The sequence below is a fragment of the Pinus tabuliformis genome, chromosome 1_2 (assembly GCF_031772625.1).
Source record: "Pinus tabuliformis cultivar Carrire ecotype Pingquan chromosome 1_2, CPIR1, whole genome shotgun sequence".
Taxonomy (NCBI): domain Eukaryota; kingdom Viridiplantae; phylum Streptophyta; class Pinopsida; order Pinales; family Pinaceae; genus Pinus; species Pinus tabuliformis.
The window spans coordinates 679,083,872-679,155,960 of record NC_142298.1 but is presented as its reverse complement, the minus strand read 5'-3'; the positions used below and the strand labels follow the sequence as shown (position 1 = coordinate 679,155,960).

The window sequence follows — 72,089 nt, the reverse complement described above, 5'->3', positions numbered from 1 at the left end:
TCATATCATTCATATCTTTATCTCGCTCGCACTGATTGCAATCATGTGCATGGGGGTGAGGTTTCACAGTCAAAGGATGCAGAGTCTGAATCCCTTATTCCTGATCTTTTCCACGCGCAGTCTTCGACAAGTGAACAAGAGGGCCCTACATCTCTCCTAGCTCAAGCTAGGTCCCTGAGTAATCCCACTTCACCCCCAGGCCAAGAAGAGCCTTATGTATCAAATACCCAACTTGGTCAAACTGGTGGTTTCAGTGATTCTCATTTTACCAGAAATATATTCGCTCTTGCCTCTGGTGATTATCCTACGTGTCTGTCTGCTGATCCTACAAAGCCACTAGAATTTGTTGACCCACCTTTGAAACATTTAGGGACTCATCAAGAATTTGAGGCACTTCAGCTTCCACTAATGGTTATGTCAGGTTCTCACGTTCTTGATGAGACCCCTGAACCAAGTCAAATTAGGGTTTCTGAAATTAGCGTTTCTGCACATCATGCTCCTCTCAGCATCATCCCATCAGATGTGAGCTCATCTTGGAAACCCTCTGATTCGATCAATGTCTCTCTGAGCAAATCTTTCCATCACCTTTCAACTAATGCACATCAACCTATATATCCTAATTTTTTTGCTGAAGGAAGTGCTCTGGCCATTATCTCGAATCTTTTTTATTGTCTCCCAACAATATAGTTTGTCAACATACACAATCAAATGATACCTTTCAAGATTCTATATGGGAAGGTGCCAATCGCCTGATCTCCCCTTTGCCTGACACTCTTGTGGTTGATTCAGTTCATTCTCGGGAATCTAAAGAGTCTCATTTTTCAAGTTTCCAATCTGTCAGCATTCAGACAATGGATCGAATCCGAAATATTTTCATTGATAGTTGTCCGGTCACAACCAACGATTACCATATGCACTCACATACAAACCTTATGAAGCTAAATATTTGATGGTGTGTCATTTGAAGGTTTAGAGGTTGACCAGGATGAGGAGGCACTTCGGCTTCTGCTGATGGTTATGTCAGGTCCTCGTGTCCTTTACGAAGACTATCAAAAATTTCAAACTAGGGCTTTCGAAATTAGGGTTTCTATTTTTGAATCCTTGGAGATCGGTGTTATACCCAACAGAGGCCCATATTTTTACGGTTATCAAGTTGATCATCCTCTACATCATGATAGGGTTGTTGATCGGATCAATCTGGCAGATTCCTTTACTAGTCGGTAGCATCTTGCCTTACTTGCATTGGATTTAGGGTTAAGCATAAATGGATGTATGTTATGGTTGGATGACTATAAATCTCACTCTTGTGGTTCGGTTTACTAGGATTGGGTTGCAGTTCGCCTTGGAAGGTCTTCTCTAACACATTTCCCTGTAGGTGGACGAGTTGTTCTTGCTATTGCGCATACTTTACAGGTAAACATGTTATGTTTTGCACAACTCTTTCCACAAATTCTAATTGTTGTCATCTTTTTTTGCAAGTTGGGAACTGTTGCGGTGCTGCATTGGAATTTTGATTTCACATAACTGACCTATGCTTTGGTTAAATTAGGATTTAGAGTTTTAGAATAGTTAGGTTTTAGTGTTGCGTATTAGTTGGCTAATTGGATTTTTCTTTATGATTTAAATTTTTCATGCTTCATTTTCTTTATTGTAGGTAGTTAGTTCCCTATTTGTTTCCTTTTGCACTCATGTCCTTGCATTTGTTTTTTGTTGAATAACATTCATGAAATCTCTGCGTGTGCATTGCAGTGGTCCTTTAATTGAAATTAGTTGATCTCTTATGCACATAGCATTACATTGCGTCATTAATCGCATCTGTTGCATTTCATCATACACTTGCCTTCTCGCCTAGCACACACTCACCTTTGACCTAGCCTAGAAATTTCACCTATGTTGCATGCCGCTGCATGAGCCTTCATGAACCTAAATATTTCAAACCTATGGTGTCGTGAATTTGTTTCTCACACTTTTTTCTCTTACTCCAAGTGCATTTCTTGGACCCCCTCACACCAGTTTGTAAACCCTAGGAGAGTTTCCTGGTCACCTAGCCCTAGAACTAAAACCCTAGACTTGTGATTGTGTGAAGTAGTGATGGTTACGCCAATTGGTAGCCTCTCTTAGAGCCAGCCATCAAATTTGCATCCTGAATATCTTTCCTATGAGTCTAATTTATTAACAAGGAGGATAAGAACAAATTGCTCATGGGGCACCCTAATCTGTTTGAATGACCTATACCCATAACCTGAACCTAGTGCCCAGCGTGGTCCTGGTTGTTTCAATGACTTGTGTTCTTTTTCACTTGTTGACTAGAAATGATATGTGGAAGCTTGGCATGAGGGAAAACCTAAATCAGGATATCTCTTAGTTTCTGTCAAACAAGAAACAACCTCTCTTTCTCGTAAAATAAGTCGGGATCCCTCATTCACCCCGGCACAATGAACGCCCAGAAATAAGTGCAAATGCACACTTAAATGAAAATGAAACCAAATAAAGGGTAAATGATCGAGAAAGGCTTCCTACGCAAAGAAGTAATACAACGACTCCGCCAGGGTACTGACCAGGCTCACTGGTAGCGAAGCAACATTTGTGATTTCTTAAAGTGACTCCACCGGGGTACTGTCGAGGCCCGCTGGTAGTGGAGCAACACCAGAGACTTACTTCTAAAATTCTGAATACAATAAGCCCTCTACCCTGTTCTTTGCATCATCGTCAACTACCGGCATGTGTGAACTGTCAATTGAGTGTTTGTTGACTAGCAAGACCTAGCTAAGGCATGAGGGAAGGCATATAAACATAGGTCATGGCAACGCAAGAGGTGCCCATAGCGTCTGTTTAATATTCCCTTGCATCATTATTCGCACTCAAACTACTACAGGGGTGTTGACAAAGATACTGGATTGTACTAGTGGTTCGCCAATTGTTGTAGCCACTACAACACCACCCAAATTTTTGGGCATATTCAAAATTTTGGGTGCCCCACCACTTGCCCCAAGCTTTCAGGGTTTTGATAGGGCCCCCAACCGAATTCTCTCCCCACTGATTTTCCTATCTAACCCCTTTTTGTGTGCACACTCACATTTCGTGCATTACATGCGCACACTATGTTTTGTCTCAGACGTATGTCATAGGACCGCATTAGGGTTTCGAAGGTTGATGGCTTTATTAATGCGTCAAGAGTCTCATGATTTTGGAGCCCATCTGAGAAAACATACATACAATTTGGCTTTCCTTACGATCGATCATTTTGAGGTTCGGGCGAAACCCTAAATAGGAAAAGGTGATCCCCCCTCGGCTTTGACCTAATTCGCATCCCATTGAGAGTGTGGTCCCATAGGCATTGTTGGTCATCATGGAAGAAATTGTTGCATGTCATAGGACCCTAGGTTCATGATTGATTACTCGTCTCGGCATGCACATTAGGATTTTTATCAAAGCTTTCGTTCCCATGGATATTCAAAACCCTAGATCGTGGTAGCCTATAGTCCAACCATCATAAATGTTTCAAGAGACTCGCTCTATGAGTGCATCACCCCTTCGGCATCATGTGTTATCAAAATCGATTGTAATTAATAATTCCATGAAAACATCGGAATGTTGAGTTGGCCTCCAAACTTAAGCATGCTTGCATCAATCAATATAAAATAACATCTTAGTTGGGATCACTTATTGTTCAATCTCATCAAATGAATTAGTATATATTTTCATTTATCTTTCACATAAAAGTGTCACTATTGCATAATAGCTTACTTTTGCATCTCATCTACTTTTTCAAGATGCCCTGAAGGTACCACAAACTATGCTACATTTGCATAAGTGGTCCGTTGGCACTACATCACTAAGAGGCTCTGATGCCAGAATTCCTTAATTACGTGGCATGGTGGATGTTTGAAATTTATAAATGGATTATGTTTTGGAGTTTGAGCCATCATAATGCACCCGAAAGTCGTATGGGACGTATCTTCACTCTGAAAACCCTAAAAATCCAATAAACAATACAAAGCAAGGCATGGGGACGTAAATAATAGAGGAGATGGAAATCATATGATGTAGAAGGTGTCGTTGGAGGCACAAATCAAATAAAATGTCTAAGCCTAACTCAGGTGTTTAGATGTCAAGCCGGAATAGCGCCTTTGAGCACAACTAAAAGGTCAAAGTAGTTCATATGTGCCATGCTGTATTGTTTGATGAAACAAGCTCTGAAAGAGGATCCTAAAAATAATAATCGACATTAAAAGGGAAAGGCGAGGAGGACCTCTTAGCAACATTTAGCTCAGGCCCACATAATACGATTTCATGGATCCCTTAAGCAAACATAGGTGTTGTTTGTACACCATTCGAACCTACGAATATGTGCGTCCACCTCACCGAAATGATATGGAAAACCCAGGTAGCGTGGTTTTATGGAGACTAATGGAAGGTGGTTGGGTTTCACATCCAATGATGCAACGCCTTCTATTCCACAGTCAACGATCCATGTATTCCATGTGCCCAATGGCCATATTTCGTGAGAAGACCCCCACATAATCGATATTAATGATGTAAATGCATTTAGGGTCTCTCGGCATGATACAACAGTATTATGATGATTCACCGTAGTATGACAAATTATGCGTTGAAGTCGCATTTGAACAGGACGATTGATAGGACGCATGCCACACCATTGTACACAAAATGGTGATGAATTAAATAATTCTCACGGTGCCTAAGCATTATAGCAATGCCCACATAGAAGCTGAAAGATTGTTCTCGTCGAAGGATACTGAGCCATGGAGGGGATGAGATGAACTAACCGTTCATAGTGTTTCTCGATCCAGATGAAACATAGACAAAGTTTGGTAATAGCTCTCAAAACTCAGATGACAAAAACACTCGCATGAGTAGTTTCTCATTCCCATACAACCACGCCAAATCACTCAGCAAAAGGAGATCATTGTGTGTGAGATCCATGAGGGAGAAATAAGAAAATTTTCAACACTCTTTCGGTGTTCTTAAAGTTGTTAGCAGGATCTTGGCTGCATGAGGTTGGAATAACGTGCCCCATCTCAGAATGTTTTTCTAGATCAAGATCATTGGACCAAACTCAGAAGTGGAGTGTTTTCTCTCACTAGTCGCTACGTTGGACTTCCCATCCTGAGGAAAGAAACCAAAAGTGCGACCTCACTTAAAATGCTATTGTGCGGCTAATGGTCGCTATGTCACACTCGAAGACTTCAGGCGGGTGCCCAGGAGATGCGACCTGCACTGCGTTGCGACCTGGCGATCCCCTGAGGGGTCACACTTTCTACTAAGTCGCTCGGTCGCGTTACAATCCCCCAGGCGAGCTTCCCAGAAGTGTGACTAGCTAGTAACTGCGACATGCGACCTTCGATAAGTCGGGCTCCCACAGAGGTCGCATTTTGTGCCTTAGTGAAAGCACCCAGAGATGTGACTTACTAGTGGTGCGACTATGTGACTTTGGGAAAATCACAAATCACTCCCAGAAGTGCGACTAGCCAGTAGCTGTGACTATGCAACCTTCATTAAGTTGAGCTCCCACAGAGGTCGCAAAGTCGTGTTTTGTGCTTCAGTGAAAGCAGCAAGAGATGCGACTTACTAGTGGTGCGATTATGCGACTTCGGGAAAATCACAAATCACTCCCAGAAGTGCGACTCTATGTTGTTATAAATAAACTAAGTGAATGGCCTTTTAATAATTGGACCCAACACGGCTTGTCAAGCCATGTCAAAGAACGTAGGCCCGATTATAAGCCAAAAATGAAATTAAATGTAAAGGTCAGGTGCTTAGGGTTGATGGTTGGTTGAGAAAAGAGAAGCAAATGCCTCTCATATAAAACGTGTCTTCTCCTACCTGACGACGTTCCACACTCAAGAATTAGAAAGGTTGGTCCATCTACAGGCACTTTAAGCACCAATGTAGATTGGTTATGTTGCCTACATATGAGGCATAATTCTCACCCAAGGGTGAACCTCAAGGAATTTGGTGATTTGTATTTGAGAAAATATTCCTTGAGAGCTTAAAGGAAGGAGGTCAATGCCTACTAAACATAGGTCCTACCAGTTTTTCTACTAGTCCCAAACCTAGATATATGTCGTGCAATGTGCATAATGGACCTTTTCTACTATACAACAGATGAGGGGACATGAAGCATTGAAATGCAATGGCTAACCACTCGCTCCTCACATCTTTTCCCAAAGATCCTACTGTATAAATTTGATTCATGAAAGCAAGGAATAGGTTAAGGTTTAGATTCACTATGATTTTAACCAATGAAGAATAATTTAAAGACCCTGCAAATCCACCTGCTCTGACACTGCCATAGCACAGGATGGGACTATCTAAGGGTCCAAAGTTGATTTCAGTTTTTCGTGATTATTGTTATTTATTTATCTCTTGTTACATTTACGGTGTGGTGTTGCAATTATCAATGTGTTTAATTATTGTTACTGTCTTACAGGGTACAGGAGGGCGAGGACTCCGACCTATGAGGAGAGATCTAGGGTTACATATGGGAAGACCTGCAGCTAAGATGCCCGACTAGTAAATAAGTCTGCTCACCATAGTTGATCGAGACACGATGGCAACCGCAATGGCATTCCGCGCAGCCAAGGAAACACACAATTTGGTCTTATAATCTGGCAACCGCCTTGGTGATAAGCATTCTAGGGTCTACAAGAACCCTCTACACCTTCTTCTTCTTTTTATCATAATGTAAATGTTCTCCTATGATGCCAGCAGTTAAGCTGAGAGAAATTAAGCATGTACTAGGCAATATGCATGAGAGAGTAGTGACAAAGCTCAAGAGGCATGAAGGTAGCTGAAAGGGCACAAGGGAAGGCCAAAGGTCATGGTAGGTGAAAGGTCACCTGACCTCTATAAATGTGCCCTCATCCCTCACTTAAGTGGGACTTTAGCACTTGAGTTGAGACCAATAGAGATAGTTGATTGATGCTTGAGAGCTAAGGCCACTCATCTCTTGGTAGCTAGGAGAGTGGATTTGCAGTAGGGCTAAGGTTTTGACACCGCGCGATGGTATGAACAATCCATGTTCCACTACTGGGTATTGACCAGTTGCATGATATGTATTAGAAGTTGCAGCAATATTAATAAGATGTTTTCTTTTTCCCTTTGCATTGATTCCCATGCTGACTCATGGTGGTTGTATTAGCTTTCTGGTACCTCAACATATTTGTATGAGTGCTTTCATATACGCGAGATGTTATGTACTGATACATAGTGGTTGCATGTATGTTTTTCTTTAGAATCTGTATTTACTTGTTCCTTGCCATGTTGGTGACCTATTGTGAACTACTTCACAATTGGCCTCCAACATGTTCTTGTTTATTATGTCTGATGGGGTTTTAGCTAACTAATTGTCCTCATCATTCATCTCTTCTTATCGTTGTTGTGACTTGTTTAAACCTCTTTCTGCAATTTGTCAATCTTGGTCTGATTTTGTTTCGCTGCCAGAACACTTCATTCCCGCCCCACTCTGGCACCTTCTCATTTGATAACTAAGATTAAAAAACATTCATGGTGGCAGGCGGGCCCACATACCGGATGGGGCTCCTATCCCAAATGGTGTGAGGTCTAATTGGGACTTCACACCGGGGAGACCCCTTAGTCATTGGTGGTACATTTTTGGCTCATCAATGGGACCCTATATTAGGTGGGCAGACCTACCTATGGTTTTCTGCATGGATTTCGCACATGGTTTTGGGCACGATGGTTTTCGGTCCATGGTATTTTGTAGATCCGGTCAAGGGAACTATGGTTATGTTCTAATCCAGGGTTAATGGATTGGGGTTTATGGATGCTTCAGCATGTATATGTGTGTGTGTGTGTGTGTGTGTGTGTGTGTGTGTTTGTGTTTGTAACATTGAAAGGAAAATAATGAAAAATCAATCTGTTAGTCTCAGTTTTGGGATCCAGGGGAAAATCTTTGTGTATATCTTTTTTATGTTTTATGCTCTCGTCATTATTTTTTTTTTGTTTTTAGAATTCGTATGCAGGTAATTTTTGTATGGGGTTAAAACCTACATTGCATTCACTAGAAGGGAATGGTCCCTTTGTATGTTTCCCAACTGCACATCCCTGACAGTCCCCTTCGTGGTTCATGTTAAACTCGAGCATCCTTGTGACCATCTTCCTTGACCCAGGTAAGGCTTTGTAATGTAAGTGGGAAATCCTCCAGTGCCATATCTCACATTGAAGAGAAGTATCACTTGCCAAATCTCCCAAAGGAATTCCACCAACTTGATAGAGACCATCAACCTTAAATCCAAGAGTAAATACATCTTTAGGATTTCTATTCCAAATAAGTACCTTTCCATTAATGAATTCTACCTTGTCCTAAGAATCCTAAGAACAATAGAAGGAAGGAAAGGTCTGAAGCAATAACAATTGAGGATGAAGAGCTTTCAAAGAAGCAAAAGGAAGATCCTAGATATATTTACTATTGAGAGACCATGAAATTGATTACTGGTGTATCATGCACCAAGTTTGTAACATAAAGCTTAGAAGATAGTCTAGCATGTGTAAATGAATCTTTAAGACATGGAAAGAGGGAGGAGTATATGGCCTAGTTTACAAAATCCACCCAAGTGCATTCAATCAAGAGGAAAGATAAGTCTAACATGTCGCATACCTAGAGGAGCTCATCTAAAGTGAAAGAAGAAAATCATACATTTTGATTTCTTGTGTTTTGGACAAGGTTGAGTTAGAAGAGTTGTTGGCAGAGTTCATTCAAGGCATACTTATGGTAAGAATATCTCAAAATTAAGGTTGAGTATTTTTTGTATGTTTTAGTAGGATAGAGTCCCTTGTAGGAGGGTTGGACAAAGGTCATGCAACATGTGTTGAAGCTGGAATATCGGGCCAAGGGTTCTAAGAGACAAAACAAAGAAATAGGTGTCAATTCTAAGGTATGCATAGTTGTTGCAGGAGATTTTGAGGCCAAGTTAGTGCTGACGTGTAGTTTTTGCAGGTGCCCTAAAGGGGGCTGAAAAAACTCAGCCTTTTGTCAAAGAACCAAAACCTTGTGGGAGTGGAGTAGACTTCAGTTAAAGGTATGTGTCTTATCTTTCTTGTTGATGAATGCAAGGTGATGGTAGGTCTGTCCTAATTGTTTTGAACAATAATATTTGTGCCCTAGTACAATGAACAAGGAGAAGACTTGTTATTGTTAAGAGAGTAGTCCTGGAATCCCTAAGAAATAATAATTTTGGAGTAGCAAAGATCAGTTAGCAGGTTGTTTGTTCAAGCCCTAGGTTTGTCATTCTTGGAATAGCCAAGAGACAACAAGAGGGCAGATTTGGTGATGCCCTAGTTTAGTGAGTTCATTGATAGGTGGGCATATTTGTGGAAGCCCTAAGCACATTGAATGAAAGAGGTTATTCATTGTTGTGTAGGTAGTTGACAAGAAGCCCTAGTTCAGTGATTTGATGTGTGAAAAATCAAGAGGGTTGAGTATGAAGACCCTAAGAACAATGATGTTGGAGCAACCTTTGGTGGAAAATGTAACTAGTTTTGGTCTTCTTAATTATCATTTGACTCTTGATGTAATTATTACGTATTTATGAAGAAAGAAAATGATTTATGTAAAGCATGGATTTCATGGTCAAGTCATTTGTCATTAGGTAAAGCATCCACTGAATTGTTCTAGGGTATACATAAGTCAAAGAGTTTTCACATTGTGAAAGTCCCTTTCTGGCACTTGTATCAAGAAAGGAAAATTTATTTTATATTTAGAATTGTCTAAAAAGCTCCCAAGACCAAGTCGCCCAGCCAACGAGAAGTCGACCTAGAGAGGGCTAATGGAGCCTCTTGGAAAAGCAATGAAAATGAAAGAACTTCAGCATATTTGACATATACATCAAGTACACATATCTTGGATTTGACCTGCAACTAGAAGAAGGAATCCAAAGGTCTCAAGAGGCTAGAAGAGCCTAAGTGAAGAAGGAGAAATATCCTTAGATGGCTCAGAAGTCTGAAATTCTACCTGAAAAGCTCACATGTGCAAGTAGCTAAGGGGTTTTGGGCATGCAAAGAGACCAAATTGCAGGAAGGTGTTGCGGACTTGGTATGTGAGATTGAAAAGGCTAGAAGAGCCCTCATCTTGAAGAAATATTGCATCGCTACCCATTGGAGATATTATCTTGCATTGGAGAAGGAAGGTTGGTTGGTTGGATTGGTTTTTGGTGGTAGCCATGGTATAGGTTCTTGGTATTGGAAGTCTCATTTGATTTGATTCTATTAAGAAGAAAAGTTATTTCTAGGTTTTCCCCTTGGAGGGGATTTTCCCTAGCTTGGAACCTATATCTTGTGCTCATCTTTTGTGATCTTCATGGTTTTTGCATTTATTTGATGATAAGAACATAAACATAATATCATAAACAAATGACATGTAAGGAAAAGTTAAATAAATTTGTTGCCCCAATCAATTTTCCAATATGGGATCAAACCTAAGGTCAAAGGCATGGAAGTTGGAAGGTCATTGGTTGGGTTTTTGCATTATTCCAAGAAGCTAAGTAAAAGGGTTTATTTTGAAGGCCAAGCCAGCTAGATCAATATCTGAATTAGAAGGATACTTTTTGGGCTACTTTTTGAGCAAATTAGAATAAGATTAGACCTTTGAGACAAGGCCACAATCCTAGACTTGGAATCTGAAATTTCCGACGTATTTATAAGAAGTGGATAAGCTCACTTCAGGAGGTCCAAGGTGCACACAAAAAGACTCACTCTAGGACGAGAATCTTGTGCATATCTACAAAAAAGTATGAAGAAGTTTGTTGACTAATAACAATCATTATAGCTAGCCAAAGAAAGCACATTGTAGAGGAATCTAAGCCACAGTGATTAGAGGCATTGAAACCTCTACATGAAATCCTAAAATAGGCCTATCCTAGGCCACAGATTTTGCTTCACTTGGCAAGTAAAGTGACAATTGTTTGTTGGCCTACGGTGGTATAAAAGTTATCCTTTAAGTCAGTAAAAGAGTCATCTTTAAAAGGATACAAGGCCACAAGTTGGAGAGGCATTTTAGCCTAGTCTCAAAATTTTGTAATGACTATAGTAAGCCATAATCAGAGGGTCGAAGTTGAAAAATGATAACATAAGCTTCATTTCAGATCTATCATCATGGATAGTGAAGTAAGGAAGGATTCATATCATTCAAGGTTCATTTTGAGGATCTGTAGTAGCATCTACAAGTACATCCTAACCAAAATTCAAGAGAAGCAGCAGTTAGTCATCTTGAAGAGCATCTTGTCTTGACATATTTAGAAGCTTCTATTGAAAGAAGTTTTTGAGGGAGGTACACCTTCAACTACGAGATCAAGACTATATCCTTGGGAAGTAGTCTCTTTTCAAGAAAGGATAAGGTAAGGCTGCAAAAAGGCATTGTTTGATCATTTGTAAGGCTTCATTGAATGGTCTACATCAAATATGCATCACTATTTTGCTACATGTTTCAAATAATAAGAATCTAGGGTTCGTAGGCTTCTCTTTGTTGAAGGATTTTAGTTTCTCAAGATAGTAAACGCTAGATGGGACTTGATTAAGAAACCCTAATCAATGGGAAAATCCTAACCCTAATTTTTTTGTTGCCTCATAGAAGCCCTAACTTTTGACTTCTACGGTTTATAAATAATTTGGGGTACATGGTAAATCTTAGCAAGGGTGGAACTTAATGAAATCTAGGATATGACATAAAAAACCTAGGGTTGATGTTTCCAACATAAATATCAAGGCATTTTGGGTTTGTGTCTAAGAACCCTAGATGTATACCCTTTAAGAAAACCAAGGAAACCTTAGATCATCATCATGATCTTGTATTTGTATATTTTTCTTGGTTGCACTTGTCGGTGAATACTGCAAGTACATAATGAAGGAAGCAAATGAGAAGAATGGCTAAGGAAAGTAGTTCTTGTGCTTGTTAATGATGAGCATGGTGGAAGAAGGGAACCATAAGGACCCTGAAGAAATTGATGCTAACAAGTTCATTAAAGGAGTAAGCATGTATCATTGTGTTTTCTAGAAGAATCTTGTTTTAGTATGGCATCAAGGATAGAAACATGTGATAGTAACATATTGAGAGTCTACTTGATTGAATTGATAGTATTTCAATAATGAGAAATTTGGGGGCCATTTTTGCATAATTTTCATCTATAAATTGTTTAGCATTGTGTTAGAGGTAGTCATTTTGCCGAGATGGATCCTCGAGATCTTGTAAGAACCATCCTTTTGGAAGGTTCTTGGAAAAGGAATTATGATAAGGATTAGTATATTTTCCATATTGTATGGAAATAATACTACTAAAAGGATGAAGGATTGTGATTGGTCAAGTTGCAGGCTCATTATGAGATGCATATAGCTAGATGATTGTGTGAAATATTAAGATTGCATGTTTGAAATAACTTTTGGATAAGATTCATATAATACTATAAGAAAAGTTGGTCATAAATTATGCATGGTGAATCTTTAATTTAGTTATATGATGCCTACTTGGATGAATTTGACTTACTCTAGAATGAATGGAATATTAAGAATTTCTCGCTAGAATAATAATCAACATCTAATATAATCTCTGAGAGAAAATGGTAACATGGTAATCAAGTTCGATCCTTGGGCACTCTGATGTATGAAGGAAGATTCATGTGGAGATGGACCTTGAAGATGTTGATGATGAGAAAGTTGTCACGATGAGGTAAGTGTGATGTTAATAATTATTATTGGTTATCTAGTTAACATATTGTTTTTCTACCTAGAAAGGGTGTTGCAAGAACACATGATAACAATTGAGGCAATTTCAAATGCATGGATGGAATACATGAAGAATGTTGAGGGAAGCTCAATATGTGACACTTGGAAACTATGAAGTCAATATGTACTCATCTTGGGATTAGAAGGCAGCAGTGAGAGAAGATAACTTGAAGGTCAAAGGAGATCACTTTCATGAGGAAGCTATGATCAACTTGAAGTCTAGAAAGGTTCAATATAATGTTGTCATTAACGATGACAAAATGAAAGTGTTGTGCAAGATTTATGACCTAGAACTTGTCACAAGATTAAGGGAAAAAGATGGCTCTATGATACCAAGAATGAAGCAGGTTCAATATGATGAGATGTATAAGAAAGAGGGAGCCATGTTGTGTCTGATATGCTTATAAAGACAAGCTAGAGATATTTTGTATATGAATTCTCAATTAGAAAGGAAGTCAGCAATCTCCTCTACATTTGAGAGGGAGTGAAGGAGTCTCCTTGGATAGGAACAAGGATATATTCTCAAGTTAAAAGGAGAATATGGATATCCTCTCTAATTGAGAGGGAGTGATGTTGGACATCACATTCGCATTCTCTTCTTCATGTTTCATGCACTTGACCAAGACTAACAACCATAATTCTAAGTGAAGACCTTGAAGAAAAAATGGTGGAGGATTGGATAAGCATATGTTGTTTCCTTGAGGATATAACTTCCAAGAAAGGGAAGGGACCGACACTCTTTGAGGATGGGACAAGTGTCCAATATAAGAGTGGTCAAAGAGGACCGATATTCTTTGAGGATCAGGATTGGAAATCTAGCATAAGAATAGTCCTAAAAGGACATAGATTGTGGACATCCAGATGGGGTATGTGCCTTGTAAAGGTAGTGCGGTATAACACGTAAAGTATCCCAACATAATGCTCTTGAATGAAGTAGAGCTTGTCTAGTTAGGCCTCAAAGACAATGTTGGTTGATCATAATGTTGATGCTTACAATTGGCTTATCAATCCGACTCTTCTTATGCGAACATTTCAAAGAGAGTATTGTCCTTGTATCAATTGGACAATTATGAATACCTCCCTAGTTAAGCGGCAATGTTGGAAAACGTAATTAGTTTAGGTCTTCATAATTTTCATTTGACTCTTGATGTAATTCTTATGTATTTATGAAGAAAGAAAATGATGTAAAGAACAAATGAAAAATTATTTATGTAAAGCATGGTTTTCATGCTCAAGTCATTTGTCATTAGGAATGCTTCTAGCATATGCATAAGTTAAAGAGTCTTTGTCACATTGTAAAAGACCCTTTTGGGCCCTTGTATTAAGAAAGATTTTTTCTTTTATATTTAGAAGTATCTAGAAGGCTCCCAAGACCAAGTCGGCCAACCAAGGAGAAGACGACCTAGAGAGGGCTAATGGAGCCTCTTGCAAGGCTATAAAAAGGAAATAAATTCCACCTATTTGACATAGACATCAAGCACACATATCTTGGATTTGATATATGGCTAGAAGAAGGAATTTGAGGCTAGAAGAGCCTAAGCGAAGAAGGAAAAATATCCTTAGATGACTCGGAAGTTTGAAATTCTGCCTGAAAAGCTCACATGTGCGAGCAACCTAGGGTTTTGGGCATCCAACAAAACCAAATCGCAAGAAGGTGTTATAGACTTGGTATGTGAGATCGAAAAGGCTAGAAGAGCCCTCATCTTGAAGAAATATTGCCTCACTACCCCTTGGAGACCTTGTCTTGAATTGGAGAAGGAAGGTTCGTCGGTTGGCTTGGTTTTTGGTGGTAGACATGGCCTGGCTTGGAGCCTATATCTTATGTTCATCTTTTGTGACCTTCATGGTTTTGGCATTTATTTGATGATAAGAACATAAGCATAATAATGAAGAAGAACATAATATCACAAACAATTGTCAAGTAAGGAAAAGTTAAATAAAATTGCTACACTAGTCAATTTTCCAATAGTTTTCTCATTGCTAAAGGGCAGTTTGGTGAAGTCCCTAAGAGTTGGCTATCTTGGAGGAACAAGAGAAGCAGCTAGAGGGCATAATTATTTGAGTCTATGGAGTTGTATTGACTAATAAAGATTGATTGGAAAGGCCAACCAAGTTGTGTTCAAAGTTGACTCAACAATAGATTGACTAACCATGTACTATATATTTTTATTGTAGATTCAAACTGTCGATTGTGATATACTAAAACAATTGACTTGAATCTACTTTACTCATCAGTGGAAACAAAAATTGATTGATGAAATCATGTAGCAGAAAAGGAATTATTTCAATCACACATAACACAATAATTTTTGGGGGAAAGCCTCAGCTAAAACCCCATGCTATCTATATATTGCATTAACTAGAAGATCTGAGAAGAAAATTCAATGCTTGTTCAACTCGAACAGTCTCTGCACAAGTAAAATCGATTTCACTGCTTCACAAACTAGATCAAGCCAATACTTAGCCAAATTTGCTGCCTGCCAAGTCCCTTCTTCCTTGTGCAATCCCTAAGGGAATTAGCCCATATTTAATTGGGAAAATCCCTCACCACAACTACACAATCCATCATAGGCCTTCTCTTGGTTCCGTGCACCATTTGTACAACTCGAAAAAATATGCAACTAATAGTAAGATGTCCCTGAACTCTAATATCAACTGGATCTTTCTCAAAACTGACATGCATGAGTTATTTATGAGTGAATCATCGGTTAACTAGTTGAGCACTAAAGTTGCTCCCCATTGCTAGACCCCTACTAGTTCCTCCAATAGTTGGAACTAGTTTAACTGACTTTAACTCAATTAGACTGAATTAATTAATTACAACTCAAAAGAACTCAACCTGAACCCCTAAAATTTAGAAATCACTCTACATGACTCTATCTAGACTTCCAACTCGAATTTACTGAGCCAACTAAGTCAAATTAACTTAGTTAACTATTACAAGTTGCTATGAGAATAGAATTTCGATTTCATTCAAGGACAAATTAAATTAGGATTTTCTTAATGCTATTTTTAACATTTCTTGTTGCTATTTTCAACACTCCCTCTCAACAAGAAAGGAATTCAACTCTATCTTGATCCGATACCTTTGGAATGTTCTACATGCAACACTTCTCTCTAGTGTTGTTGCTGCTGCAACTTCTGAAACTAAAAAAGCATCCAAACTGAATTAGTATGATGCATCTGTCACTAGAGTCTCTGACTGCTACTAGCTACTGCACTATCTACTGAAAACTTTGCGCTGCTTCTGACTCTGGATTGTGTCGTCTACACTGCTGCCAACTCTGCTCTACTCTCCCTGGTATCTGACTGCTTCTAGTTTTTACCTCTATCACTCTAATATCTAACTTCATCAACCACCAATGATCCATCTTGCTACTAAATATTGTGAGCCCTCCTAGCAAGGTAACGATCCATGAGACAAGAAAACCTCAATGGATCTTGTCCAATTTTTGAAACTCTTGGACTAAGGTTTCATATCGCCCCATGTCACACCTGGAGGTATGGCTGCATGCATGGTGAAATATGATCTACTCATACTGTTGTTTCTACTTCTCCGTTATTGCCTTTGCACTACTGCTACAACAACTACAATAATGAGTTTGATCTCCCCATATCCTGAAGTACTAGCTTCCATAGGGCTTCTCCCTCTGAAACTAGACTCCCTCTGAGTCTCGATCTCCCTGTGGGAAATATCTCTGCTCCTCAATCTACCAATATTAATGATCACAACTCCTTTTTATGTCACTAAACATTGGCTCATTGATCTGCCCACTAGCATCCTTCTAGCTCCATTAAGAAGTCTGCACATAGGGTCTTTTGAATCTGCCCTAAACTAGAGCTCCATCAATCTGCAAGGACAACTTCAAATTCTTCTCTCCTATTGTGATTTTAGCTCTGATACCATGTAAAAATTTCTACAACTCTAGCTCCGATACCATGTAATAAATTCCTTGTAGATTCAAACTGTAGATAGTGATATGCTATAACAATTGACTTGAATCTACTCTACTCATCAGCGGAAACAAAAATTGAACGATGAAATCACGTTGTAGAAAAGGAAGAATTTCAATCACACATAACACAATAATTTTCTAGGGAAAGACTCAGCTAAAAACCCCTGCTATCTATATATTTCATTAACTAGAAGATCTGAGAAGAAAATACAATGCTTATTCAACTCAAACAATCTTTGCACAAGTATAATCTATCTCATTACTTCACAAACCATCTCAAGCCAATACTTATCCAAATATACTGCCTACCAAACCCCTACTTCCTTGCGCAACCCTAAGGGAATTAGCCCATATTTAATTGGTAAAATCCCTCACAACAAGTGCGCAATCCATCATAGGCCTTCTCTTAACTGTATGCGCCATCTGTACAACTCAGAAAATTATACAACTCATAGTACATTGTCCTTGAACTCTAATCTCAACTGGGTCTTTCTTAGAACTAGCATGCATGAGTTATTTATGAGTGAATTATCAGTTCTCTGGTTAAGCATTTGAGTTTCTCCCCACTGCTAGACCTCCTACTAGTTCCTCCAATAGTTGGAACTAGTTTAACTGACTTTAACTTAGTTAAATTGAATTAATCAATTACAAATCAAAATAACTCAACCTGGACCCCTAAAATTTAGGAATCACTCTACATGACTCTAGATAGACTTCCAACTCGAATTTACTGAGCCAACTAAGTCAACTTAACTTAGTTCACTCTTACAAGTTGCTATGAGAATAAAATTTTGATTTAATTTCCAATATAATTCAAGGACAAATTAAATTAGGATTTTCTTGATGTTATGTTTAACATTTCTTGTTGCTATTTTCAACCTGTACTGTGATAATCAGTCAGTTGAAGGAACTATGTGATGGAATATATTCAAAGAAGGAAATAGTGCAGGAAGTGGTGTTGGACATAGTATAGGATGTAGTAGGTGAATACCTCAAGTAAAATATCATAGATTGTTAGGAGGCAGATTTGGAGCTCTAGTTCAAGAAGTTGCAAGATGAGAAAACTCGGTGATAAGAGGGTTGGTTGAGGAAGCTACAACTATAACATGTAGTTGATGTAAGGAAAGTATGAGTACTTCCAACACAAGCTAAGGCTTGTTGATGCACTCTCCTTGTTTGGGAGGGAGTGAGCATGGATTTCTCCTCTCAAGTTGAGAGGCAGTACGATTGGACACATGGTTCTCCTTATGTCAACTACTGTGACGGATTAGGATTGATATCCTAAGTCAAGTACATGGGCATGGATAAGAAGAATGGTGGATTGGATAAGAATATTGGACAAACATTATTGTATTGTGATGTATTAAGATGGAGATACTAAGTCAATTATATGGACTTGGATAAAGAATGGTCCTGTGAACAAACATTCTTAAGGGAAATGATCCAATGGAGGACATACTCTGGGTATCCTAGGTGGAGTATGTACCTCAGAGAGGAAATGTGGTTTCCTATGGAATGCCTCCCAGCATTATGCTCTAATCTTGTGGAAAGATAGAATGTACTTGTCAAGGCCTTGCTAATGTGACAATGTTAGCTGTGATGATAATATCAACATTGATGTTTATCAATCTAGATCCCTTCTTATGTAAATAGTTCAACTTGAGATAGACTTGTTGAGTCATTATGAATACTTCCCTAGTTAAGAGGGAGTGTTGGAAAAGTAACTAGGATCAGCCTTCATAATGTAAAAATATTTATTTATGTTTTTATTATTATTTTATTTTGTATCAAGCATGTTCTTCATGCTCAATAAGAGTCATAGAAATTTGTATTCTAGATGTTAATTTGGAAGCTTAGTGACAAATTCCAATTATTGGACTAGATTCCTCTTTCTGAGAGGACCAAAATTGACCTTTGAAGCACTAAATCTGGATAAGGAACTTTGTATTTTTGAAGTCAAGCCCACAGGTACACAAATTGTCATGGCCGACTTAAGGACAAATTGCTCCTCCAAAGTTGCATATAAATACAAGTGACCTCAAGCTCATTTGGGCGTCACATCACAACATCTCATATTCTCTCTCTCAATCTGATTGGTTCGTATAGGTATGAGGAAACCCTTTCTCTTCACACGTGTGAGGGTTTCTTGGCATCTTTGACATCTGCATTGACTTTTTGAAACAGGGATCTTTGACCAACATTGACTTTGGGTCTTTTTGGCATCATTTTCTGCAATTTTTCTTGGAGAAGGTTTGTCCCTCTAGGTCACATCTTCTAACACAAAAACAGAGGCATTTGGAGCACCTTGACTTGGATTGACTACAAGAATAAATTGCAGACTTTGACCGCAAAGTTTCTCTCTCATTTGACCGAGTTTTCTTTGATTGTTTTGGGTTGAACTTGACCAACAATTGAGGCTGAGTTTGTGAGTTGTATGTTGACCGAGCTCTTGAAGGATAAATTTGACGATTGACTTGGGACTGATTAGGGCACGCTGACTATTGTTGACTTTTCAGAATTGCAGTGTTTATGAGAGTTTACCATATTTTACTTTTTCATCATTGACATATTGGATCTTGGTTGGTTGATTTGTTGGATAGCCTTGACTTTGACTCTTGTTTATGGATTTGAGTCAATGTACTCTTTCCTGAACATTTGAAGAAAATCTAATAGTAGAATAATTTTCAAAGGGTTTTCCCCTTGTGGGGTTTTTCCATGGTCTTTGACCAAATTAGTGTCTCTTGTTAATGCTCTTGATTGCCTCTTATTGTCATTGCATTTCTTGTTCTATCTTCAATTACTGTTGATTGCATTTCTTGTTCTATCTTCAATTACTGTTGATTATTGGGAGAGTTATTTGTTATTGGAAAAGATTGTTTATTGAAGAATTAAATTGGGCTAAAGTAATTGACATAACATAGAATAGTGAAAAATTAACATGGTATTAGAGTTATGGTGAAGGACAAGTCGAAAGGAGGAAAGACCTATAACAATCATCTTTGGAAAAGTTGAAGGAAACTATCTGAACAGGTCAAGGTGACTACCTCATACTTCAAGGAAGTTAAGAAGCTGGGAGACTCATCAAATTTTGTTGCTTGGAAGATTAGGTTGGAAATCATATCAAATGAAAATGATATCTTGGAGTACATACAAGGAATTTCCTGAGCCCTCAGAAAATGCTCCTGCTACTGCCAATAACAAGTACAAGAAAGGTGAGTTAAAAGCAAAGAAAATTATTGTTGATGGTTTGCAAGATCATTTGCTTGTCTAAGTTGGAAATTTGAACAAGTCTAAGGATATGTACGATAAGCTACACTGACATGTACGAGGTCAACAATTTGATTGAAATCATCTCCTTGAAAGATCAACTCAAAGATATGAAAATGAATAGAGGAAAATCTGTGCAATCCTATATCATGAGGATATCTGAATTAAAGATCGATTACAAAGAGTTAGGGAAATTATACCTAACATGGAGTTAGCGTTGGTAACTCGTAGAGGTCTCCCTCCCATTTGGGAAATATTCATTACCACCATAAGAAATAACAACAATTTCTCATCATTTGATGAGCTTGTTGGAAAATGCACTCAAGAAGAATCCAGGATGATCTCAAGGGGAAGGATTCAAAAGCATGAAGAAGGATAGCCCTCTTCTTTTGTTGCTCATGACAAGAAAAAGAAAGGATAGGGAGGTTCAATAAGCTCAAGGAAACCTGCTCCCTAGACCTCTAATTGAAGGAAAGGGAAAAGGAATTGTTGCACATTGAATCCTACAATTGTCACAAGAAAGGTCATTATGCTCGATATTTCCCTGAGAAGAACAATGCTCCAAGATACAACACTTGAAGCAACAATAATAGGTTCAATAATCGAAGAGGAAGAGATGATCGAAATGGAAGAAATGGAAGAAGAAGAAATGCGCTAAATGATCATGAAGAAGACCATCGTCCTTAAAAGAAGTCAAGAAATTCTAGGTATGAAAATAATGATGTTGCTAGTCAATCTAAATATATTCTCATTTCTACCCTCTCTAGTTCTTCTCCTCCATATTCATATGATAGTTGGCTAGTAGATTGTGGGGCCTCTCGACACTTATCTAGGTATAAGGAGGTCCTCCCAAATTTAGTTGAGAGGGAGACACGTTTGAATATTATTCTTGGAGACAATATCGAATATCCTATCAAGGGCTTTGGATTTGTCAAATTTTATTTGAACCCTGGGGAATTTGTTATTCTTCATGAAGTGATGTATGTTCCTGAACTAAAGAAGAACCTGGTATCTATTTCTTCCTTGGAAGATAAAGGAATGAGAGTAGCCTTCATCAAAGGAAAGGTTCTTACTTGGTCGAAGGAATCTCAAATGAAAGAAACCTTTAAATTGGGATCTAGAGTGGAAGGACTTTATAGAGTCACAGGAAGATCTCTGTTAGCAATGATCCACAACACTAATTATCAAAGCGAGCTATGGCATTGAAGATTGGCACATCTACATTATGAAGCTCTTCCAAAATTGAAGAAGTTGGTCTCTGGGATCCCTTATGTTCAAGCTCAACATGATGGAGGATGTCCAGGGTGTGCTAATGGGAAGAAGACAACGGGACCATTCCCCTCTAGCAAGAATAAGACTAATGACATCCTCCAACTCATTCATTTTGATCTATGAGGACCAATGCCCATACATTCTCTTGGTGGCCATCTTTACTACATAACTTTCATCGATGATTTCTCCAGGAAGACATGGATATATTACTTGAAGCATAAGGATGAGGCCTTTGATATGTTCAAGGAATTCAAGGATTTGATCATAAATCAAACAACGAAGAAAATTAAGGTCTTCGAGTCTGACAATAGTGGAGAATACATTTTGAATGAGTTCATAGACTTTTGCGAGAAGGAAGGTATCAAGAAGGAGACTAGTGTGCCCTATAATCCCAAAAAAATGGAGTGGCTAAGAGAAAGAACATGTCTATTGTGGAAGCTGCCCGAGCAATGCTTCATGGTCAAAAGCTATCGAAGTTCCTTTGGGGTGAAGCAACAAAGACAACAATATATGTTCAAAAGAAGGTTCCTCATCAAGTAGTGGACAATAAGACTCCCGAAGAAGTATTCACAAGTGTCAAGCCCGACATTAGCGATCTTAAGATATTTGGTTGCCCCATATATTTCCATGTGTTGAAGGACAACATGAACAAGTTGGAATCCACTAGAAGAAAATGTATGTTTATTGGGTATTGTGAAAATTCTAAAGCATTTACAATATATATTCCTAGTCAAAGGAAGGTTGAGATTAGCATAGATGTAACATTCAATGAAGATGTTGCCCTTTGAAAAGCAAGGGACCTTCCTCCGCCTCCTCTTGAGATGAAAAATGATGATATGGATATTCTAGAAGGTCCTTCCATGTCAGAATCTGAGAGAGACATTGTTGATGATCCCATGGAGCCCATGGACCCCTTGGATCCTCCTCTATGATCCCCCTGGCAGGAAGAGGCCACTTTGGTTCCCTGACACATTACAAGATGTTGAAAGAGATGTTGTTGCCCATGGAACCTTTAGAGAAAGCAAGAAGTCATGTAGGTACCAAGGATGTTGTAGCAACGAGTAATATGATTCAAGCTAAGCCTCCCACCTTTGAAGAAGTCGTGAAAGAACAGGTTTGGAAGGATGCCATGACTGAAGAATGCAAATCAATTATGAAGAATGATGTATGGGATGTTGTTTCGAGACTGGAGGGGAAATCAATTGTGACTTCAAAATGGCTATTTAAGATCAAGCATGGCACTTATTGAAGCATTAAGAAATATAAGGCGAGGTTTGTGGCAAAAGGATTCCCCGAAAAATAGGGAGAAGATTATGATGATATATTTTCTCTTGTGGTTCGATATACCACCATTCGTTCAATAGTTGTCCTTGTTGCAAGTCAAGGATGGACCCTCCACCAGATGGATGTGAAGACGACATTCCTTCATGGCATGTTATAGGAAGAATTTTACGTTGAGAAACCACATGGATTTGAAGTGAAGGACCAAAAGACACATGTTTAGAGGTTGAAGAAAGCATTATATGGCTTGAAGCAAGCCCTCAGAGCATGGTATGCCCATATAGATAGTTACTTGGTGAAGCTTGGATTCACGAGAAACAACATCAATCCAAACCTATACTACAAGGTGGTACAAGGTATGCCTTTGAATTTGGTTCTATATGTTGATGATCGATTCTTGACAAGTAGTGAGCCCCTGATGATTGAGTGTAAGAAGGAGTTTGCCTCTGAGTTCGAGATGAAGGATCTTGGTACGATTCACTATTTCATGGGACTAGAAGTTTGGAAGAAACCTGGAGAGAATTTCCTTTCACAAGGAAGGCATGTGGTGAAGTTGTTGGAGAGATTTGGAATGGAAAAATGCAAGTTCCTAACCACACCAATGGAAATGAATTTCAAGAAGCTATGTGGATAAGCTGCAAGACCCGATTTGGCGAATCCGTTAAGTATAGACAACTGATTGGGGCTTTGATGTTCTTGGTGAACACCCGCTTGGACATATGCTTTGCAGTGAATACTTTTAGCCAATTCATGGCTGAGCCTCTTCATGCACATTTGTTGTTGCCAAACATATTCTAAGATATTTGCAAGGGACAATTACCCTTAGTTTGAGATATATTGCTGGAAATGTGAGACTTCATTGATATACCTATCCTAACTGGGGAGGAAGCATTGTTGATAGGAAGAGCACTTCAGGATGTTGTTTTGGCCTTAGATATGCCATGATATCTTGGATGAGCAAGAAAAAAAAGTCTGCATCTTTGAGTACAACTGAGGCAGAGTATATTGCCGCTAGCATGGCTAACTGTGAGTCAGTTTGGTTGAAGAAGCTCTTTGGAGAGTTGTTTAAGCGGGTCTTGGGCACTACAATGATATATTGCAACAATAAGAGTGGGATCTAGTTGGCAGAGAATCACATATTTCATGACTAGTCCAAGCATATAGAGATCATATATCATTACATTCGAGACATGGTGCAGAGAAGATCCATGAGACTCCATCAAATAGTGACAGACATGCAAATTGCGGATATTCTCACCAAGGCTTTGTCGATATGGAAGTTCTTGGTCTCCAGAGAGCAGCTTGGACTTATGGATGTGACCCCTCTAGATAAGGGTCTTCGCCGATCGAGAACATTGAGCATAGCTCTTCCCCCTTGGTAGAGCTCCCAAGGTGGGAATGGAGCATTGAGGGCCCTTGGGGTTGAGGGATCTCTAGACAATAGATGTGTGTGATCCCTACTCTTGTAGTAGGTTGGGTATCTCCCCTATTGTCACCCATAGGGTGTGCGTGATCCTTGTCCTTTACGACAAGTCGGGCATCTCCCCCTATCTTGGTTTAGCAAAGTATACCCCAATTGGCATCATACCCACAAGCCAGGCTTGTTGGGATTGTCCCTCCCCATCTGGCCAATGGGTTGAAAAAGTTTGGGGCGTGCGATCCTTAGCTTTGGTAAGTCGGGTATCTCACACGAGCTCGGATTATGATGCAGATGTTCTACCACATGAATCTTAAAGGTCATTGCTAGGAAGATCAGTAGGCAATAGGATGGATGTGATCCTGACCTCTTACAGCAAGTGGTATCTTGCCCATTGATTGGACAATGGGATGGTTGTGATCCTTGCTCAGTAAGTTGTATCTCGCATTTTTCTCAATAGAGGGTGGTAGTCGTAGCTCCCCTATGATTCTTCTTCTTTAGATTTGAGAATGATTCATCAAATAGAGTTGAGTCGAGATGATCAGAGATGAAACTTGATTTGATGATGAGATATTTGCGATGATCACATGTTATAGTTGGAATTTCTCCCTAGCAGAGAGGAAGTGTTAATTTGGCATCTCGGTGACAAATTCCAATCATTGGACTAGATTCCTCTTTCTGAGAGGACCAAAATTGATCTTTGAAGCACTAAATTTGAATAAGGAAAGCTATATTTTTGAAGTCAAACACACAGGTACACAAGTTGTCAAGGTTAGCTTAAGGACAAATTGCCCCTCCAAAGTTACATTAAATACAAGTGACCTCAAGCGCATTTGGACATCACATCACATCTCACCTTTTCTCTCTCAATCCGATTGGTTCGTACAACACTGAGGCAACTCTTTCTCTCCACGCGTGCGAGGGTTTTTTGACATCTTTGACTTTTGTGTTGACTCTCTAAAACAAAGATCTTTGATCAATGTTGACTTGGGGTTTTTTTGGCATCATTTTTTGCGGTTTTTCTTGGAGAAGGTCTATTCCTCTAGGTTGCATCTTTTGGCACAAAAACTGAGGCATTTGGAGCACCTTGACTGGGGTTGACTGCAAAATAAATTGCAGACTTTGACCGTAGAGTGTCTCTCCCTCTCATTTGACTACATTTGACCGAGTTTTCTTTGACTATTTTGGGTTGAATTGACTAACAATTGAGGCTGAGTTTGTGGATTGTTGATCGAGCTCTTGAAAGACAAATTTGACCATTGACTTGGGTCTAGTTAAGGCATGTTGACTTTTTGGAATTGCAGACTTTATGATGGTTGACCAGATTTGACTTTTTCATCATTGACATATTGGATCTTGGTTGGTTGATTTGTTGAATAAGTCAAAGTCTTGACTTTGACTCTTGTTTATGGATTTGAGTCATTGTACTATGTGCTGAACATTTGAAGACAATCCAATAGAAGAAGAATTTTCCAAGGGTTTTCCCCTGATTTTTTACCAAATTGGTGTCTCTTGTTAATGCTCTTGATTGTCTTTTACTATCATTGCATCTACTATTTTATCTTCAATTATTGTTGATTATTGGGAGAATTAATTGTTATTGGAAAAGATTTCTCCTTGAAGAATTGAATTGGACTAAAGTAATTGACATATCATAGAAGAATGAAAAATTAACACTAAACATGTCCTATTTAGACATTTGTAAAAGAAAGAAAAATATTTTTTTTTGTCATTGAAGTCTTAACTCCACAAGAAATTGACCAAGTCGGCCTCAATGATTGTTGTTCGACCTCCAATCAGGTATATCTATGAAGATGGTTTGACCTCCTTGTAATCCAATTCAACCATCGCATAGGGTGATCTTAAACTAGTAAAAGGAGCCGAGAACTAAACGAAGAACGAAGCAATAAGATAGAAGTATACTCCAAAAGGTTGACTAAATTATACCTGAAGCAGAGCTCGGATTCTTCTGTGTATAAGATCAAATCTCTGAACTATGGACAGACCTGTTTACGGCCTCCTCATCATAGAGCTGAAATTTCTGAAATTTGAACAGTTTGAAGACAAATTTGTTTAGCGTTGATTTTGACATCAAGACTTTGATTTGGACTGCTTAAGATTATTTGAAGGAAGATTCGACTTGCTCAATTGGGAGCAGAAGAGGATTGTTGGGTTTTCCCCTTTTTGAGGTGTTTTGCCTCGGCTTAAAAAGCCTAAATTTCTGTCTTTTATTTCTTTGTGATCTTGGAAGAATAGTTTATGTAATTGAATCATGAAGAAGAAATAATAAATTACAAAAGAAAGACCATTAACTTTCACAAATAATTACCAAGTAACAAAATCTACTTTTACCTTTGATACTCTAGCATTTCTGACAATCCTCTGGCATTAGATAGTTCTTCTTTAGTAATAAGTAGTTTACAGATATTCTCTTCCTTTGTAAAAGTCCGGAAAAGTGAGCCTATACTGTATGTTTCTGACATTACAAAAGAAGATAGTGATTCTAGGACCACCCTTTGAGTCTGGGCAACGGTTGCCAATGCACAACAACTCGACAACTCTTCCAAATTTTTAGTATATTCTACACAAAGCAGTTAATTGTCGTGTCTACAGGCTTTTGAATTTCTTTGTGTTGCACCACATTTGTTTAAATAAATTATGTGACAACATCTGTGTGTTGAGTTGTCAATGGGGCTACCATCTGAATTCAGAAATTGGTGAATGTTATGTGGGATTTTACACAAAATAAAAATGCAAGAGAAGGCAACAAAGACAACGCTGTTGTTGATGGGAGTTGGTTAGTTATAACAAAACTGCTCTAAACATAGAAATAGCAATATTGACACTCCACCCTGTCATCATATTTTTGAAATATACTTTCACAAATAGCATTTATTAACCTAAAGTTCTCAACCATTCCATCCCTTCTCAGACAGCTAGCAGGTTGTCCAAAATAAATGCCCCTCCAATAATCTGAATTTGTTCAAGTTTGGCTGCTCTACTCTATATAAACTTAATCTTCAAAGCTAAGGCCTTGGCAAGAATTTTGTAACCCATTGTCATCAGATGACTGGTCTCCAAAGGAGATCAATTCAGGGTCACAATTCATAGGGATCAAATTCCAATGATTAATCATAATACCAAGAGTGTGGAAGGTCCTTATAGTAAACTCTGAGAAGAGACAAATCAGGAGAAGAGACCCCAAGAGTATTTATAAAAAGGGGAGAGGAGAATCATTTTTCTCATCATGGATGGTTGATCTTTCTGATTTGTGAGTTGAGGCGTTTGAGGGTTTTAAGACCAGTTTCTGATTGGTTGATTGGTTTTGGTTTTGGTGGTGAAAGATTCCACCCTAGCCAATCCCTTCTCTATTTGGCATTGGCATTCTAAGACATCTTTCTACTCTATTTGGCATTGGCATTCTAAGACATCTTTCATCAATCAAGGGAGAACTCCTGACGATTGGCTTGTTTGGGAAACAAAGGAGCAATCCTGTGACAGTGAAGCCCGTCCACTACCATTCCAAGGACAGCAAGGTAGCAAACCCACCTTGCAGCCAGCTTAAACGAGGCTTGTTTGTAGCGGCAAACCCTATCTGGACAGCATGGGCCAATTCCCTGAAGCAGTGGGGATATCTGAGGCTATTGTGGGCAGCACTGGACACCTGAAGCCCTAACTGAGGCAACGGCTGTCTTAAAGGAGTAATTTCTGTGAGGGCAGTGAATCCTATCTGATACAGCGGAATGTTTTCAGGCCCTAATTGGCAGCAAAATACTTTTGATCCTTTCTCCTTGAGGCTGCAGGCTGCAGCCCATCTGATAGCAATTCCTGAGGCAGCATAGGGCATTTTCTTGTGGCCAAGGCAACTGTGCAGTCTCCTCAGACTGATCTGTACCGTGAGAATCTGAGGGGCACTTTGTGGCAGCGTAGGCCTGTTAAGGCATTCACAAGGGCATCAAGGGTCTGTCCAAGGTATGAGGATCACCTGAGGGAGATATCCTGTAGCAGCGAGGGTAATTAAGGTTTAATTTTTGGCAGCAGAATCCCCTAAGACGCTGGTCTGAAGCAGCGGCTCTCTTGAAAGAGGATTTCCTGTGGCAACGAAGTAAATTAAATAAGCGGAGCTCCGCTAGGACCTTACCCGAGGCAACAAGGGCCTCTGAGGCCGTTTTCCTGTAGCAGCGTGATCATTTGAAGTTGTTCTGGCAGCGAGGGTGTAGCCTGTGGTTGCAGCCCACAACTGAGGGCTTCTTGAGGACCGCAAGGCCATATGCTGTTGCAGTAAAGTAAATCTGGGCAGCGCATTGGATTTGAGGCGTGATTTGGGCACCGGCTCATCACTTGTGTAAACTTGTGGCATCAAAAAGACAGCAGGAGGCAGCCGTTTTCCTGTAGCAGCGTGGTCATTTGAAGTTGTTCTGGCAGCGAGGGTTTAGCCTGTGGTTGCAGCCCACAACTGAGGGCTTCTTGAGGACCGCAAGGCCATATGCTGTTGCAGTAAAGTAAATCTGGGCAGCGCATTGGATTTGAGGCGTGATCTGGGCACCGGATCATCACTTGTGTAGACCTGTGGCGTCAAAAAGACAGCACGAGGCAGAAATTACTAAGGCTGGTTACGACGTCAGATTTAGGGTATTAGGACAGTATGGTGTTGATGAAATAGCAATTATAATGTGGTGTGAAACTGGGAGGACTGTGGATCTAAATTACTTATGTATTGCTGAATTGATTTCATGGGAATGAACTGTTTACTTATGTATTGCTGAATTGATATCATGGGAATGAACTGTTGAATACATGGTTACACTATTCTTATTGCATTCCAATATTTTCTCTGGTTGCAAAAAATAAGAAGTAGATTGTGATGCTAGTTAGAATACAAAACTGGTCATGTGCTATTTTCGAACCCTAAGGGCAATTTTACCCTAAGGGATATTTCAGTAGTCCATCAATTCCCGAGACCATACCCTCTACCATGCTATCAAGAATAATCTTGAGCTCTTCCAATGAGAGGTTGAGATCACAGGCAATTATATCTGTAAGGGGAAGTGTGAATAGGACAACTTGAAATTATTGAATCAAGGCAGCTTCAGTGTGTTGGGTATAAGTTGTGAAATTTGGTTTATAATGTTCAACATATTCAGCCCAGTGGATTAGATTGAGGGGATGAACATGTATGGTCAGATAGTTTTAGTGAAGCATAAAATCCTACAAAATCTGGATAACAGAGAGTGTATTTACAAAATCTGGATAACATAGTATATTTAAAGAGCAGACCAAAAATGATAATAGCATTGTATTTCATGATACAGCAGTATTCTACAGTTCCATTAATAAGGGAAAACTGCAGTCCATTTAAACGAGGATGAAAACATGGTTAAAATTGGTTGACTATGAGGACCCATTTAATATCATCAACAAATCCCTGAATATTTCAAAAACAAAAAATTCAAAATATCATTCATTCAAATGTTGAATATTTTAATAACATAGATTGGTTTTGCAAAGATAAGTTCTTTGCTAACAAGAAAAGCATGCCTTCGGAGGCAGCATTCCAAACTCTGTTAAGTAAAATAGCAAACTTCTTAAATAAATGTAATGGTTCAGCTTTATGGGTTAGCTTGAGCACTGTGATTTTTTGAAAGGTCGTGGGTCAAATCCCTTGGCTAGCTGACTGTTTTTGTGAATATTAGGGGCTCACTGGATGTCCCCCAAGCTAGGTTGTCAAAACTGCAACCAGTCGGTTATCCCTGGGTACCATCTTTGGAACGGGGGAAAACAAATAAATAAATAAAAATTGCAAGAGTTCACAACAGAAGGTGCTGTGTTAATAGTAAATCAAAATCTGTTATTAACTTATTTGTCATTCCAATGCTGATTTAAGAAGTTTAATTAGTGATTACACACAAGGTTACTTGGGAGCAGCAGCCATTTTTTATATATTTTGATACATATATGTCAACAAAAGCATGTAGAATGATGAATTAGATATAAAAAACATAAAAACATGGATTGAACTATATAACATTAATCATCTAGAAGTTATAATATTCATCAACCGCGTCCACAAGTTAGTAACATACAACATATCGAGTCTCATGATTCATCAATCTTAAAGTTTCAAACTTTCAAAATTCAATATATAACATTTATCATCATTGATCACCAAAGTTGTACTTGTAACCATTACAACAAAGAATATCTAACATGAAATGAAATGTTTCAACTTTCACGAAGCATCATATTCATAATTCATTACCAATGAGTTATAATTGCCAACTTCAAACTTCAAACTTAAAATGTCATATATTGTTTACAAAAAATACCATAATAAATATGAAAGAGTCAACAATATAAAAACTACTAGAAAAGACAAGTAAATCTATTATCTATTGCTAATGCTTGGGCCTCTTGCCATGACAAATGTCTAATCTCTGAGAAGGTCATGGTGGTCTTCTAGGAATCTCCTCCCGCATAATTGCACGACCAGAACTAGAAGGCACATGCCCTCCACGTGAGGATGTAGATGGAGGCGGCAGCAACAAAGGAATAGTGGTTGGAACTCGAGCACTGCTACTGGATGGTGGGGGTGGCATGGCTGCTATTGCTTCATCATCATCTTTCAAAAGTTTTGCTTCCAATTCTTCTAGATATATAGTGCCATCCTCCAAATTATCGTCCTCTGGGTTGTTGTCCCAAGTTTTATATGATGTATCCTCATAAGCCCAATCACAGTAATGACTCAACAACCTCAAGTTGTAGTGCACATAAACCAAGCTTTCTGCCCGGTTATCATTGAATCTGTTTCTTCTCACATTATGGATGAAGTTGTAGGTGCTCCAACACCTCTCTGCAGAAGAAGTATTTACAACCTGTGAGAGCACTTTTTTTGCCAATTTTGGCAAAAGTCCCTGGCCGCCATATGCTTCCCACCATGTGATAGCATCAAATCTGTCCCTATCTTCCATTGCATGCAAAGAACCAAACATTCCAGTGCAACAGAAGTATCTGCCTAATTCAAGGCGCAGATTAGCACACTCCTCCTTGTCAGGGACCAACTTGTCTAATGCTTTCATATATCCATCTTGTACCTCTGGATCTGTATGGGGTTTGATCCTAACCCCACCCCCAGGTGCAGGTTGGCCCAACCAAGATGGAGAGTAGTATTTTGGCATAAGGATATATGCCAAGGCATGTAGTGGAACATTAAGTTTATTCCACTGTGCACACACACAATTGTGAATCATTGTATACAAGTTGGGATCTTTTTCCTGAACAATATCTTTTATTTGCCCCAACATGTTATCCATCTGCTCATACACCTCCCCAATCACTGGTTTATCTGTATCTGCAAAACGAATCATGTTATAAATGGGCTTGGTGAATTGCAAAACTTCCCTCACACGTGCCCAAAACAGACCATCAAGAGCGGTCTCCTCCACCTGTTCAAAACCTTGCCTGTCAACTGTGGTTGGAGCCCTGTCCTTTAATACCTGCCAGTGTTGACTTGATACCATGCTAGCCAATGACTCTCTTACCTTCAAAAGGCGCCTAAAGGTGAGGTAATAGCTAGCAAATCTAGTCTTCACAATCTTCAACAACTCCAAACTTGAGTGATTGCGGAAAAGCCCATGGGTATTGCTATGATTGGTAATAAATTTTATCATTCTCTTGCCTCTCTTGTACAAATCACCAATCCATTTATATTGAGGTTGTTTGTTTTTAATAATATCATGCATCAAAAGGTTCATTGTGTGAACCAAACACCCAGACCAAAATATGTTGGGGTATCTATCCTCAATAATTGCTCCCGCTGCCTTACAATTAGAAGCATTATCAGTGATGACTTGGATGACATTGTATGGCCCAATACGTTCAATTGTTTCAAGTAATGGTTCTGCAATGTTGATGGCGGTCTTGAACTTTTCTGAGTAATCATATGCTGAAAGGAAGATTGCACCATTAGTAGACACAGCAAGAACACTTATCAATGGCTTTCCTTTTACATTTGTCCATCCATCAGACACAATGGATACCCCATGCTCATTCCAAGGATTTGTCATTTTACCCAAAGCATGTGCTATTTTTTCTTTTTCATGATCAAGTCCTACAGTTCTAGCCTTGTCATACCCAGGGCTCTTGTATTCTTTGGGGGCGTCATTAATGGCAGATACCATTTCATTCCAGTAAGGTGAGCGAAGAACATTGAATGGTATCCCACATGCATAGAGAAACCTGTAAATTTTTGAATCCACATCATTCCTACACCCTTCGTCAAGGAAATCTGATATGTTTCTATGCCTTAAAGGGATATTTGTTCCTTTGTCTCCATATCCACTACCATGGGAGGACGTTGATAGAGTTCTTTGTGCATGTGATTGTGGGTTATCATGCTGAAAGACACCCTTTGATCTTTTAGATCTGTATTGGGCTTCCTCCTCTTCCCTTATGTATTTGGCTCTTTGTGGTGCTGACACACTTAAACAAGTTCTGATTCCTATTTGTTTATCTCCATCCCATGGCCTTTTCCCACAGAGGTGCCTTCTGACATGGGTGTATAAACCTGTGTAAGTGTTTTTGCAATGGACACATGTAAATTTTGTGGTTCCACCCCCTTTCCCTGCTACAGACCTAGAAACATATTTCCACAATGGGGTTTGGTATAGTTTCGTTTTTGTGCCCTCATCCTCTCCACTCTCTTTTTCCTCCTCACCAAGGTACTCCTCTTCCCCAAGGTTTTCATCAAATCCACTAAAACCCACTTCTTCATCCTCTTCATCATGATCAACCCTCCTCCTCTTACTCTCCAACACCATAATAACAAAAAAAGGAACCAACATTAAGAGAATGCCAAACCATATAGCCATGATGTTCGAAGTTTTGATTCTTTGAACTTTGGTGGAGTTATAGTTTCTTGCCTGCAATAAAATGGAGGAATGGGAATGGGAAAGAGAAAGAGAAGAGAACATTTTCATTTAGCAATGAACATATAAAAAGCACAAATGCTAAATTAAGATCTAGATCCTACCTCTTTGGCTTTCAATCCCAAGCTCCAATCTCCCTTGCTAGCCCCTCCAGCTCCCAAAAAATCTTTTCAATCTTTCTGTCAATCTTCCTCCTCAGATCAAGATCCAATTTCAAAAGCCCTCATTTACTCTTTCGCTGTGCAAATGGTGAATAATAAGAGGGTAGGAAAACCTTTTATCTTATTTTTCCCCCCTTCCTTGCCCGTCGGCCGCGCGCTTTTTCCACCCATGGAAGCGTTTTTTTTAAAACAAGAGCTTCCGGAGCGTTCGCTCCCCGATCGCTCCCACCTTAAACAAATCGCTCTCGGAGCGTTCTCCCGATCGTTCCCTCATTCGCTCCCTCAAAACCAGGGATCGCAAAAAAAAAATTACAGAGCGCTCCCGAAATTTGCGTTAATAGTCGAACATTTTGTTTCATATTAAAAAAAGGAATGATTGACTGGAATAGCGTAGGGATTTTTGTGTTAAATTGTTTGTTGTTGTAATATGAACTGGTGTCTGAAAACTCAAATTCCATTGCAACAATTACTTGGAATCTGACACTGGAGGGCAAGTTCAGCGGCAAGGAACCGTTTCTACTCGATTTCCTTACAAAATTTCAGCTCAAACATTTTATTTATTTATTTATTTTTTCGGTATGTATGTCATCAAAAGTGTTGTATGGAAGCTTAATTTGGACCCGCTGAAGAACGAAAAGTTGACTTCCACCAAAGATACCTCTCTCCTGGTAAAATTTCAGGCCAACTGGACAACTTTGATACTGCCATATTTCGCAGGGTCATACAAAAACGTTCCACAGAGGATGATTTTAGGTTCTGCTGCAGAAATACAGAATGAGATCTTCTGTCCGGGAAATTTTCAAGCCCAACAGAGAAGAATGGGTTTAGTATGAATCCCAAATGAATATTTATAAAAGCACGAGTACAAAATTGGAATGATGGGTTAATCAATGGAGTGGTTAATGGTGTAAGTAGTGGAGTGATCGATGGAATGATAGGTGGAGACGAGTTAGAAGTGTGTGATTAATTACAGTTTGACTCTATAATTTTGTAGTTACGTTGATAACTAGCACACAAATTCAATCCAGTACAATCCACAATCTAGTACATAAAAATACAATCCAGTACATTGCCAATGAGCACATTACTAATTCTCACCATTTCCTCCCCTTAGTTTGGACTGGCTAGTGCTATTTCATGGACTATAGCATCATTAATGCTATAGTCCACGTAACCCGGAGAGCCCATCGCATGCATGGATGCATGGATGCACTTCGATTCACTCACCTGCGGCAACTCGAACTTCAAAACTTCATTTAATGTGTCCACGTACCTTCATTCAATCCCCGAGTCCCCGTCCAACATTTCAAATTAGACAGTGCCGCCCAAAATTTTGAATTCAAATTTGGTAGTCCCGCCAGAATTCTTTTATGAAATGATTAGAAATGTGTAATCACCGTTTTGATTCCAGGAGACCTACGAAACGAATGAGGAGACCATCCGTTTCTCAGCAGTTTCCAATCGGTTTCAGATTCAACACATCCATTTTGAATCCAATCGGTTTCAGATTCAACACATCCATTTCGAATCGTTTTTATTTTAAGGGGGCAAACAATGTGAGGCTGCTGCAAATCAGAGGGGTGATTCTCATCCAACCCTTCTTTGAACCGGTCCACACGGGAATGCGAAACGTCCGACCCAGCTCCGCCTCAGAAATGGATTGACGTTTTCTAAAAGCTCTCGCTGGCCATGGGAGCTAACAGAGACCATCCTGCATGTAACCCTGTTAAGACATCACCTCTGGGCGTCCCGGGTAATACAAGTGTCGACCCCTTCGGCTTCAACACCAGGCTGACCACTGCCATAAACCTGCCGTGATTCAACAGAGGGAGTGGCCATAGCTCGCACCGATTTCGCGAAGAGAGGGCTGGTTCCATCCTAGAGCCTCCTAGAATTATCTCGAAATGTGGAGCTAGCTGATAGAAACAACTGTTATAGGTAGGTCTAAATACCAGGCATGTAAACCAGCATTGAAACCCACTCATCATATGTATGGGTTTGATATTTGCGTTGTTTTGTATTTATCGATAAGTTCAATTCATAAATTTATTAATTAATTAAAAATTATGAATTGAAAATCAGTTTATCTGTATGAGTTTAGTTTCCATTATTAATTAATTAGAAATTATGAATTGAAAATCAGTTTATCTGTATGAGTTTAGTTTCCATTATATTATTGATTCAAACATTTTGGAATTGACGACGAGAGTTATTTGTGAAAATAAAATTATTTTGCTAGATATTACACAATTTTATTTATAACATTTTATAGGTCGAATGACCATTTTTTTTATTTAAGTTTAATTTAGGTTTAAAGCCAAAAATGGTTTATTCATAAAATAGGGGATTTTTGCACAATCTAACTCATATTTTTTTGAAATATAGAATTTGAGGTTAAACATTTACAAGTAAGAAGGTTGTTTTTGTTTTTTATCTAAATTTGGGTAGGGTTAGTACACACAACTCACAAGTCAATACTAGCCACACCTTGTGACTGGGGAAGGACCAAAACATTCTTCATATTCGGGGCACCTAACCCTCCAGTCTCATCACAACATGCCTATTATTAATTTATCAACATGTACAAACTCCTTATATCAAAGGTTGTCAAGTTGAAATCCTAAAAATTGGAGGACCTATCCTCATTACTCATATTTCACAAGCTCTCCACCTAAAGCATTGACTTAGAGCCTCGTTGTTCCTATTTTTAAAAGAAGGGATAAAAAGACCATTTTCAATATAAATCCATTATGATTAGCCTTCTTTTAGGTAAGATATATGAGGTTATTCTAGAAAATAAGATTAGCATATGGTTAGAAAACCATGGAGAAAGAACTTAAGGCCAAGGTGAATTTAGAAGCTATCATTCACCTATGGACCACCTTGTTATGTTTAGAATCAGCCAAAGAAATACTGTAATAATAAACTAATTTCAAGTGTTTCTTTGTTGACTTATAAAAAAAATTGACACAGTCACTGCAATAACCTTGGGAATTAATTTGAAAAGCTAAAAGCTCATTTTAGGTTGAGAGTATCAACGATAAGGTTGTATGAGAATGTTACTACCATGTTTAGAAATACTAAGCATTACTCCAAAGATATTTTTTGTAGTTTAGAGTTAAGTGAAGGTGTCTCTCATCCCCCACCCTTTTTGGTATATACATTTGCAAGTTAGAATGTTGTTCGAAAAAAGCAAAGTTTGTTAGAATGACTTTAATTAGAATAGTCATAATCCTTCTTCTTTACGTTGATGATATTATTCTTATGGAAAGGTGTCCTTATGATCTCCACAAGAAATTAAAGGTTCTCAAGGGTTTCTACTTAGTATAGTATCACTATTAACACTAACAGGACAAAGATTATGATAATTGAATCCAAAACTATTACTTATGATAATTCATGTATGAAAACAATAGCTTGGAGGAAGTGACTTCATAAAAATATCTTGGAATTGATTTGCATCACAAACTTTATTTGAACTATAGTATAGAGAAAAGCATAAATGGTGGGTAGAAAACTTATTGACTTTGAAAACAATTGTAAATTAACTGACATCTAGCTATGGGATGAAAATAAACTCCTCTTTGAGACAACCATAACCTCTTTTATCTTATGTGGTTGTCAGGATTGATGTTGTAGCATCTTTGGAGAATCATGGATAAATCATATGATTGCTTCAAACTCTAGCCAAAACCAATTGTAGCTCAAATGTGCCAATTTTTTGGCAAATCATTAATGAATTGTGGAAAACATCACTTTGAGAAATATCTAAATATTAAAAATATTAGTAAATCTAAATTTAAGGAGACATAGTGATGCAATAAATAATTATAGGATAAGAGAAATTTGAGATACCAAAAGGAGATAATTAATCTTAATCTAGAATATCAAAAATAGCTCTATGTTTTAATGAATGTAAAGAAGAAAATCAACATTGTTAAAATAAGAACGAGCTAGCATAAGTTCCATAGTTAAATAGGGCTTTCAATATTTCCTAAAATGTTGTGGGTTGAAAGAATTTATAGCATTTGTGACACTAAGAGAGTTGAAGAGGAAAAATTCTTTCTCTTAGAATACCGAATGCACACATTTTAGAATATTTGTTACAATACCAGATCATTTCTAAATTTTTAATTAATCAAAATTATGGTGCTTTTAAGAATGCTTCTTTTCAAGCACAAAAGGAATTTTTTAAAGAAAACCAAGTAATTCCGTACATTGTTTCCTTAAAGTCCAATAAACCCAAGTTGGTAATAATGGACATTAAAAATTATCGTCATCTTCATCATCAATAAATAAAAGTTAAAATTTTATATTCTTTTGTATTCTTTTACTTTTCTTCCTTTGATTTTTTTTTCCAAAGTGAGGGAAATTTATACTTATATTACTTTCCCCAACTTTACTGCCAAGAAAAAAATTTATATTTTTTTATTAATAGAGCCAAAACAAATTGATAGATGCACATGGAATTCATAAGTGCTTCTAAGCCGTAAAACATATTGCAAGTTGTTCATGTTTAATTATGTTATTAACCTCTTAAAAGGAAACCAAAATGATATTCATAATAGTAGTTTTAATCTTTCATCCAAAGATTAGTGTATGCTTGTCATTATATAAAAACTAAGATAAGAATTGTAATAGCTATAGTTCAATCCATGGTTCATGATTATATTCTACAATATTTCCATTTTTTTATTACTAAGATAATTTAGTTTCATCATTCCAACCCAACTCTAACTTCTGAGAGCTCATTTGCAACATTATCCTTGTTCTTAAAAACATGAGATTGATAAGTATATGAAAATAATTTCAATCTATTGAGAACTTCATCATACAAGGTACTAAGGAGAAATTCTTGAGTGTTTTTATAGCAAAAATTTTTCCGGATGAAATCACATAAATATTATTCATGTCAACGTGTTACGAACCACTTACTGTGGTTCATCATCAGGACATAAAAAATGCATTTTTTGTGCTTCCATTGAATAACCAACATTCAATGTCAAAATAATTGTAATCGGTTTACACCAAACCCTTGTGCTAGTTTTAGGTTCATGTTTAGAACCATCAATTCATAGATGTTATTAGTTTCTTGAAAAAATCCTTCTTTTATATAAATACTATGATTTGAATACAAGTATAGTATACTTCCTAAACCTCCCTTGGGAGGGTTCCCTTGTGATGTACCATCAAGAAAAACCCATGGAATATCCTTTTATAGCCCAAGTAAACCCCACATGAAGTGAATTGATTCTATTTATAATTTCTTTTCATCACTTTCATTTGAAGGAATTGGCCTTGGTAGCTATTTATTCACCAAAATTACCTCTTTTAGAAATTATTGGCAGTACATGGTAGATTCACTTTCACTATTATGATTCCCTTTGGTGGCAATGGATGGTTCTTTCATATCCAACAAATGAATGAAGTATGTTTTCCTATAACAACCATTCTTCCATAGAAAGTTTGTAACTAATGCATGATCATAACCTTACCTAGAAAATTTAGTGAAATAGGAAGAAAATATCTTTTTTTAGTTGATATCAATTGTTTAAGGCAAAGGATTCTCCTACACTAGACACCTTTCATAAGAATACATGAGCATCCAAATCATGTGGATTGAACTAAGAACTCTTCAAATGATGAAGTCCATTGAAGGTGACCCAATTCCTCTTTAATAATTCATGATGTGTCCTATAAATTTTTGTTCTTTAATTTGCCTAAATACTCAAAATAATCTTTATCTCAAATCTTCCTACCAACCCTCTTTACCAACATTTTCTCAAAATTTTCAACTAGCTATTTTTAATAATTGTTCTTTTCATTCCACCTTGGTGCCTACGTTAGCCTCTTCTACTCCATCGTGAATTTTTTACAAGTCAACAACACTAAATATAAGAGAAATATCATTTTTTTTGGCAAATACCACTTGTATGTGTCATAAAAAATATTCTTCAAAATATTCCTATACTTGAGTTTGTTATATGTTCTTAGGGGGCATTTATCCTTCCTCAAATGTTCTATTATGATTTTTCCTTCTTCAAAACTCCTGAATATCCTTCACAACTATGTTTCCTTCTAATAGCTACATTACTCCATTTCAACTCCTTTCCAACATGTTCTTCAATTTATTGCATGCTCTTGACAAACTTATTTGCATCGACACTCCTTTTAATGTATTTTTTCAACAACTTAACGAAGTCTAGAATTCCTCTAAAAGACTTGTCATAAACTACCAAAAATGGATTTCTACAATGGATATATTTAATGAATTATTTTAGGTGAATTCAACATGAGCAAAGGATAAATCCCATTGACAAAATTTGTCTTCAATTAAGCTTCTTAATATATTTCCAAGGCATTGGTTAACCACCTATGTTCGATCATTCATTTGCATATGATATGTTGAGTTATATTGTAACTTGGAATCCACCTTCTCCTAAAGATTTCTTCAAAAATGTTTGAGAAATCTAGTATCTACATCTAAAGTGATACTTTTTGGTAGCCGATGCAACATTCCAACATCCTTGAAAAACAACATAGCCACATGAGTAACATCTCTAGCCTTATTGCAATGTATGATATTTGCGGGCATATGAAATCAAGGAATCACACAATTTCTATGGTTTTCTTTGAATGATAACTAGATTCAAGCAAGTTAAGACAAATAAAATTACCCTATGGAAAAAGGGTTGATCTCAACAAGGGCTAATGAAGCAAATACCAAATAAAGTAACTTAGCACACAACCATTCATCCCATGGATCATAATATCAAGATAAAGAAAATAAACCAAGTCACTTCACCTTCCATCATCCAAGATCCACGATAAATATCTACAAAAAGAGTTCACATACGGAAACTGGGCATATACGGAAGATGTGCGCATATACGGAAATTGGGCATATACGGAAACTGGGCATATACGGAAGATGTGTGCATATACGGAAACTAGGCATATACGGAAGATGTGTGCATATACGAAAACTGGGCATATACGGAAGATGTGTGCATATACGGAAACTAGGCATATACGGAAGATGTGCGCATATACGGAAGATGTGCGCATATACGGAAACTGGGCATATACGGAAGATGTGCGCATATACGGAAATTGGGCATATACGGAAACTGGGCATATACGGAAGATGTGTGCATATACGGAAACTGGGCATATACGGAAACTGGGTATATACTAAAACTGTGCGCATATACAAAAACTGCGCATATACGGAAACTGGGCATATACGGAAGATGTGCGCATATACGGAAACTGGGCATATACGGAAGATGTGCGCATATACGGAAACTGGGCATATACGGAAGATGTGCGCATATACGGAAACTGGGCATATACGGAAGATGTGTGCATATACGGAAACTGGGCATATACGGAAGATGTGTGCATATACGGAAGATGTGCGCATATACGGAAACTGGGCATATACGGAAGATGTGCGCATATACGGAAACTGGGCATATACGGAAGATGTGCGCATATACGGAAATTGGGCATATACGGAAGATGTGTGCATATACGGAAACTGGGCATATACGGAAACTGGGCATATACGGAAGATGTGTGCATATACGGAAACTGGGCATATACGGAAGATGTGCGCATATACGGAAACTGGGCATATACGGAAGATGTGTGCATATACGGAAACTGGGCATATACGGAAGATGTGCGCATATACGGAAACTGGGCATATACGGAAGATGTGCGCATATACGGAAACTGGGCATATACGGAAGATGTGCGCATATACGGAAACTGGGCATATACGGAAATTGGGCATATACGGAAGATGTGTGCATATACGGAAACTGGGCATATACGGAAGATGTGTGCATATACGGAACTCAAGAACTCTTTGGATGCAATACCCTACATATGACCCCAAGCACAAAACACTTCGGCTGAAGCTTACCTGGAGAGCTTGAGTGCACAATGTTAAAGAAAATGCAGATTACTTTGCAAAACATCAAAACAACAAAACAGTCCGAAAATCAGGTAGCCCCTGTTGGAATCAAAGAGAGGCGCAACATGGTAAGCAAGTCCACAAGGAAGCCCTCGATGAAATATCAATAGGCACAAGGGGGGGGGGGAGGTGGTGCTACCCCTCTAAGTAGCAAAACACAACCTGGCAGATTTCACCCTTAATTTCAGTTGACGCAGAACTCAAGAACTCTTTGGATGCAATACCCTACATATGACCCCAAGCACAAAACACTTCGGCTGAAGCTTACCTGGAGAGCTTGAGTGCACCGAAATCTGTTGGCCTAAACTGAATCTGCATGGGAGAACCCTACTATGTTTTTATTTTACATGTTAAAGCAACCAAAGTTGGTTGAAATAAAATAAGGGGAGTTGAAACCCACAGTGAGAGAAATCATATACTATAGCCGCGTGCTAAAAGCAGAAAATAGAAGGAGTCGGGAAGCTCTGTTCATAAATAATTAACCCTAACCTTGTTTTTTTTAACATGAAAATGCATAGTGCAGTGAAATGAATAATCTTCGAAAACAATAAAATCATTGTGATAAGCAAAGATGATATAGTGACTTATCTGTATACAAATTCTTCAGCGGAAGGCTTTCATTAAATATTCTAAGACAGTACATACTCGCAAAACCAAAGAAAAGACTGAACAAGCCAAAAATTCAAGGTAGTCAAAGCAGACTTCTACGTATTTTTCGAAGATGAACTTTCATAAAATATATCATGTTAACAGGATGACATCAAGAAACCTGAATGTATAATAACAGTAAATCTGCAAATAGAACAATATATGACTAGCTTCCAAAATTACATTTAATAGGGAAACAAGATAGCATACACAGCAAGGTATTCCAAGAAATAGCACAACATAACCTTAAAAGAAAAGCTTGTCATGGCCGTAGCCCCATATCATACCCTTCGGTAAGAAAATCAAGGTACATATTATTACTTCTGTAAAATTACAAGGCCCTCGACCAGAGTTAACATCAGAACAACAAAACAGTTTGGAAATCAGGTAGCCCCTGTCGGAATCAAAGAGAGGCGCAACCTAGTAAGCAAGTTCGCAAGGAAGCCCTCGATGAGATATCAATAGTCACAAGGGGGGGTGCTACTCCTCTGAGTAGCAAAACACAACTTGGCAGATATCACCCTTAATTTCAGTTGATGCAGAACTCAAGAACTCTTTGGATGCAATACCCTACATATGACCCCAAGCAAAAAACACTTCAGCCGAAGCTTACCCGGAGAGCTTGAGCACACCGAAATCTGCTAGCCTGAACCGAATCCACGTGGGAGAATAGTTTGGAAAGCTCGAGCCTGAAACCGCCATTCCTATATACAATAGATAGTAAACAATTAGTATGTAGAAAATCTGTATTTGACATAAGCATCAAACCAAAGGAAATTATGAGCTCAGAGTTGTTACTGGAAGGATTCAAGCAACTTACCATTCGAGGGACAACCCAGAACTTCATGGCTGATCTTCAATGACAAAGTATCCATCTTACTCAAAGAACTCGACAGAGGAAGGATGAGCAGAGCCCGAACAAGCGTCAAGAGCTTAGGAACCAAATGAACCACAACCGAGCAACCAAGAATGTGTATTACCGCTGAAGAGTTCGTAGCCCTTGGATCCGAGATCTGAGCTCTCCTTTGTCGATGGGAGTAGGAATCCCAAAGCATCCAGCTATGGAGGGACGACTTGCTCGTGCCACGAAGCTATGGCAGAGCCGAAGAGTTTGACAAATCCCAAATCGAACAGTCCATGGTTAAACACGCAATGAATGAATTAATATTCACCACATAGGACAGGTCATGGTATTAATTACAGTATATTGTGCATAAGGTTGTGCATACCGTAAAGCATGGGTTAAGATGTGGCCCAAAAAACAATATAACGTATGCAAAAAAAATATCAGTGGATAAAATATATAGTTAAATGTGACCTCTGTCCATAAACCTTGTAATTAATGTTATTTTTAAATTACCAGATTACCCAGATTAAGTTTCACTTTCTTATTGTTTTCTTATATATGTTTATTTATCATTAATACAGTAATGTAATAAGGGAGGGACATGACATCCACGAACTACATGCTGCAAGCATTAAATATATATATACACCATTCCACGGAGCGCATGCTGCCAGCATTGAACATTAATATATATAAGATTTTGTTCAATTTATTAATTTTAAGAATATTAAAGAGAAATATTTCTTTTAATATTAAATTTGGTTTCTTAATTTTTAAAAATAATTTTTTTTTTTTTTAATTATATTAATGATATATGAGTAATATGATATCTACAAAATAATTTAAAATTAAATTTAATCTATAACAACATATTTAAGAATACATTAATTTAAATAGCATTTTCTCTCCTTAAAGTGTACATTATTAGATATTTGGTAATTAGAATTTATTGAAAATAATTAAATTTAAATAACATAAATTGCATATATTAGTCATTTGTGTAATTATAATTTATAAAATATAATTTTAAATTTCAATGTTTTAATTAAACATAATAATTATAAATTTAGTCACTTAAATATCATATTATTGATAAAAACCACTCTTATCAATAGTTGCAACGGAACAAGGAACTTTGTTATAAATTTGAAAGCAATTGTATCATGATAAAGTTGTGTGTTGAGGGAGGGAGCCAGGTGCAATATGAGGTTCAAGAACATATTTTCACATTTACTTAAGGCTTTATTTGTATTCTCCCAAAATCCACATGCTTTCTTAGGCCTAATTCTCAAGCATATGCATCCTTTAAATTGCGACTAAGGCTTTCATCTAACATGTTCATCTAACAACATGTAGGTGTTCTTGGGAACATCTTGACGTTCTTAAGAATATTTGCAAATTCCTATGACCATATGTTGATATTCTTTTTGGGAATTATTATTACTATTTTAAATCTCATGATCAACATTTTAAACCTTGATTTCACCAACTCATTAAATTGAACATTTTAAGATTGATTTAGAAAATTTAAGAGTGAGAAAGAGAGCTTAACAATTTACTATTGGATGTTAATTGGATTTGATTTTTTTTTAATCTTAATATTTTTTTTAATCTTGATTTCGACCCTTGCTTTCAAAAATGGCCGTTCACATTTCAATATTCTTCCACACTCTATGCCTTACGGCATTTCCTTTACAACATTAAATGCAAATACTAATTTTAGTATATGAAAAAATAAAACTAGTATATGATAATTAATTAACAAAGACTACTTAAAAGCTTTATTTAGAGTTGTTAATGAATTGATGTCTAAGAACCTAAATTGAAGTGTGTATAGAGTCTCCGTAACCAATGTCTACGCCATCGGATTGTTGATGGAGAAACACATAACGTCGCTATAATGGAACGTCAAAATATCACATAGAATAGTTTTTATTATAATTTTTAACTAGAAGAAGTATTCACTATATAAATTAATAAACATAAATTAATATATTTATTTACACTTATTATATTTAGTATATATAATTATTTAATTATATAATTGTTTTATATTATTTTATTTATTTATTTTTAATAAAAAATGGGCCATTGGTAGGATTTTTTTATTTTTATTTTTAAAAATACACATTAATTGAAATTTAACTTTTAAATTTCATGATAAATAACACTTCATTATTATATCAATCTACAATTATACTGTGAACATTCCTAATTATTATCATATTCTCACTTCATTATTATATCAATCTACAATTATACTGTGAACGTTCCTAATATACATTATCATATTCTCACTTCTTCGACATTATTGAAATATAATTATACATTATCATATTCTCCGTTTAACTTCTTCGACATAATAGTTTTTAAACATTTTCTTCGAATGGATATCTGTAATTAGCGAATCTGTGGAATTGTGAACGAGTTTTATAATTATTACAATTCTGTCAGTCATAAATTTCGTCCATTCACCAACACAAATATTTTCACTGATTCCTCCATTAAACTGTGAATGGTGGTTCTCTTGACATTCCTTTCTGCGGAATGTGTTCAAATTAGCCCTGTTAACGCTGTTAAATTGTGAATCAGATTTCTATCTGTTTCTGCATTTTACAAATTAACCAATAGTTTTGTTGCTTCTTTCTTTAAACCATCAAGATCTGTAATCTGTGGCAGAGTTTATAATCTTGTGAACATTGACAGCATATAGCTTAGTCATATAACCATTACGAGGTTGAACGTATATATATGTCAAATGCATTGGCAAATCAAGTATGATAATTGAAATTGAATGAGAGAAGAACTGTGAAAAATAATCATTGGACATGAAAAACCCTATTTATATTTCTTGCAAAAATGTCTGAGTTGTACTATCATAACACTAATATCATCGTGTGATTTTCTTGTTACTGCTACTTCTACAAGCCTTTTGCAAGCAGCTATAGGACCGCCTCCTAATGGTGTCGAATTAGGATGGTTCTCCACGCAAAAAGGCCTGGCAATATCTACCGCTTCTTGATTACTGACTACATCCCACAACCCATCTGATGCCAGAATTAAGAATTCGCAATCAGATGTTACTGGAATCTTTCTAGTCTCTGGTTCAGCCGTTATCCATTCTTTCATGTGTGAGTCACCTATTGCCCTAGTTACAGCTAGAGACCCCTGAACTCGCCAAACTCCGTGGCGGAGGTCAACGATTCCACCCAAATTCTCTATCCGCTTTCGTCCGTCCTCCCTTCCAGCTCGATGATCACATGTGAGGGCTTCAGAAGCAGCGTTTCTGCTCAGAACTGCTCGACAATCCCCAGCATTGGAAACCACTAAGTTACCATCTATAATCAGAACTGTTACACAAGCAGTACCGCCATAAACATTTTGCTTCAAAAACTCTGCATCTGTTGTTAAGTAGCCAGCTTTAACGGCCTGCTCAAGAATGTTCTCTGTTTCGTCTCCCATGTCCACCATAGCATTGACAATATTCTGCCCAATATTTTCGGCAGCGAAATCTGAAGCTTTGCGACCGCTATGACCATCAAAAACCCCAAAGAAGGCCTGCTCGGAATCGCCAAGAACATTGGCAATGGCTTTGTGGGTGTCCTCCATGAATTCTCGCCGACCTTTTTTGCTTGAAACTGCATAATGAAAACCCTCCACATTAACCTCCTTCGCCTGCTCCACCGCTGAGAACAGCGAATTTAGGTCCGGCAACTGGAGCCGAATATCCATTCTCTGCGGACGTTTTCTCTTTAGCTTTGAGGAATAGCGTTTGCTCGAACCATTCTCCACCCTGACATTGTCCGAACTGTTCCTGCTCTCTGTCCAAAGCAGATTCTCCTTCCTATTGGTTAATACAGGGCTCAGTCCAGATCCCACAAAACTGGTATTGGTTAACACATGGCTCAGTCCAGATCCCACAAAACTGGTTTTGATGCCGCAGGTTCTGGGCGTTTGGAAACCAGGATTCGAAGGAGAGCTTGCCCATATTTCAATATCATAATCGCGTATTGAAAGGGACCTGCATGAACCCAAGAACAAGGAAGAATTCCCTGCTGCAAGGCTCGCCATTTTCACAATCTGCGGATGATGCTGCTATTGTTGATGTTGTTGATAATGGTTGAGCTTGTTGCCTTCGAAAACTGGCTGATAAAGGCAGCAGTAATGCCCTCTCTGTTGTTACAATTCAATTGAATGTTCTCGCTCCGAGAAACTAGAGCTGGTTCCGTCCTAGACGATCTACCGTTAATGTGTTGAATCTGAAACCGATTGGAAACTGCTGAGAAACGGATGGTCTCCTCATTCGTTTCGTAGGTCTCCTGGAATCAAAACGGTGATTACACATTTCTAATCATTTCATAAAAGAATTCTGGCGGGACTACCAAATTTGAATTCAAAATTTTGGGCGGCACTGTCTAATTTGAAATGTTGGACGGGGACTCGGGGATTGAATGAATGTACGTGGACACATTAAATGAAGTTTTGAAGTTCGAGTTGCGGCAGGTGAGTGAATCGATGTGTATCCATGCATCCATGCATGCGATGGGCTCTCCGGGTTAAGTGGACTATAGCATTAATGATGCTATAGTCCATGAAATAGCACTCGCCGTTTGGACTTAGGCTTATGCATAGCCCCTCAGTCTCACCAGTAAACCTTCAACCAAGGTTTAAGTTTGTATTTATTGTCATTTAGATGTTACCACTTATATGAAACAATAAATGACCTCTCCTACTCCAAGGTGAATGAAATTCCTCACACCCTTTAAATAAATAACCATGAGCCCATAGAATGTGCCATCTGAAAAAACGAGGTATTTTTAAGATTGGCAAGATGGTAGATTGTACTTCCAACTCAGTGACAATGCCATCGGGTCCGCCCTTTGTAAATTGTTAGTATGACATATGCTCAATGAACAGGGAAGATCTAAGAATAGGGTGTGGTAGATCTGGTTTCATTTTTGATGAATAATAGAGCAATTAGTTAATCTTGAATGCTAAATGATATTCCTTTCTATATTATTGTAACAACCCTCACCACTACTTGAACATATTAAACCTACCTTTAATTTATCCCTGCTAACGAAATGCTGCTGATAACCATCATTCCTGTACATAAAATGAAAAACACAGCATTTACATGAAATTAGCCAATACTTAATATATAAGAATTAATGTGATAAACATAATTATACAAAGGTGCACATTTTAAGGTTTGCTGCATCTTTTAGCATTCATAATAACTTTACAAAAGGAGAAAACCAATATCTTGATCTAGTCTTCTAACTCCTAAATAAGAAAGTAAAATCAAGAAGTTTTTCTCATATAAATTTCCATGAACACAACAAAAGATCCATTTTTTAACTTGCAGAAATTGTTGTCTCTTTCACTCAAATGAAACAAAGAAAGTGAAAGGCTCTGTAGTGTAAAGCCTACTTTCTCTGTGCATCAATACAGGGCATTGCTTAAGACACTGCTTTGACAAACAGCCTATCTTGCCGAATATTATTTAATAAATTGCCCTATCTCTTGGAAAGATAAGATGGCCAGCAGATGATGCTACTCAAAGTCGCAGTTTTATTATTAAGATAACCAGAGAGATTCTTTCTTTCATGGCCAGTTTGCATGGAAATGTCTTCTGTAATCTTCTTTCTCCTTTTCCACAAATGTGTAGGTTAATGTCATCTGTTATTAACTTATTACTTCTCGAAAAGCTGTTATTATAATTCACCCTGTATTTATAGTCATCATGATTATATTTCTTGAGCGATTTAAGCTTTGCTTTTAAAATAAAGTAGTATTTTATCAACTTTCAGTTTGTGTGACAATTCTGAAGTTTCTCCATCAATATTTGGATTCAAAATGAAAAAAACAGCTACATTGTCAAATTTCCCTTATCTATGTGCAAATGAACATCTGAATTTTCTATTGTCCATTCAGAAAATAGAAATATAACTTGACACAGCAGGCAGTACATATAATGATTAAAACACACACATAGCTTTGAGTAGATAAATTTATAAAAACTTCATTATCCATGGAAAATTCTTCCATGTTATAACAATAGGCATCTGTCCTAGTCTAGAAGAGATTTCTTTATTATTCTTTTAACAACTGAACAATTTAAGCATTAGTCCAAAGTGTTAATTAAATTAATTATTGTCAATGTGGTTAGGCATTTGGCTAATTTTGTGCTCATCAATGCTTAGTTTAAATCCTCTTAAGTTATGTGCACCAGTCTACATTTACAGATTTATTAGGAATGTCATCCATGAATGTGAGGAAGCATCTCTTGGATTTCTCAAAAAGATTTTATTTGAAAAAAACAAATTTAACAAGTTAATATATACAATGTTAAATTATAAAAATAAACCAATAACTAGCCATATGCACATAGTAGCAAGAAAATACAAAGGAACTTCAATAGATCAACCAGAGAACAAAATAATTCACAGCAGAAACCCAAAATATTGTAGCGTCCATGGTCACATTAAATGGGTAAGTTGAAAGTGCACAACCTTTTGAGAAGAGAGAACTCAAGAGTATAGATGCAGAGAAAGAAAACTCTTCATCTTCTCTTAAGGCAATTTGTACATGTACTTGGGTTTATTGCTATGTTTACAATGTTCACTTTGTACGCACTGTTTTACTGTTTAGATACTTTTTCAGTCTTGATGATTCCTCTTACCCTAGCTCTTTATAATTCTACAGGATGTGATTTCAAGTCCGATTGGCCTACCCTGGTCATATGCGGACATTAGGAAGAGATTTCTCCATCATTCTTTCAACAATTGAACAAGTTGAGCATTAGCCCGAGGTGTTAACTAAACCAATTATTGCCAATATTGTTAAGGTATTTGGCTAAGTTGAGCATTAGCCCGAGGTGTTAACTAAACCAATTATTGCCAATATTGTTAAGGCATTTGGCTAGTTTTGTGCTCGACGATGCCTAACCTAAATCTTCTTAGGTTAAGTCCACTAATCTAAATTGACGAATTTACTAAAAATGTCATCTATAGACGTTAGGAAACATCCCTTAGGTTTTTTAATGAAATTTTTTTTGGTAAAAAAATATAAATTACATATATGCAAGGTTAGATTATGAAAGTAAACCAGTGACTAGCAATATGCACATAAAAGAGCAAGAAAATACAAAGGAACTTCAATAGATCAAACAGAGAACAAAATAAATTCACAGCAGAATCCCAAAATATAGTACGTCCATGGCCACATTAAATGGGTAAGTTGAAAGTGGATAACCTTTTGAGAAGAAAGAACTCAAGCTTATAGATGTACAGAAAGAAAACTCTTCATCTTCTCTTAAAGCAATTTGTACATGTACTTGGGTTTCATTATTATGTTTACAATGTTCACTGTGTATGCATTGTTTTAGTGTTTAGATACTTTTTCAGTTTTGATGATTCCTATGATTGTAGCCCTTTACAATTCTATTAGATGTGATTTCAAGTCTCATTGACTTACCCTGGTCATATATGTGGATATTAAAATAATTTCTTTTTTTTTCTTTTTTCATTTCATGAACTTAAAATTAGAATCAACTTACTTATCAACGCTTGTACAGTTCAAAAAAGAATATGTTGAGTTTAGCATCAGAGGAATCAACAAAATTTCTTTTAGTGGCACATTTGGTGATTCAAACAAGTAGTGCAGCAGCAACAAAAAGTGTGGGTATGCAGCAGGAGGATGATTTCCATAAGAAGGATGTGTGAGACCAGTGCTTGTATAACCAGCCTAGATCCATCTCAGCCTTGGATCTCTCAAGCATTGAGAGATCAAATTTTTGTAAGTGCATATATTTTTATTGAATGCAGAAATTTGAAAAAGGTTTCTACTTTTCAATATTACATTAAATTACACATTTCCCTAATACTAAACTATAGAATGTACGACAACAATGCCTAATGAACTTAGGAATAGCAAACAATCCAACATTAAATTAAGGTCATGATCGTGAGATGTAAGCATTTGGAACAAATTTTTTTATGCAACATGGAGTGAAAATAAGCTTATATTGAGCCAGCAAAAGCAAAACCTTTAATTAGGAAAGGAAATATTTACAGGTTGAGACCAAATCTTATAGGTACTAAGTGACCTAACACAATTTAGATTATGTGCCATGGCAATTCCCTTATTATAGACAAAGTGATCTAAAGTTAAGTTGGTCTATGCCATTCTTTCCCCGACCTAAGGAAAATTTTGCAGTTCCCTAATAGGAGATAGCTTATAATGTGCAAGAAAATTAAAATAGCATCATTTAGTACTTTATGAAAGGAAGGATGTGTGTTACCATGCCCATACAATCATGAATGATTTGTACTTCCAAGGATTTGATTCTCTCGATGTTTGATAGATCTAGTTTTGTGTTATTTCTTTTTTTTATTGTTTTGATTTTTTCCAGCCTATGCCAGTGCCACATTATGTTACACATCTTCCTCACATTTCATTATATAATGCACTATCAGCACAACCAGTTGTGCCTAATGCAGTTAGGAATAACAAACAATTAGATTAAGTTATTGTCTTGATAATGGTAGCTAAGCAATTGGAGCACATTTTGTATGTGCCATGATGTTAAAAAGGAAAACCTAAACCTTTGATTAGGAAAGGTATACATTTACAGGCTGAGACCAAAGCTTATATGTACTAAGTGACCTAACGCAGATTTAGATAAAGTGCCATAGCAATTCCTATATTAGGGACACAGTGATCTACAGTTATGAAATTGATCTTTTCTCAACCTAAGGAAAATTTTGCAGTTCCAACAAAAATTTGAAAGAGCATCTCTGATGTCTCTGAACAGGTCCACATATAAAAATCAAAGCCTACTATACCCCTGTTGAATGTAACATTATAGCAAATTGAGAATGAAATAATCAATAGATTTTGTCATTATGAAAAGAATCTATGGAAAATAAAGGCTATTTTTGACTCGTAAAATTCATAAATTGTCAATGACATCAGAAAAATATATTCCAAATAGATTTCTATTGAAACCCAAGCATATATCTACATGCATCCAGCATATATGTAGGGGTGTTTGAATATATGTGAAATTTGTTAAACGATAGTCTGTCTCTTAAGTAAAGTGTGATAAGACCCAAGGAATGACTAGTAACATATGAGAACCACAGTTAGAGTGTTGTATTCCCAGCGTTATTAATGAGAACTTGGACATGAATAAAAGAGGTGGCATTCCTCAAAGTGGAGGAGCCCCCCACATTCATGCTGCCAAAGAGCTGGACACCACATAAGAACTAGCAGTCTTAGCTAATATGGTTGTATGTTGGTCTTGATGCTTCCCTAGGATACGAAAAGGGCAAGAGATGCGCTGGCAATCATGAAGCTACCAATTATGTTTCAAACAAGCTTTGAATTAATTGATTGAGTCTAATCTCTCTCATCTAAAGGCTATATATGTTAACCAGTACCGCAATCGATGCATAAAACTAAATTCCTCTAGAGGAAATGCAGAATAGATCAGACAATTATATAGCCAATACAAAGAGAACAATAATAAATTGGGGACAAATAAGTTATTAACATACAAAAAAATAGCCCAACATTGTTGTCAAGTATTAACCGCTCATATCCCTCAGGAATGGCAATGCACTGTTGTGTTGTAGAAATTTCCTGTCCAGGTTTCTTCACCTACAAAGAATTGACGACAATTTGCATCAGATCGTGAACGACTACTGCAAGATGTCCCTAATAGTTTAAAGCCCCTAAAAGTTATCGCTTGGATATGTTAGAAAACATGCAACTGATTTATGTTGATTGACTTATGAGAAGGTCACTATGAAACTGCAGCAAGTAATACCAGTGTACAAATTCTTGCATGACAGCTTAGTATAAAATATGGAGCAAATATCTAAAATCACCATAACCTTAAAATTCCTGTCCTTTTCATATATATAATATAACACAAACACACACAGAGATGAAGTTCTCTATGATGCAACTAGTCTTCTTATCAAGGTGAATATTGTATCATGAACATTAAAAAATATTGAGAGGTTCTTATCATTCTATCTTCCCGTACATTTTGAGACATGCACAGTGTTAGCTTTCAGTTTATTCTGAAGTGTCTGCACAATGTTTGGTGTGCTTCATGAGATTTAGGGTTTGGTGTGCTTCATGAGATTTAGGGTACATGGTGTATGTTCATCACTTGAATGGTTTGAGATTTAGGGTACATGGTGTATGTTCATCACTTGAATGGTTTGAGATGGATTAACAAATAGGAGATGGTGTGTAATGGACTTGCACATTGAAGATAACTTGCTTAGTGGTTGTTTTTAATTTCAATTGGGTGTTTGCTTGGTATTTTTCCCTAGGGTATCGAAGTTCTCTTGACAATGTGGCAGATGCCATTCATGATAGCCATGTGTAAAGGTCCACTTGCATGGAGAATGACCTACTTGGAAGGAGAAGAGAAGGACATAAATCCGTAGACAAAATGGGGTATATTGGATCCCTATAGGGAGTATTGGAGTTGGCTTAGGGACGCCTAGATTGCAATAGTGTTCATTCATGAGGAGTGGACCACTGGAGTACATGACTTAGGAGGAGTGATGGAGTTCCTATAGGTTTGTGAAGAAAGGATGTGGACAAACCTTGTGTACATGATATTGGAGCATGACATGTGTACCCTTGGAGTGAAGCACCATAAAACTCCCTCCCACCCCCTTGGACTTTCTAGGCTGAATGGGAAGTGTTACTTTTAACTAATCTAGCTTCCAAAGTCTCCTTATGGAAATGGGATTAAAAAAAATTGCCCCCTCCAAAGTTAGTGGAATTAATTTTGGATAACACCATCGCATCCAGCTTGTCGAGAGCTTTTCGGCGATATGAATTTTATCTCGATTTGATGTTGGGATCAAAGTTTATGCCTATCTAAAGATTGGCCATTTCATTACTGCCACGTCAATAGGGCTACCACATGACACCCATGCAAAAGCTATGTGGCCTTGCCACATCATCCCCGACACCCACATGGCACTTATGTGGCTTGTTGGCGTATCCATGGCAGTTGCCACATCAACGTTACTCATGGATCCCACTCGGCCTGACTTCTCATGCAAAACATGAATTCCCTTTGTATCTGGCCATAGAGGATATATGGGTGCTTAAACAATTTGCGCTTGGAAGACCTCCTCAGCCCCCAGATCCTTGAATATATCTGAATTTCTATCACTTCACAAGACATCCATCCTAGGCCACATCTGGGCCTCTTGGCTTTGTGTCCTTGCATTCACTACTAGATGTCTTGGATCCTCGAATGCATCTGCCAAGTGTGAGGTAATATGGCCCGCAAGCAACATAACATGCCCTTAAAACATGCCCCTCACTGGATATGACTTATGCCATCCTTCTTTGTGCATATCTGATTTTACTTTAGATTTGGTGCCTCCGCAAATGGGCACAAGGATAAGCAGCCTAGATGTTCATACTCACATATACATCCACCAAGCCCACAATGTCCCCGACCTAGATACAAACTATACCAGTAACCTATCCAGACTTGGATACAACCAAATTCTCTACGACACACAGACTTAGAAACTTTAGGGAATTTCCAGAGTCTTAGCCCAACTTCTATTGATGCACAATGTTACTCATAACATTGATTCCATAACATGCCTACTACCAGCATTAACACTTAGCTAAACCACAACTAATAGTGCTCTGTAAAATTCAACATAAAGGCACTATAACAACCCGATAATGGGTCTACATTAGATCTTCTGATATAACATACCATGCAAAACATCACATATATAGACCTTCAACAGTCTTAACACAGAATCTCATAAGAGTTATATCATGCTAATTATGAATCTCATATACTGTAACAATTAAGCTAAGCATATTAAATATTCATACATGATCATATAAATAGCTTATGAATACTCAACATAGTACCAACACTTATACACAGAGGTCTCCAACTGCTCATAACCATGAGAATCATTCACATATCCATCTCATTACAAACAAACAAGAATAATGCAATTCCTTACAATCAATGTTGATATGCATACAACGTTATTACACATAATAACATCATTCATTATTCATGGTGCAACATGAGTAAACACACATACTTGTGTAGTTTGAATGACTGGAAAATAAGAGAGGGACTTCAACTCTCCACCCAACCATAGGTTAGCTACACTGCAATCTCTCTTGCAGCTAACCATCCCCGAGTTAGATTCAGAGTCTGAGGAGTTAAGTGCTCAAGGGTATTCACATCAATACCATTCAACCAATAATCAGGAAGATAAGTCCATTGTCTAAGTGGTTTATCAACTGCCTCCAGCTATAAGAACCACAGTGACTCTCAATTCAAACTAAATTCAAGCTTTAGACCAACAGAGATGGGCCCATTGTCCAGGGGGTTTTATCAACTACCTCCAACAATAAGCACCGTAGTGACCTCTACCCCAAACATAATTCAAACACAAGGATTCACCCAAGGCTCACTGAGATACAATTCAGTTCTAGGAGGATGAATGCACTACGCTAGTGGTTTATCAACTACTTCTCTAAGCTAGCACTACAGGAGTCAAGAGCCCATTGTCCAAGTGGTTTATCAGCCCCAAGGCTAGCACTTAGTGGTTTATCGGTTCCTTTAAACTATCACCTAGGTGTCTCAACTTGTCATGTGGTTTATCAACTTACTAAAATAACACATAAGTGATTTATCGTCCCTTAAGCCAACACTTAGTAGTTTATCAACCCCAACGGCTAGCACTAAATGATTCAACTCCACTAAACTCTCATTGGCCAACTGATTCATAGGCATGTACATTGGCCTTAACAAAAACATGGGGATTGTTATCCCAAACACAAAACACAAGCTAGTGGAAAGTTATTTCTCCTCATCAGGTCCATGTCCACTACCAATTTCAGGCTCTATGTTCTCTTTCTTTACACATTTGTTGTTCTCTCTTCTACGAGTTATCTCTTGCTCAATACCACTACACAATTTGTCCCCACAACATATTGCATACCCTTCCATACTCCTGCCTACTCTCCTGCATCTCTTGTTGGGGATTTGCTTCATATCCCTTCCTTGTGTGTTGACCATGCCCACATGTTCCATGAGAACTGAGACCGCATAGGCTCATCCTTCACTCAGGAAGCCCACACTTGAATTCAATGCTTGAACCAACAATGCCATAAATTCATCAGGGAGATAGGTGGTGAAATAAATATAGTGACTTGGGTTTACAAGCAACTTCTCCTCCTTTGATCAGGTGCTTAGAATTATGCTCAAAAATCAAATTATTAAAATATTGTCAAACACAACTTCAGATTGAAGAGCTCGTCATTCTGAATCCAATGGTGCGAACGACACTCAAATCTGAGTTCATATGCAGAAGTTAGAGCAAGTCAAAGTTCAAGTTTGACTTGTCTACATGGCAAGATTGGGATGATGTGGCAAGGTCCTCAGCGAATGAGGAGGTGACAAGTGGAAGCCCGCCATTGGCCCTTGCATATAGCATATTACAACAGTAAGTGGTTCAGGTTAAAGAATCGGCCCTCGGCGCAGAGCAGGTTGCGATGTGATGCGATCACAATCACATATCGCATAATGTTAAGAATCAGCCCCCGGCATAGTTAGGGGTCCGCCATATCATCGATTATGTTCTCGCGTCGATTTCCGATTGCAATGAGTGATAAGACCCTAGACATGGGATTTTATATGTAACAGTTTAAGTTCCCGTCGGGTCCGCCAATATCGAAATCACAACATTTTGTTGTTAACAAGACCTTCCGCCTGCAAACAATCGCCGATTTCAGTTTGCGATACAACCAACAGGTTATGGCCCGTGGTGCGGTGAATTTCTCACTTCGTCAATGGATTTTGGAGCGGAAATGTGGTTTTTGGTCGAATTTGGAGCATTTTGTGGAACAAATAATGGGAGAACTAGGAGAAGTCATAACTTCTTCAGTTCTTATCCAAATTTGATGCAAAAAGAGGCTAGATAGCCATTTTTTAGTAGTTTGAGCTCATTGAGATAAGTTTTCAGAGGCATTTCAGCATTGTAAACACACTTTTGTTGTAATTTGAGCATAATAGAGAGGCCTAAGCCATTAGACGCTGGACCAAGGAGGCGTAGCCCAGGAGGGGTGAACTCCTTTATCATGTGCTTATTTTGTGTTGTATTTTGATGTTCTTTGATGTTATTTTGTTGTTGTTCAGCATATGTTTTATGTTAAATTGTTTCTAACATTTACATAAGAAACTCTCATGGGAACCAATTAATTAAGAAAAAGTAATGAATCCTTAAGCACTTGATAAACAAATGATAAGAATCTTTGGTTTTATTATGAATGGAGAATTAACACAACATTACTAATATGCTCCATTTCATATCAAGTTGGTATCAAAGCACTGGTTTTTGCTTACTAGATTTTCTTTGTGAAAGAAGGATTTAATTGTTTGCAAGTTTATGTCATTCTTACAAGGTTAAAACTCAAAAGAGGAAAAGGGAAGATGGTTGAAAGCGCTATAGCTAGCTTAAGGGGAAGAAGAGAAAGGTTGCCAAAGTCTTCTACACCAGTACATCCTCAAGTTGCAGAAGTTGCAGTTGAGTTTTCAAAGACCATGTCTCATGGAGGAGAACCTACAAACATGACAGAGGATGAGAAGACCTTCAGAAAGGATTTCTTTGATATGACAGAGATGGTGAAGGTCCTCTATGAAGAGAGGAGCAACAAATTGCAAGGATAAAATTCCAAACCTCCGAAAGGAGAAGGCTCTTCAGGAGGAGGTAATGGAAAAGGAGGCAATGGGAATGGAGACAAACCTCCACCCTCTCCACCATCTTCTTCATCTTCTACTTCACAAGCATATTCCCACTCTTCCACTAATACCACCACTACTCATACTCATCATCATTCTTCAAAAGGGATTGGTAAATCACCTTTCCTAAAGCTTAATGTTAAATTCAAGTTGCCTATGTACAATGGTGAAGTGAATGCAGAGAAGCTGGATAACTGGATTCGTCAGTTCGAGGTGTATTGTAAAATTCAGAACCTTCAAGAGGATGATATCAAAATTCAGTTGGCTTCATTGAGAATGGAGGGTGCGTCACTCATTTGGTGAGAAGCAAGGACTCAAGATGAGATCAAAAAACATGGTAAGATCTCTATTACTTGGTCTGATTTCATTGCTTCTATAAAAATACAATTATACCCTTTAGCCCATATGCAAAAAGATATCATGAATTGGAAAAATTTCAGACAATTAAAAGGTCAAAATGTGCAAGAGTATACTCAAGAGTTTAGGAGAAGAGCTCTTATGCTAGGAGTAGACTTGCAGTCACAAGATACTTTGCTGAAATATATAGGAGGGTTGCATAGCTATCTTCGACATACCATTCTCATGTTTAATCCCACGAATCTTAATGAGGTCTATGTTCAAGCTACACACCTCAAATAAAGAGGGAAAAATGTACATGAAGAAGGTAAGAAGAAGCCATTTCAGAGTGGTGAAAAAGGGAAGAAATTTAAAGGAAAGCAGAAGAAAAATGCTTCTATTAAGAAAGAAGGGGAGAAACCCATGTGCAAAAATTGTTCCAAAGAGGGCCATGATGAAGCGCATTGCTAGAAGCTTCATACAGAATTAAGACCAAAAAAATTTAACAATAAATATAAATAGAGGACAAACACCACTGCACAACAAGACTTGGGTTCTGACTTAGGTGATGAAATGAAGATTGCAGCCACAGTCACTAAAGGGAAAGCCATGGAAAAGACAAGAAAAGAGGAATTTGTGGCAAGCACCAGCGCAACAAATAACTCCAATAATGTTTCAAATGAGGAAAATAGAATAGAGTTGTTCCATATCCGAGTTATTTCTAAACACACCAAAATTAATATGTTGTTTGACAATGGATCCTAGGAAAACTTAATTTCTACAGGCTTGGTCAAGAAATTGAATCTGGAAACTGTGCCTAATCATAAACGGTATCCGTTGGGTTGGATAACCAAGGATTCCAATTTACAAGTCACATGGAAATGTGTTTTCAGGTTTGCAATTACTGCCAATTTCGTTGATGAAGTCGAATTAGATGTAGTGTCGCTGGATATTTCTGGAATTGTCTTGGGAAGCCCGTATTTGTATGACAGGAAAGTCATTTTCCATAGATTTTAGGACAAATATCATTTGTTCAAAGATGGAGTGGAGTATATTGTGATAGCCCATCGTAGAAATCTTAATCTGTCTTTGGCAAGCGTAGGAAAAATGAAGCGACTGGTCAATTCCACCAAGAATCTTGTGCTCCTTATGATCAAGCAGAAGAATGACACAAAGCATGAATCCTTTGCAGGTTGTGATGTGAATCTGAAAGCTAAATTCATTGATGTGGTCAATAAATATGGAGACATGTTTCAAGAACCAAAGGGATTGCCACCAAAAAGGGGAATTCAACACAAAATTCAGCTACAACAAGACTGTCCACTCCCAAATATCGGTATGTATCGAATGTCAATTCTGGAAAGTTTAGAAATTAAGAAACAAGTCCAGGAATTGTTAGATAAAGGTGTAATTTGTCCCTTTACTTCATGTTGTGGTCACCAACAACCCCCCTCTTTGTTTGATATTAGCAATAACACCAAGCAAAGGGGGACCCTTAACAAAAAATCCAAAAAATATTTGTATCAAAATTTTTGTATTTCTACTCCCTAAAGCTAGATCGCATTGCGAAGAGAGAGTGAAGCCTTTCCTATGCGCATAAATGAGCTGAGAAGAAGCGACGCGAAATCATCGCATCGCATATATTGAAAGCGCCCTTAAAAGAAAAACTTAAGGAATTGCCGACGGCTGATATGCGACGTCGCATATCGCATCAAAAGCACACAGTAAATGAAAACGCGATCTGCGACCTTGCGATCTGCGATCTGCGATCTTGCGATCTACGATCTACGATGAATGAGACTATCAATTCCTGCGACGACACTTCTTGACATCGCAATCCTCAATACTGCGATGCGAATCGCAGGAACCACTCATCGCAGGATTCCCTCGACATGGTCTGTAAACCCAAAATTGAGCGCTCACCTGAAGGGAAATTAATGATTGTACGCCAAAATATCCAAGAATGATTGTGTTGCGTTTTTCGAAAAGTCAAGTCATTATGAGTGTCATGATTATGCATTCATTAGAACTTAAAGCTTTCATGTCAATCTTTTCGTCATTTCTCTTTTCCCTTGCGTAAATTGTAAGGCAGCAACTAATATAAATCAATATGCAGGAAACATCTAAGGAAAAGGGGAAAGCGCCAATACTAGGAGAACAGAGAGGAGATGCCTTCGCAAATGGATGCCGCATGCAGCAGGACCGCGGATTCTAGAGTATCACTCAACAGACACTGATGAAAATAGACTATCCAAGACTCAGAGTCGAAGGCGCACAAAAGCAGCATGTTTGCAAAAGATCTTGAAGCTCAGACTGGGTAAAGCAAAAAGAAAAACGCTAAAGAGGGAGGACGCTCCAAAAAAGCCTGGAACAAAGAACGGAAGCAATTTTCAATACGGAAGATTGTTCGGGAAACGAAACCCCTAACTCATTGAGTCATTCGCACGGCCGGAAACCGAAATAGCAACAGCATAATCAGTTTGAAAGAAATCTGGGTTATGCTAAGTATACACACAGCAAATACACCCAGCCAGAGGAAGATTTTCGAAAATATCTTCTAGTTTGTCAGAAAGAGGTGCCAGCTTTTGTTATTTCCACTTTTATCGCTCGAACGAAAGGAAAAGACAACCAGCCGACTCTTTCTAGGCGAACATTGCATCGCTTACAGCACTAAGGAGCAGATACAGAAACGGTTAGAAATTAGATTCAATTTTTAGAAATAAATTTGTTTTAGTAAAAGGGCAGTCATTTGAAGCCGTTTCCTAAATTTGTGTAATTAAGATTAATTAGTTAGTAGTATTTAACCCTTCTCATGGCATTTGGAGAAGGGTCCGGAAATTTGTCAAAAAACTTGTCCTCAGAACATGCACTTTTGCACCCTCGGAGGGGGTTTTTGATGAATGGATGGATCGAGATTTATTTATGTTTGCATTTTAATGTCTGCTACTGATGTTGCACTTCTGTACTCTTAGTAGATATTAGAACAAGTAGAGATAAATCGTTATTGCTTGAAGTTTGTGAGTGAAATCAGTCATAAATGGCACTTTTATCTCTTGATTAATTTCTGCTTATATTCTTAGAGTGATATGCAGCTTAGTTGTTTATATGTTAATGTATGAATGTGTGGGTTACCATTTGGCACTTCTGTATGGTGGAGTCATTTATTTGTGCTTGACATATGAATAACTTATTATGCGATATGCTGTTCACAACTGTTTTGCCTAACTTTTTATGCAGAATGGTTTATCTTAATTGATTTCTATTCTTATGATAGTTGAATAATCTTTATTACCAGTTATTGTTTGAAATCTTTTTAGATCGCATAATAGAGGAAATCTACCCCGGGTTAGCGTAGATTAGATGTGTTGTTTTTGTTAGATTACAGTAGCATAGAGTCAGTTTAGAAGTTAGAATTAAATTAGCTTAAATTACTTCTAGATCAGCATCATCAAACTCTACACACACACACACACCCCCTTACATTGGGAAACTGGTCCCATTATCCCCAGTCGGACCCGCTATACCAAACGGACAAGGAGCTGCCAACCAAGTTCCAGACCGGGTGGGTATCCCCCTTGTTGTTGACCCGATTTCCGGGCCCTCAACATATTTGGCGCTAGAAGGAGGGCCCGAACTATGAATGGCAACTAAGTCAAAATCTAAATACCATTCTGAGAGTAAATCACCCTCATTAACTCCCCCGACTTCTCCAGTACGGTTAAACCCGAAGTTAGAAGTCGCTCGAGTATCCACCGCTGCTACCTACCCTAATATATCAGACCAACTTATCATTGAACCCCCTGAAATTCAAACTTTGATTCGTAAACTCCACGGATTCTCTATTTTTTCTCAGAGGTCTGATAAATCTCACGGCAGCGTGACTTCGCAGTACAATCCTGCTCATCCCCTGACCAGATTGAAGAGTGAAAAATTTGGCATTCAACCAAGTGAACTCCCTCTCCCTACTAGGAAAAGAGCAATGAAAACACCACCAGAGTCTGACAGGGAGACTCTTTCATCTACTTCGTCCATTTCAACCCCCTCACCGCGAAGTCAACCACCCACATCCTCATCCCAAATCACTCATCCATCTTCCACAACCCTTCCTCTTCAATCATCAAAGATCATAATATCTTCATCGTCTCAGCATCAGGGACCATCCTCTGCACTTTCATTAACTAGCAGCTCAACAATGGTCCAGTCTCCATGGAACAATCCTGGGGCGGTTTTAATGCCTCCACCCCTGAGCCCAATACCGGCCCATCCTGAGAAATGGCTACCTAAATTCAATCCAGAAACAGGCATGCTAGCTGAAGAGCATATCAATAATTTCATGCTTTCTGTTAATCTCAATGGAGTTACCAACGAGGATGCTGTCATCCGAATTTTTCCCTATACAATGCAAGGAACAACCGGGTCATGGTACTTTTCGTTACCTTCCGGGTCTATCACAAGTTGGGACATTTTTCAAAGTCAATTCCTCACCAAGTTCGGTGATGACAGATCAACAGCGACATTGATCAATGACCTATCTAATCTTAAAGCTGAGGCTAGAGAACCCATTAAAGATTTCAATTTACGGTTCAATAAGATCCTCAACAAAATTCCCGCTGCTTCTCAACCCAGTGAAGAAGTAAGATGTGAATGGTATATCACGGCCTTACCATCAAACTTGGCTATCTTCGTAGATAGGGCAAACAAGACGACCTTAGTTGAAAATTTGACAGAGGCGTTAGCAGTAGAAAAGCGCGTAGTAGCCCTAGAAAAGAGATCTGCAATAGAGGAACACAAATCTAAGAAAATCTCTTTCAAAGAAGACACCAAGAAGAAGCAAACGAAAGATCCTTTCAATATGGAAGGATTACAAAAAGTGTTAAAGGCCATGTCCAATGAGATGATTGACATAAGAAAACAAGTAGCAGAAACTTCTTCAAAAAATCCCTACAGAGCTTTTAAAAGAAATCCTCCCATGGAGGTGAAACCACCCAATGCTGTCTCAAACGTCGAATCTGAAGAAGAAGAAGAAGAAGAGAATACCACTGAAGGGCAGACCGATGATGAAGAAGTTGTGGAACTACAAGGAATGTGGGATTTCATCCTCCCACAAGAAGAAGATCAAGAAGCATTTCCGGTTAGCACACGAAGCAAAAATCAACTTGATCCTCCCCAAACTACCCCTAAACAGAAGGGCGCAAGCCCTGCAACAAAAGATAAGGTCGCAACAAAGAAAACAACCGCTAGAGCGACCCAATTTAGCCCAGTCCAATCAGATCAAGCACCTCCATCAAGAACACTGATAGTGTCGGATGAAATGGAGTATAACATTATCGATGACATGAAAAAGACTAGGGCTAATATCACTCTTTACGAATTGAGAAAATTGAAACATCAATAGAAAATAATGATGAAAGAATTACATGTCGTGCCTACTACATCTTTACCTACAGTTGTAGCTTCCCACAACATGGGAAGACCTCCAACCAACATGATCAATAAGATTGATCCAAATGACATTGCCTTGATTGGAGGAAGATCAAGATCTCATACTCCTTTTCTTCTCACTTATGAAATTTTCAATAAAAACGTGCACAATTGCTTGGTTGATTCTGGTGCTTCAACGAATATTTTACCCAGATCAATATGTGCCAAATTGAATTTTCAACCACAAAAATCCGCAGTGCGCATAGTTCAACTTGATCGATCTCAAGTCGAAGTGATTGGTGAACTTAATCAGGTAACCATAAGATTGTCGTCTAACCCGAAAGTATGCCAGGTTATCGACATTCTAGTAGCTGATATCCCTGAATTCTATGGTTTAATTCTTAGTAGGGATTGGTCCGAAAAACTCCACGGATATTTCTCAACCGACTGGTCACACACGTGGTTACCCTACAACGGTAAACCGAATCAAATAAAGGTTGAACGAGAGTTGCACCAAAAGTACATAGTAACTGAATTGGAAGGAGAGAATGAAGCAATAGCATACAACAGCAGTATCAGAGGCAATTACTCGGTAGATTCTTTCCTCGGCAATTTCAATGCTCATATTTCACCTTACTTAGAAAATTCAGTTTTGTCCCAAGTTGAAAATTTTTCTCAAACTGATAATTCAAAATGTGTTAATTTTTTAGATAACCCTGTAAATACATCTTTGTTTTGGAAATTATATTTTGATGGCTCTAAATCTAACGAGGGAGCAGGAGCAGGATGCATTCTGATTAGCCTAGACGGAAATAAGACCATGCTTACGTGCAGACTTGAGTTTGATTGCACGAACAATACAGCGGAATACGAGGCCTTGGTGCAAGGCCTATACAAAGCAATCAGACTGAACGTTAAGTATATTCAAGTTTTTGGAGATTCTGAGATTGTCGTCAAACAGGTATGTAACACCATACATTTCCTGTCGAGCCATTTGAAGCACTATCAATCTTTAGTACAAGATCTGACTACACATTTCATAGCATTCGATATTTCTTCAATCCCAAGACTCCAAAATGCGAGCGCAGACCTGTTAGCTAACATAGCCTCTAGACTTATTCCCTCCGAAGATTTTAGTCCAGATAGATTCTCAATAGAATTAATCTTTAGACCATCCATCCCTGACAACATCACCAACTGGAGAGTATTCAACGACGATCCTGACATTGTAAATTTCCTCACTTCTGAAGGATACTACTCAAATCAAATAATTGACGAAGACCATCATGATCACCAAATACAACAAAATAGCACTGATAATGCTATACCTAAATCGGTGGTTAAGTTAGAAGATTTATATGATTTAAAAAGTCGGTTTAAAAGGTCTGCCAATTCTAAACTCTACGGTTCAACTCTGAATTATGAATTAGTGAACCTAGGAACCGATGAGAAGCCACAAAACGTTAATCTAGGCCACGGCCTAGCCCCTGAAGAAAAATCAGCATATATCCGTCTTCTGAGACAATACAAAAACGTTTTTGCATGGAATTACGATGAGCTGAAGACATGCAACACTTCTATCATTCAACACACTATCCCTATGATTGACAATGAAAAACCTGTCCAACAGAAGCTCAGAAAAATCCACCCTAACTTAGAAAATCAGATAAAGACTGAGCTAAATAAGTTGTTGAGAGACAGAATAATTTTCCCCGTCAGACATTCCAAATGGGTATCCAATATGGTGCCCGTTAGAAAGAAAAATGGAGATATCAGGATCTGTATCGACTTCCGGAATCTCAAAAAATCCTGTCAAAAAGACAATTTTCCCCTCCCACCTATGGAGAAAATATTACAGGCAGTAGCAGGCTCAGAGTTAATGTCTTTTCTGGATGGATTTTCAGGATACAATCAAGTGCTGGTACATCCCGATGATCAGTTAAAAACCACATTCCGAACTAAATGGGGCACATACGCATATCGGAAGATGCCATTTGGTTTGATCAATGCCGACGCTACCTTTCAGAGAGCCATGGACATCGCGTTTAAAGGTTTAGTCAATAAATCGGTAGTGATTTACCTGGATGATATAACAGTGTACTCCAAGAAACGAAGCGACCATCTCAAAGACTTGAAACAAATCTTTCAAAGATGTTTAAGGTATGGGATTTCACTTAACCCAAAGAAATCTTTTTTCGCATTAAGTGAAGGGAAATTGCTAGGATTCATAGTGTCAAAGTCTGGTATTCACATTGAACCTGACAGAATCAAAGAAATTTCCGAAATATCCGTACCCCATAACAAAAAGGCCATGCAATCTTTCCTTGGTCAAATCAATTTTGTAAAGAGGTTTGTCCCGGATTTTTCACGTATTATTTCTCCTCTACAAAATATGATAAAAAAGAATTCAAATTTTAAATGGGGTCAAGATGAACATGAAGCATTCTACTTAATCAAGCAAGCTATCATCAACGCTCCATCTTTAGCAACCCCAAATTTTTCAGAATCTTTTATCTTATACACATTTGCCTCAGAGAAATCTTATGCCGTGATTTTAACCCAAGCAAATCAAGAGAAGGCGGAAGCTCCAATCGCATTTTTTAGCTCGAACTTACAAGGTGCTGAACTCAATTATTCAGACGTGGAGAAACAGGCATATGCCGTTTTCAAAGCAATTAAATATTTCAGACATTTTTTACTTAAAGCCCATACCAAAGTCGTAGTACCGTTTCCAGCGGTAAGAAACCTTCTGATACAGAAGGATGTGGGCGAAAAGAGAGCAAATTGGATTATCGCCTTACAAGAATACGATCTTGAGATCAAGCCAGCAAACATCGTAAGAGGTCAAGGCTTCTGCAAGATGTTAGCTGGAGCATCGCAAATTCTTGAGAACTCATCTGAAGAGGTACATACATATGAGGTAAGCCTAAACGACGCAGAATCATTATATGCGGACACCATTTATTATCTTAAGAACGGGTATGCTCCATCACACCTGGACCACACCAAGAAAAGAGCTCTGAGATTGAAAGCTAAACAATACCAGCTCATAAATGATGTTCTGTTTAAAAGGAATTACGATTCTGTACTTCTTAGGTGTCTTGAGAAAACTGAAGCCGAAAAGGTTTTGCAGGAACTCCACGATGGACCAGCAGGTGGACACTATGCTGGAGAAGCTACTGCACATAAGATCTTACGTGCAGGATATTATTGGCCCACGTTGTTCAAAGACTCATACAATTACGTAAGGAAATGCCAAATCTGCCAGACTGCTGCAGGGAAACAAAAGAAATCGTCCATGCCACTACAGCCGGTTAACATCGAGCAACCATTCAGCCAATGGGGCTTGGACATAATAGGTGAGATCGTTCCTCACTCTTCAAAGCAGCATAGGTATATCCTCACGGCAACAGATTATTTTACTAAATGGGTAGAAGCAGTTCCTCTCAAGGCAGCTAATTCTGAAAACATTATTGAATTCATAGATCAATTTATCATCACTAGGTTTGGATTGCCAACGGCCTTAATGTTTGATAATGCATCATACTTTTCTGGAAATACAATGACTGAGTTTGCACTTAAAAGAGGGTTCAAACTAAAGTATTCTGCCAACTACTATCCGCAAGGTAATGGGTTGGCTGAATCAACAAACAAAAACCTAATCAGGATTATTAAAAGAACAGTCGACCAAAACCAAAAGAATTGGCACAAAGCGCTGGTAAATGCTTTATGGGCAGATAAAATTACGAAGAAAGCTTCAATCGGCACTTCTCCCTTTAATTTATTTTATGGGAAAGAAGTGGTTCTTCCAACTCACTTAGTCATTCCCTCTTTGTCTTTAGTACAACACATCGATGAAGTATCTACTTCCTCCTTACAATTGAGACAAATGGAAATAATCAAACTAGAAGAACGGCGAGAACAAGCTAAGAAAACCCATGCTCACCACCAAGCGCTAATAAAATCCTCTTTTGACTCAAGCATAATGACCAGAAAAAGCTTTCAGATGGGAGATTTAGTTTTAAAATGGGATAAGGCTCATGAAGAAAAGGGCAAACATACAAAATTTCAGAAGCTATGGCTTGGTCCTTTTCAGATTGTAGAAGTCATAGGCCCATCGACGTTTGTGTTGCAGGACTTGGTAGGTAGAAGAGATTCTTTTCCTGTGAATGGACAGATTTTTAAAATGTATTTTCCATAGAAGATCATTCTTCTATTTTTGTAGGATAGTTTTAGTTTTTTTTATTTTGTTTTTCTCTTTCTTATAAATAAAACCGGTTGTAAATGATCATCAAAAAGGATTCATGAAAGAGCACACCTATTCTCTATCAGATTTTGATTTTGCTTGTACAAATAGCAAAACTTTTCGAAAAATCTGATTTTTATTATTGACAAATAGAGTTAACTTTAGCCTAAATATGATGTTAGTTTCAACCTCAAAAAACTTTGATGAAAGCAACCTTTGGTAAAAAATTGTTTTATGTCAGCACAATGAAAGGTATCGTCAATAATAAAATAAATATTCTCTGTAAAGCTGCTGTTTTCAAACTCTATTATTGTCGTCCAGAGCTTTCTTAAGGAAAAACAATGACTTCCTCTCTGCTAAAGGAAACCGCAGCATTCAGAGAAACAATCCGAGAAAACACTATATCTCAAAGAATAAGAGGTCTCATCACGAGCCGGCTTATCATGATCACAGATATTATAACTTGTTGACTTTGCCAATACTGTCTATCAAAACAGGGCAACGACTCAAGATTGTTGCAATCAAAAGACAAGGGGTCTCATCACGAGCCAGCTTGTTCAGCAAAAGTGTAAATCAAGTGAATGACTGTGTCATAATTTGGCCACCAAACCAAGACATTGTTCTTTAGAGAATAAAAAAAGAAAAAGTGTCAAAAAGGATTTTTCTCTGAAATGTTGTAAATAACCTCAAGCAGGATAAAGGATCATTGCTGGATAACAGGTAACCCTGTCGAGGCTATGGACGCTTGCGGGCAGCAGAGGCTCTACCTACGACAAATGAGCATATTTTAAAAAGCCAGTACGCAGAGAAGACCTTATTTTATCTTTAAAAAGACCGAGTAATGTCTGGTATGAATGCAAGAATTAAGCCTGAGGAAGCAGACAATTGGAATAAAAAGGTTGTGACAAAATATCATTGACAGGATAAGGAGTAATGTACTCTATCCGTCCATAACAAAATTTAGGCATATGAAAAATTTTCTGTTTCGGAAGTGAAAATTCAATAGAAAAGCAGAGATAACTGGTTCTTCACAGTGAATCGCCATTGTTGTGGTCACCAACAACCCCCCTCTTTGTTTGATATTAGCAATAACACCAAGCAAAGGGGGACCCTTAACAAAAAATCCAAAAAATATTTGTATCAAATTTTTTGTATTTCTACTCCCTAAAGCTAGATCGCATTGCGAAGAGAGAGTGAAGCGTTTCCTATGCGCATAAATGAGTTGAGAAGAAGCGACGTGAAATCATCGCATCGCATATATTGAAAGCGCCCTTAAAAGAAAAACTTAAGGAATTGTCGACGGCTGATATGCGACGTCGCATATCGCAGCATCGCATCAACAGCACACAGTAAATGAAAACGCGATCTGCGACCTTGCGATCTGCGATCTGCGATGAATGAGACTATCAATTCCTGCGACGACACTTCTTGACATCGCAATCCTCAATACTGCGATGCGAATCGCAGGAACCACTCATTGCAAGATTCCCTCGACATGGTCTGTAAACCCAAAATTGAGCGCGCACCTGAAGAGAAATTAATGATTGTACGCCAAAATATCCAAGAATGATTGTGTTGCGTTTTTCGAAAAGTCAAGTCATTATGAGTGTCATGATTATGCATTCATTAGAACTTAAAGCTTTCATGTCAATATTTTCGTCATTTCTCTTTTCCCTTGCGTAAACTGTAAGGCAGCAACTAATATAAATCAATATGCAGGAAACATCTAAGGAAAAGGGGAAAGCGCCAATACTAGGAGAACAGAGAGGAGATGCCTTCGCAAATGGATGCCGCATGCAGCAGGACCGCGGATTCTAGAGTATCACTCAACAGACACTGATGAAAATAGACTATCCAAGACTCAGAGTCGAAGGCGCACAAAAGCAGCATGTTTGCAAAAGATCCTGAAGCTCAGACTGGGTAAAGCAAAAAGAAAAACGCTAAAGAGGGAGGACGCTCCAAAAAAGCCTGGAAAAAAGAACGGAAGCAATTTTCAATACGGAAGATTGTTCGGGCAACGAAACCCCTAACTCATTGAGTCATTCGCACGGCCGGAAACCGAAATAGCAACAGCACAATCAGTTTGAAAGAAATCTGGGTTATGCTAAGTATACACACAGCAAATACACCCAGCCAGAGGAAGATTTTCGAAAATATCTTCTAGTTTGTCAGAAAGAGGTGCCAGCTTTTGTTATTTCCACTTTTATCGCTCGAACGAAAGGAAAAGACAACCAACCGACTCTTTCCAGGCGAACGTTGCATCGCTTACAGCACTAAGGAGCAGATACAGAAACGGTTAGAAATTAGATTCAATTTTTAGAAATAAATTTGTTTTAGTAAAAGGGTGGTCATTTGAAGCCGTTTCCTAAATTTGTGTAATTAAGATTAATTAGTTAGTAGTATTTAACCCTTCTCATGGCATTTGGAGAAGGGTCCGGAAATTTGTCAAAAAACTTGTCCTCAGAACATGCACTTTTGCACCCTCGGAGGGGGTTTTTGATGAATGGATGGATCGAGATTTATTTATGTTTGCATTTTAATGTCTGCTACTGATGTTGCACTTTTGTACTCTTAGTAGATATTAGAACAAGTAGAGATAAATCGTTATTGCTTGAAGTTTGTGAGTGAAATCAGTCATAAATGGTACTTTTATCTCTTGATTAATTTCTGCTTATATTCTTAGAGTGATATGCAGCTGAGTTGTTTATATGTTAATGTATGAATGTGTGGGTTACCATTTGGCACTTCTGTATGGTGGAGTCATTTATTTGTGCTTGACATATGAATAACTTATTATGCGATATGCTGTTCACAACTGTTTTGCCTAACTTTTTATGCAGAATGGTTTATCTTAATTGATTTCTATTCTTATGATAGCTGAATAATCTTTATTACCAGTTATTGTTCGAAATCTTTTTAGATCGCATAATAGAGGAAATCTACCCCGGGTTAGCGTAGATTAGATGTGTTGTTTTTGTTAGATTACAGTAGCATAGAGTCAGTTTAGAAGTTAGAATTAAATTAGCTTAAATTACTTCTAGATCAGCATCATCAAACTCTACACACACACACACACCCCCTTACATTGGGAAACTGGTCCCATTATCCCCAATCGGACCCACTATACCAAACGGACAAGGAGCTGCCAACCAAGTTCCGGACCGGGTGGGTATCCCCCTTATTGTTGACCCGATTTCCGGGCCCTCAACACTTCACCATGTGGTTCACCAATTGTTTTGGTACCCAAGAAAGATGGAACCTGGCGCATGTGTGTAGATTATCGAGCTTTGAATAAAATTACCATAAAGAATCGATACCCACTGCCTAGAATAGATGATTTGCTAGACCAGTTGAAGAATGCAAAATATTTTACTAAATTAGACTTGAGAAGTGGATATCATCAAGTTAGAATAGCTGAGGAGGATATTTGGAAGACTGCTTTTGAAACCAAACAAGGATTGTTTGAGTGGCTGGTTATGCCTTTCGGTCTTTGCAACGCTCCAGCTACATTCATTCGAGTTATGAATGATGTTTTAAGATCCTTTCTTGATGAGTTTGTAATTGTCTATTTAGATTATATTTTGATATTCATCAAATCACGAGAAGAGCATGTCAAGCATGTGAGGAAAGTGTTGGATGTCTTGAAAAGAGAACAATTATTTCTAAAGATGTCTAAATGTGAATTCGGGAAAACTTCCTTAGTGTATTTGGGCCATATAGTTGGAGGAGGTGAGCTGAAGATTGACCCCTCTAAAGTTTCGGTCATTGTGAATTGGCTAATACCCAAATCAGTTACAGAAGTAAGGAGTTTTCTGGGAGTAGTGCAGTATTGGAGGAAGTTCATTGCCAATTTATCTTCCATAGTAGCTCCACTACATGCTTTGACTAGTGTGAAGGTTGTCTTCCAGTGGGGAGGCAAACAAAAAAAATCATTTGATGCTTTAAAACAAAAGATCAATTCATCCCCAGTTTTAGCATTGCCAGATTTGAAACAACCATTTGAAATACAAACAGATGCAAGTGACTATGCCATGGGGGCAGTTATTTTACAACATGGTAAGCCCATTTCATTTCATTCTAAAAATTTTAATGGTGTTGTTATTAATTATCCTACGTATGATAAATAGATTTATGCATTGGTGCAAAGTGTGAAGAAATGGAAGTATTACTTGATGGGAAAAGAAACCATTATTCACACCGATCATCAACCTTTGCAATATCTGCAATCTCAAACAAAATTGCAGCGATCAAGGCACTTTCCTTGGATGGGATTTTTACAGTGATTCCACTTGGTAATCAGGTACAAGAAAGGTATTTATAATAGAGTTGTTGATATGCTTTCTAGACCAATTGTTAATGTAGCCATTTTACTCAAGAATCATTCTGTTTTTCCTAAAAGTTATGCTGAGCAATATGCACATGATGTTGACTTTCAAGAGGCACATTTAAAATTGAGTCAAGGCCACCAAGTTGAGGAATTTGACTACCATTCTTATGATAATCTATTGTATCATTTGGGAAAACTTTTTGTTCCACAGGGAGAGAGAGAAAATGTCACAAGGGAAGCGCACACTTCTCTTATAGCTGGTCATTTCGGTGTAAGTAAAACAATGGAAAATATTTAGAGGTATTTTTACTGGCCTTGTATGCTTGAAAGTGTGTCACGTTTTGTCAGAGGCTGTTCATTGTGTGTAGTCACTAAACCTAGTAATAGGAAGCTAGGATTGTACAAACCACTTC

General features: G+C 37.9%; 1 protein-coding gene and 1 pseudogene across 1 annotated transcript; both read right to left on the bottom strand.

The window, feature by feature from the left end:
* Positions 1-30,207: 30,207 nt before the first annotated feature.
* LOC149207516 (uncharacterized) lies at positions 30,208-33,161 on the bottom strand. Its single transcript, XM_089393909.1, has 2 exons — positions 32,981-33,161; positions 30,208-32,870 (listed from the first exon to the last, which is right to left on the bottom strand). Exon 2 carries the CDS (start codon positions 32,817-32,819, stop codon positions 30,396-30,398), a length of 2,424 nt encoding a protein of 807 aa, XP_089250035.1. The 5' UTR covers positions 32,820-32,870; positions 32,981-33,161; the 3' UTR covers positions 30,208-30,395.
* Positions 33,162-45,354: 12,193 nt separating this feature from the next.
* On the bottom strand, positions 45,355-46,819 carry LOC149207515 (putative protein phosphatase 2C 53 pseudogene; annotated as a pseudogene).
* Positions 46,820-72,089: the final 25,270 nt, after the last annotated feature.

What these genes read in the sequence shown, in the direction of transcription:
- LOC149207516 (XM_089393909.1), bottom strand. Translation starts at nt 32,819, where the DNA reads ATGGCTATATGGTTTGGCATTCTCTTAATGTTGGTTCCTTTTTTTGTT.